The 72089-nt window shown below is 35.2% G+C and overlaps 5 protein-coding genes across 11 annotated transcripts in view; 2 read left to right on the plus strand and 3 right to left on the minus strand.

The window, feature by feature from the left end:
- The first annotated feature begins 4749 nt into the window (after positions 1–4749).
- LOC25486287 (protein ROOT HAIR DEFECTIVE 3 homolog 2) lies at positions 4750–16684 on the plus strand. The gene is made up of 22 exons (XM_013607536.3): positions 4750–5036; positions 5465–5531; positions 5664–5766; positions 6522–6592; positions 7629–7692; positions 7773–7838; positions 7927–7974; positions 8064–8126; positions 8219–8275; positions 8530–8688; positions 8793–8861; positions 8949–9040; positions 9541–9619; positions 10651–10816; positions 11320–11444; positions 12397–12659; positions 13552–13648; positions 13758–13928; positions 14014–14118; positions 15488–15582; positions 15687–15783; positions 16124–16684. The coding sequence occupies exons 1-22, from the start codon at positions 4880–4882 to the stop codon at positions 16409–16411; spliced, it is 2502 nt and encodes an 833-aa protein (XP_013462990.1). The 5' UTR covers positions 4750–4879; the 3' UTR covers positions 16412–16684.
- A 420-nt stretch (positions 16685–17104) lies between these two features.
- Positions 17105–24101, minus strand: LOC25486288 (uncharacterized). The gene is made up of 12 exons (XM_013607537.3): positions 23779–24101; positions 23618–23667; positions 23268–23331; positions 22773–22821; positions 22575–22643; positions 20866–20927; positions 19598–19678; positions 18873–19027; positions 18685–18769; positions 17905–18048; positions 17631–17751; positions 17105–17527 (listed from the first exon to the last, which is right to left on the minus strand). Exons 1-11 carry the CDS (start codon positions 24018–24020, stop codon positions 17634–17636), a joined length of 1119 nt encoding a protein of 372 aa, XP_013462991.1. The 5' UTR covers positions 24021–24101; the 3' UTR covers positions 17105–17527; positions 17631–17633.
- A 3170-nt stretch (positions 24102–27271) lies between these two features.
- LOC25486289 (photosystem I reaction center subunit III, chloroplastic) lies at positions 27272–28797 on the minus strand. Its single transcript, XM_013607538.3, has 2 exons — positions 28018–28797; positions 27272–27512 (listed from the first exon to the last, which is right to left on the minus strand). Exon 1 carries the CDS (start codon positions 28711–28713, stop codon positions 28039–28041), a length of 675 nt encoding a protein of 224 aa, XP_013462992.1. The 5' UTR covers positions 28714–28797; the 3' UTR covers positions 27272–27512; positions 28018–28038.
- Positions 28798–33040: 4243 nt separating this feature from the next.
- Positions 33041–35633, minus strand: LOC112419022 (uncharacterized). Of its 7 annotated transcripts, none has more exons than XR_003009035.2 (3): positions 35168–35631; positions 34553–34620; positions 33041–33607 (listed from the first exon to the last, which is right to left on the minus strand). XR_003009035.2 is itself a non-coding variant. In XM_024775728.2 (2 exons), the coding sequence occupies exons 1-2, from the start codon at positions 35178–35180 to the stop codon at positions 33315–33317; spliced, it is 306 nt and encodes a 101-aa protein (XP_024631496.1). In that variant the 5' UTR covers positions 35181–35586; the 3' UTR covers positions 33041–33314. The 7 variants fall into 7 exon arrangements, 1 of the variants encoding a protein (XP_024631496.1); XR_003009038.2 differs by having other exon boundaries at positions 35347–35630; XR_003009034.2 differs by having other exon boundaries at positions 33041–34620; positions 35347–35633.
- A 36190-nt stretch (positions 35634–71823) lies between these two features.
- Positions 71824–72089, plus strand: part of LOC25486293 (tyrosine decarboxylase 1) — a 1708-nt gene continuing 1442 nt past the window's right edge. The window contains exon 1 of the mRNA XM_013607542.3: positions 71824–72089. This exon is cut by the window's right edge and continues 1442 nt beyond it. Within this exon, the coding sequence (XP_013462996.1) occupies positions 71891–72089 (199 nt within the window). The 5' untranslated portion in view covers positions 71824–71890.

Below are 72089 nucleotides of genomic sequence, written 5' to 3' on the forward strand. Positions count from 1 at the left end.
AGAAAAAAGCCTTAATAATAGCCACATTTAAGAGATGTCAATATAGAAAGGCAGTTACAAAATATAGAATTAAAAACATGTTACAAAACCAAGTCAAAGTTTATAATTAATAATAAGATAATTATTTTCTATTAAAATATTTTTCTATATTTCTCAATAGAAAATATGAGACACAAAATAATTGAACTTTTGAAATACATTCAAAATTTACAACAGTTGTTTCAATGAACAATGATCGTCAAATCATCTATGATCTTGTTAAACTATGTCAGTTGCTCCATTATATATTTTGACTCCACCATCCAGTAAAAGTAGAGTTGTTGTTTCAGACATTGTCTACGTGCCAAAGACTTTGTCATATACAATGAATCTAGTTTATTCCATATAGACACATCAGTAGTCTCCCTTGCTACCTTTCTCAACACCTTATCCCCCAAGACATTGAATGACGGCACTTATCACCTCTTGTCATTCATCTCAATCTTCTCAGCAGGTGTCAGATGCGCTGGCATTTGTGCTTCTCCCTTCAATGTCTTAACACACTTTTGTTGGATTAAAATTACCCTCATCTTTACCTTCCACAACCCGAAGTCGTTACTACAGGTAAACTTCTCAATATCCCAGTTCGAACCCATGGTGCCTGTTTATCGATTTGATCATTGTCCCACGGTGGGCGCCAATTGTTTTGAATTCGTTTAAATCACACCAATAAAATACTTGATGTGTGGAGAAAATTAACCAAGCAACCAATATCAACGTGTGTGATAATTATAAAACACAAGCAAAAGTTAAAACAACGAGAGAGGAGAGAAAAAAACACAAGAGAATTTGTTTACCTAGTTCGGTCCAATACTGACCTACTCTAGGGGAGACACCAGCTCTTCGTTCCACTATAATTGATGAGTAATTTTACAAAGGATTCAAAAGGGTTACAAGAATCAATCCTCAAACATAATTCTACCCAAAGTCCCGAATTTCTTCCCGTGACAAAGAGACTCAATCCTAATAGTGTTTCTTCAAGGTGAAACAATGATAATTCATTCACAACCCTAGTGTTTGTTGCCAAGAGAATTCTCTACAATCCCTAGTATTATTGTTGGCTTCTAATCCTTGTTTTTATATTGATTTTTTGATATAGGATTTGAATTTATAGAGAAATATAACCCTCAAAATTAGGAGCAAAAATACGCTGAATATACGTTTCTATTTTTTCTCCTTCAGTGCAAAATCGTGCCCCGATTTTTTACGAGACATAAGTCTTAACACTTGGTCAAAATCGTGCCACGATTTTGGCACTCCTTCATCCATCAAATTTTGAGTCAATTTCAACATGAACAAAGTTCCCAAGTTGCTTAGCAAGCAACTCAATTATTAGATGATTGAAGAACATCTTAGTTATCAGGTTCCGAAGTAAAGGAAATACAAACCCAACACGACAAGCATCTGTAAGTTATAAAGAGGAGAATGGAAAAGGCCGGCAGCTAGCGGGTGTAAATGTAACATTGGCATCCTTCTCTATGTCGCTTAACAAGGTAGGCTTTGGAATGTGTATTAGGTATGATGTTGGTGAATTTGTGTTGGCCAAAACGGATTAGTTTGCTCCCCTGTGTGATGTTGATGTGGTGGAGGTCGTAGCTTTACACACAGCTCTGCAATGGGTGTTAGACCTTCAATTCAACAATGTGGACTTCGCCCTTTATTCTAAATGAGTTGTTGATCATGTTATATCTAGCAATTTATTTGATGTTGTTGAATGCATTTTTTGATGCTGTTTCTTGCAGTTTTTTTTAATGCCACTAATCTAGTATGTGTTTTCTGCGATTGCGTATTGGTTGCATGGGTGAATGCCAATGGTGTCCACAATTTTTGAACAAGTGATATAACATTCTTTAGTCGGAACTAGTGGTTATTTGTACCTTGCCTGAGTTAGGGTCCTTTTCAAAGTTGCTATAGTTTTGTGACCTTTTTTCGGTACAATTTTTGTGACATATTAAGCATTTATTTGATACAAAACTATAGTAATGGAAATTTCCATTTCATCTTGAGAAATTGAGAGGATCCTTACCAGTTGCTGCCTTGGGAATTGGTCGCATCGTCCTAGTCTAAAATATGCTGTTTAATATTGTCTACTGTTAATTTTTTATGTTGGTTGTAATTTAGTATTTTGCATATGTAAATTTTTTCTCACTGCCAATTGTTATGCACATGCAGTTGAAAATCTTATTAATGTGTGTATCTTCTATATTGTTATGCATCCTTTTCGAAGCACCTGAACAAGGTTGGATTAGGTATGTGTATTAAAGATGAACATGGTATTTTTGTCCTTGCCAAAACTGATTGGTTTAGTCTCATATGTGAAGTTCATATTGGAGAAGCTCTTGGGTTGATTTCAGCACTAGAGTGGGTGTATGAGCTCAACTTGGGACCTATTAACTTTGAGATGGATGCGAAGAGAGTGGTGGATAGTTTTTTATCTTCTCGACATGATGTTACCGAATTTGGTATCATTATCCAAAATTGTAAAACTCTCTTTAGGCATTATTATGAAAACTCGACGGTTGAGTTTGTACAGAGACAAGCAAATGAAGTTGTTCATAAATTAGCTAAGGCGGCCTTATTGTCAATTAGTCTCCAAGTTCTATTTAAAATACCTAATTGTATTGAAAATACTTGATTAATGAAATGATATAAGTTTGTTTTCTCAAAAAAAAACATTTATAATATTCCACTATCTTAGAGTACAACGACTTTTGAATATAACATGTATTATTGGTGCCTTTGAGTTGTCATCTTATTGCAGGTATATTTGACAAGGATTATGTACGAGAAAATAAAATTTTCAGGTCTAATTTGACAATAATATGAACAGCACTTTCTTTCTTAAAAAAAAAAATATATATTTGAACAACACTTGTTATTTCGAATCTTAGTTTAGTTTCTATTATATATCTCTATCTTTTTTTTTTTGAATAAATATCTCTCTTTGGCTAATCAATTATAGGGACAAAATCATGTTACTGCATGTTGTTCTCCAAAACTTCTATTTTTCACTCTTCTAAACTTCTAATGAGTCATGCAGCTTCTTTCACACAAAGTCCTTCTCCACTTTCATAGTCTCTCACAAAAGTAGGTTGCTGCCTGGTTCTTATATTTTAATCTCTAGTTAAAGATGAAAAAATGCATATGATTAAAAAAAAATTAGAGTATTATTTTTTATTTTTTTTATAATTGTCTCATTTAAGTTTATAATAACAGAGATTGAATTTATTTTTCAATATAATTTTTTAGTCCCTTCTATTTATAAGTTTTTTTTGTTGACAAAGTAAATATGTCATGCATGTATAATTTGTTAATTTACACCAACTCAAAAATTATTCGAATGAGTGAAAGTTATTATGTTAAAATTAAAAATTTATGCTATACACCTTAAAGTGCAATTTTCTAAGTTATAATAAAATAAGTGAGATGGTTTAAAATTAATAAATCATTTCTTTAACTATTAAAATAATAGATTAATTTGGAAAACTAATCCTTGCTCGTCCATTGGAAGCAAATTTGTAGATACATATCGTATTTATTGAAGTGTTGGGTAAATTGAGTGGTGTTGTATGGTAAAGTGGAAGTGGTGTTGGAGGATGTGTGGAGTATTGCTAAGGCAATGGCGTCAAATTTAATGGGGATAAGACAAATATGTTTAATGTGTTGCGTAGGGTAGGGAGGAAACCAAGCAGAAGTGAGAGGGAGAAGGAGGGGTAATTCTCTCCTGGGCTCTTCTTCTTTTGATTATTCCTATCGGTCTTCGGTGGGAGCTTCATGTGGTCTGGTCATTCCTACGAAGAATGCCGCCAAAACCAGATATTCCAGGATTTTCAAAATTGTTGCCATCAACATTCAAGACAACGACCATACTCTCCTCTAGATGCCAAGTCACATAACAACCTTCTATATCTGTGGATAATGCCGGAGAGAAAACAGAACTAGGAAGGACTGACAAATTGTAAATTTTTACCTTCAAGGAGAAAATAGAAATCGTCTCATTCTCCATACAAAATGAGTTTCGAGCGCACCAAATCCACCAAAGAGCAGCAGAGAATAAATGACTATTTGCGCTAACCACACCTTGCCTGAGCTAGGTGATCATAAAATTCCTCAAACAAAAGTTAATATTGTGAAATTCAAGAGCAATCTAGAGATGCTTAACAAACAGACAATCCCGAAAACAGAGCATGGTACTTTCAATACTATTGAGACACCTCGAACAATTATTAGTGTCTAGCATACCTCTGTTATGCAACAACGACCTCGTAGGAACAACATCATAGCAAACTGTCCAATATTGAAATTTAATCTTTTCAGGAACCAACTAAACGTCAAATCCACTTCCATGACCCGACCCCATCCTCGCCTGTGTTCCACTTTATAAGCCACTTATATCCAACTTTCACAGAATAAATACTATCCAGATTATCCTTCCACGTAAAACCAATATTTTCTTATATCTATATATGGTATAAATTAAAGCATCATAATCCGATAAAATATCATGATTTCATATTTTTATGAAATTTTATATATCTGACATATTTTATAAGAATTTTAAATCCAATAATTTGTAAACCAGTACTTTGTTTTAATTTATTAAAAAAATAAGTATGCAATGAAAATCTAAAATTGATTTACCGCTTAAGAACATAGCACGTGTCTAAAAGTAAAAGAGTCAAATAGAAGACAACAATATAGACTCGCGTGTTTCTCGAATTTTTCTTTGCGGCACTACCAACAACAACAAGAGTCACACAACAATCAAAGTATCTACAGTAGTAACTTTCAATATCATCAAATTCAATTCTTAGATCCAAACTTCATTCACACAATTCAAATGGGAACTACCGTTGATGATTCCTGCGCTACCCAACTCATCGACGGTGACGGTGTTTTCAACCTCACCGGTCTCGATAATTTCATCAAAACTTCAAATATGGCTAATACTGGTCTTTCTTATGCTGTTGTTGCTATCATGGGTCCTCAATCTAGTGGTAACCGTTTTTTTCTACTTTCAATTTTTACTTTCTGATTCGGATTTAGCTTTCTCCAACTTCAATTTTTTGTTGAGTTTGGATCGATGACTTTAGTTTTTCAATTATTGTGTTTAACTAGGGTTTAAGTTGTTGATTTAAATGAAATGAAAGTTTTTTATTTTTATTTTGATTTTGATTGAAGTGACTTGTGCTCAAAGTGAAGTTTTTTAAGTTTAAAGTTAAATTTTTTTGTTCGGATTTAGTCTCTGCAAATTCAAAACCGTTGCTTTTAGTCCCTGTCATCAACGTCCGAGACTAAAAACAATCTTTTTGGAATTGCTGGGAATAAAATCGTATTTAACTAAGTTTTTTATTATGCAATTTTAATGGTTATGTGTTTGTGTTTTGTGATCTAATATTGTGATTTCATTTTGTTGTTTGTGCAGGGAAGAGTACTTTGATGAATCATCTTTTCCATACTAGTTTCAGGGAGATGGATGCTTTTAGAGGAAGGTTAGTTTTTTGAAATGATTGAGCTATTATTGTGGGTAGAGAAATTAAGATTTAAAGGGATAGATGAAAATTGAATTTTTTATTTATGCTCCTTTTATGATAAATGAGTAATTGAGTATCATGTTGTTGCAGATCACAAACTACCAAGGGTATTTGGATAGCTAAGTGTACTGGAATTGAACCTTGCACAATTGCTATGGATTTAGAGGGTACTGATGGAAGGGAGAGGGGTGAGGTAATAGATTCTATAATCTATATTAGGTGTTTCTTCATACCCTGTTAAATATATTGTTTTATGGAAGACCCGTTGTCCGAATCGTAAGATACATGACTAATACAAATATATTTTTATGTAAAAACAAGTGACATAACAAAATTATAAGCTAGTAATATACCGTTACCACCTAATTGCCTCAAAATAATTCAAGATTCAAGTCATAAATCAAATGAGAAAAAACATGTGCTTGGCTATGCAAAATTGAGAAAGAAAAAAAAAGAGGTTGGGCTACACTATGTTTAGGTAGAGATTGATTAGACTGAATCAGGATTCATCTTAATGTATCAGAATTCAAATGAGGTTCATGTTCAAAATAGATGCATACTAGGGATTCGTATCAATTATATTTAGTTTTGTATTGAATCTAGATACAACTCAAGTATCGTAAAATATTGATAACCATGGTTTTACGTACTAATATCAATTAGTTTGGTTCGGTGGTTTGTTAGTTATTTTAGGTTCCCTTTAGGAGACCTGAAAAGAATGACTTGATAGTACAAGAAAATACCTGAAAAGAATGTGTTTGGTGTTGACACATGTTAGTATAGCCAAATTTTATTGACCTTTTCATGGTTGTTCCAGCTTCACTTTAGTGACAAGCCTGTTTGTAGTTATGTGCATGGGTACATATTTGATATTATTGAGCTGTTATGTCTTTCATTTCATGTACATTGGAACTCACTATTGTTTTCTTTTAATTATTTATCTCTCAGGACGATACCGCTTTTGAGAAGCAGAGTGCTCTTTTTGCTTTGGCAGTATCGGATATTGTTCTGATAAACATGTAAGTTTTTAGGCCTAGATTGGTCATTTATAATTGATGGTATGAATGAAATTCTGGGGTGATCCTTAATTTTAGGCATCATGGTAAAATATTATTTTTTTTAAAAGAAACTTTACTTCCAAGTTCCAACATTTTTCCCTTAAAAAAAAAAGTTCCAAAATTTTCTGGAAACTAGCTTCACATAAGTCCACAAATTTCACTATTTAACTTGGTAATGGTATATTTTATGTTCGTAATATTCTTGCTTGTAACTTATCTACTTGACACTTGGGATCATTGACACTGTACACTAGTGATTGTAGGATGAAATATAATGTACTACATACGTCCCTAAATATAGTACCCCTTGAGTTAAACACGTGAACTAAAAAAATTATTTGCAGTAGTAAATTTATCGACAATTTGTATAGTTTTACAAGTTTACCCTTTAGTAGAGAGAATTAGTTAATAATTGTATAAGAGTATTTATTACATATTGCAGAAAAAGATGTAATTTAATTAGGCGTATGTTGGTAAAGAAATAATTAATGCACTTAGAAATTTGAAAGGGGTCTTGTAAAAAGGGACTAACCTAACACTCAACAGTGTCCTATATTTAGGGATGGAGGTAGTAGTTTATTTCATATCACAAGGTGTGGAAGTATGTATATGATATACATAATGCCATTTTCCTTTCTTATTTTCTGCAGTATTGTCCTTTGCAAGCCTTCGAAATCTTTTTTCCTGCTTCCTTGCTTTGGAGCCAAATTAGTTGTCAAAAACTAGAAACTAAAAGATTTTATATTAGGATAAAACAATTCCATTTCGAACAGCCATTGAGGGTTTTATATTAGGATAAAACTTAGGAATTGTTCTATGGGTGCCATTTATGCTGATTAAAATATACCACGTGGATTAAATTTTGACTTGACTCTGAATTCGAAGTTGTCCTTTTGATACTATTGGATACATAATCCATGTACTGAATTGTAATCAGCGAAAAGTAAAAACAGCACACAAGAAACTATCTTAGTTTTGTCATTTATTTTATGGACAGGTGGTGTCATGATATTGGTCGTGAACAAGCAGCCAATAAACCTCTTTTAAAAACAGTTTTTCAGGTAGTTTGCAACCATGAATTTGCCTCTGTTTGGTATTCTATGTTTGAATTTACACACTCTGACCGTTCTTTTGTTTTTAGGTCATGATGCGTTTATTTAGTCCACGGAAGACAACATTGCTTTTTGTTATACGTGATAAGACAAAGGTCTATACACTTCATCCTTTAATGAGAATGTGTCCTGTTTTATATTACTATATTCATTTGTTTACCATGTTTCTTGCATTCTGTACAGACTCCGTTGGAAAATTTGGAGCCTATTCTAAGAGAAGATATTCAAAAGGTGATTTTTCATCATTTTTTTCTCTCTTTCATTTATTTGGTTTCTTGTTTTATTCACCATCATTTGTAAACATGAAATGAATTCATCAGATTTGGGATGGAGTTCCAAAACCTCAAGCTCATTTACACACTCCTCTTAGTGAATTTTTTAATGTAAGAAGATCCATCCATCTCCCTTTTTCGCATGCTTGTTTGATTGTTTATGTATATGTTGTGGCATATGATTAACGATTCTTCATGTGAAGGTGGAAGTCACTGCTTTGTCAAGCTATGAGGACAAAGAGGAGAAATTCAAAGAGGAGGTACCCTTTCATGAGCTACTACTTTTGCTTTAAGGAGTTTGTTCAACTTTTCTTTTTAATTCTAGAACTAGAATGATTTCTAAATCCTATTGCTTCCTAACATCTTTCTCCTGATGAACAACAATTTGACTATCAATATGCATGCATTTTTTATTTTATTTTTTAAAATTTTTTTATGCATCAAAACTTCCTCATCCTGACTTCTATCTCATATGTGCTAAGGTGTAGATCACATTGTTATGCTTTTCATACAGGTTGCTCAATTACGACAACGTTTCTATCATTCTATAGCACCTGGAGGTCTTGCTGGTGATCGGCGTGGTGTTGTGCCCGCATCTGCTTTTTCTCTTAGTGCACAACACATATGGAAAGTCATAAGAGAGAACAAGGATCTCGATCTCCCAGCTCATAAGGTTTTCAATAATCCCATTTTCAGATGTAACAGTGGTTCAGCTTTCCAATAATCTGATATTTTAGACGTGGTGTTGTTTTCTCATGGATTTGTATTTTATAATAGGTAATGGTTGCAACCGTGCGTTGTGAAGAGATTGCTTACGAAAAGCTTAGTCAGCTGCGTTCTGATAAGGTGTTGATCCATATCCCTCTATTTTACCCATCTAAGCTGCATCATTTATTTTAAAAATCAGTCACTATATTAACGAATTTGGCTTAGGGTTGGCTGGAGTTGGAGGAAGCTGTTCAATCAGGTCCAGTACAAGGCTTTGGGGAAAAGTTGAGCTCTATTATTGATACCTACCTTTCTCTGTAAGTTCTAGATGCTGGTAGACATAATTATTCAATCTCAAAATAAATCTGTGCTCAACAACTACTTGATTTTATGTTTAGCTTCTGATGTTAAATCAAGCCTCCCCTAATAACTCGTGTGTATGTTTGCGAGTCACTGAAGGAGTGTAATAATTATTGGATTTGGAATTAGATTGGGATTTTTTTTTTTGGCAATTTCTTTACCTTATTTGTAGTTTTGGTAAGTTTTGCTTGCAGTTGCGTCAAAAGATATGTGTTTGATTAGTAACACTCCAAATAAAAGGAGAGAAAAATAGATTGGTTGAATGTGTTACTTTAATTTCTATTTGTCCTTGCAAGTTTACAAGGATGTATCTATAGTCATCATTGGAACTTACATAACTATTTGATGTTGAGGCTTTAGCTTGGCATATAATAGTTTTTTATTATTTAATTGTCTCCAAAAGTTCCATTTATTTATTTATTTATTTATTTTCATATGGTGATAATGCTTTCAACAGATATGATGAGGAGACGATCTACTTTGATGATTCTGTGAGAAATGCAAAACGAAAGCAATTGGAATCAAATGCATTGGATGTAAGGCTGCCTGCTACCTCTAAAGGCTTTATTTTAATTTTAGTTATGGATTATGATCCATTTGAGTTGAATTTTGATAAAGCAGTTGTGGACTGTACCGTTGAAATAAAATCAAGCCTCTTTTAAAACACCATGTTAAGTCAAACTATTACTTTTTTATTGAAACAATTATTTTGGGTGTCTTTAAAAAACACGATAGGGAAAACAGAGTGAAAGAGGCTTAAAATTGCAACTATCCTTCCAATTTCGGCAAATCAAAGATGGAACTCCTTGAAAACATTTCTTGCGGAGTACCAAACTAAAGGCTATCAACACAACAGCGTCTCCAAATTTTTGGGGCAAGTGAATCCACTTGATAATTGGGTCTAGTTCATGAGTAAAATTAAAATGACATTGACAACCAACAATTCAAATAAGAAAAAAATTGAAACCACTTTCAGGTTTTGGTAGTTATAATCCCACCCGGCTGGGCACCTCTTGACTTACCTAATGTACACTGCTGCCCACCCCCTCAAAATAATCTCTTGTTGCTTCTGTTGGTATCTTCAGCTCCTCCACCAGACCTGGAGATAAAAAAAAATTGCGAGGTGTTTAAGGGTATACCACCAGAAAGGCTTTCCCATTTATAGCAACATCAAATCCTATCAGCATCCCAATCTCTATTCATGCTACCTTGCACTGATTCTGTAACCCAAGATTCTATAAGCCTAAATTTAGAATAAATGATTATTAATATATATAATTCATAATGCAGATATATTCTGTTCAACATGCATTCTACTGAAATATTATTAGCAAGAAATTTTGAAGGGAGAGAATGTGACATGAAGGACTTATTGGTATTTTATTTGAAGGAAAATCACACTTTTTTAAATTAAAAGATGTCTAAATTTTTTAAAATATAATGTATTTTGAAATATTCTTGGAATCTAAATATAATGGCCTAAGATAGCCCTAGAAAAATTTATCCTAGATTTTCTTTTTTTAAGCATAAACTTTTCATATAATTTTTTTATGCTTCAACTTTTCAGACAGTGTACCCTGCTTATTCAACTATGATAGGACACCTACGCTCTAAAGCTCTAGACGATTTTAAGACCAAGCTGGATCAATCACTAAACAATGGAGAAGGGTTTGCTTCATCTGTTCGCACGTGGACTCAGTCTATTATGCTCGAGTTTGAAAAAGGATCTGCTGGTAATAATTAGATAGGATTTTTCTTCATATTAGCATACAGTTTTTCTTTTTAAATTTACATCAGGTGTCATTTGGTCGTTCTCAACTGGCTTTATTATTTTACTTATACTCATTATTATATATACATTTGCTGTGTAATGTGTTATAAAATTCATTATTTAATCTTGAAGCAGAATCATTTGGAATTTATCATTCTTCAATTTCATAGATATAGAAAGTGTGGCTCCTGATTTGCTTTTGTAGGTGCTCTCATTTTTTTTTGCTGTCATATAAATAAAAGGAAAGAAAGAACATCATTTACACCTTTAAATCAGTCTGTCTTCATCTTTTAGAATGCATCATATAAGTCGCTTATTCTAAATAAACTTGCTTTAGAGGAACATGTTCTCTCTTGAATGAATTTACTTCAAATGGAGTTGCTAATTTGCCTCAGTCATCATGTAAACTGTTTTTTATTTTATTTTTATATTCTTATTTGTTTCATCATTATATGCATTTTTCAGACGCTTCTGTAAGACAGGCTAATTGGGGTTCTTCAAAAGTCCGAGATAAACTTCGTCGTGATATTGATTCACATGCTTTATCTGTGCGCAATGCAAAATTGTCGGAGATAACAACTAATTTCGAGGTAATATTGTTGTCTGTACAATCAAAGTCTGTTTCCATTTTGTGGGTTGGGTACATGGATCAAATGGTGGGCATGATGCCTTGTTATGAATGAATTTCACAGATTGACCATTAGCTTTAAAAATCTCTCTTAGCCTCTAACCTATAGGCTAGTTGATAGCTTATATAGTCAAGAAACTAGTCGATTGAAATTTAAGTGTTTAGTAAAATTTACTGATTAATTTAAAATGACATGAAAGGACTTGTTTATTTAACTCTTCACATAAATTCTTTGTATTATGTTATGTATGCCCATGTGTACCAATATAATAATAATAGTTTTATTTTATTTTATTTGGCTACTGGCTAACACATACTCAAATAAACACATGGGGAGGGGGAAATGTGGTGTCCCGAGATTCCACACACAACCAAACCACTAGACTGTAACAACGTGGTAAAAATGATTATACTATAAATTTATAGCTTACACTAAATTTTTATCATTAATAATTATAGGGTAAAAATGAGAAAATATAAAAGGCTATATGATTCTTCAAGGAGCATCTAAAAATAAGCTATAAGCTGGTTTCCCGAACACTTTTCTTTTGATCAAACAAGCTTATAAGCTAGTCCAATAAGTTATAAGCTAGCTTATCGACCTTACCAACCAAATCCTTAGTACTTTGACCAGTAGTGTTTCTTATCTTCTCTACCTCTAACAATTGGACTGCTCTCTATTTAGTAACCTTACCTACATGACATATGCTTCTACAAGTCTTTCCTACATGTATAAATCACCTAAAACAAGACTCAAGCATCTTTTTTTACAATGAGAGCCATTCCAACTCTCTAATGATATTGTTTCTAATACTGCATTATTGGCACTATGTTAGATTAATGGGTTGAGCAGAGCAATGTATTATTAGTGTCAGCAATATCTTCGTCACCCACTAAATTATTCCCTTTTGCAGAAACAACTGGCCAAGGCATTGGTTGCACCTGTGGAGTCCCTCTTTGAAGAAGGAGGAAAGGACACCTGGCTTTCAATAAGAAAACTTCTGAAAAGTGAAACTGAAGCTGCTGTATCAGAATTTTCAGCTCATGTTGCTGGTTTTGAGCTGGAAGAAGAAACTGTTGAAAAAATGCAACAAAGCTTAAGAGACTACGCTAGAAAATTGGTGGAAAATAAAGCGCGAGAAGAAGCTGGAAAGGTTCTGATTCGCATGAAAGATAGGTAATGTTGTTGAAAAGATATCTATACTATAGTCATTCATTTGGCCAATGTGTTTAAACCCAACCGTTAACAAAGTAAAGTTTGGAACATGCAACATATTATGGTTGCAACTTGCAACAGTGTAAAGGTATCTATTACTCAACAGTTTAATGTGATCCAAAGGTTTTTGGTGTTATAACGGATGCTACCTGATGATCTTTGAGAGACCCTGACTCTCTCCAATTAAGATGCCAAATCTGCCCTACTTGACTTTGCACCCATATAAATGAAAAGCTCAACAAATAGTACAGATGTTATCCTCTGTTACATGTCCATTTTTCCTAATGTAGACCCTTTTTATTGTTGGCCTATTATCACAATCTTCGGCTTGAAACTTGTATTAGAAAATTTGATTAATGTTTGAAGTTTTGCAACTCAAGAGTTGTAATGATAGTCCACTATCTTCGTAGTTGTTGTTGTCTTTTGTTGGGATAGAATGCCAGAAGCACGGACGAAGTTGTTTTTGTTTCTTTATATGCTTAGTGAATGTGTGATTTCCAAGCATTTCTTTGTGAGGCATGCCAAGAGACAATATTTGCACTTAAAAACTTGTTCAAAGCAGTAGAGAAACACAGAAAACATTTGTGGAAACATTATAAAGACCTTGTTTTAAATGAGATAATGGTTTTACTAAGATTTTGGTATTTTGAAGAGAGAGATGTAGCTGATCCACTCAATGAGATAAGGATATGTTTTGTTATTGTAATTATTTATTTCCATTTGTTTGTTTTGGAGGGTGCCCTTTATTGTACTTGTACCTTTTCTGTTATGCCGAAATAACTTACACTATTCCAGATGTTTACTCCTTTTTTATTTAATTTTGTAACTTACTGGTTTCAATAATAATTTTCAGGTTCTCTACAGTGTTTAATCATGACAATGATTCACTCCCTAGGGTTTGGACAGGGAAAGAAGATATCAGAGCTATTACAAGAGATGCCCGCTCGGCGGTACTTGATTGCTAGTTCAATGATAATCTTTCAACTTGCTCGTACTTGATATTATATTGTAAACAACACTTTTTATTCACGATGTAAAATGTGTTTTTCCATGTAACAGTCGATGAAGCTTTTATCGGATATGGCTGCTATACGCTTGGATGAGAAGCCAGATCAAATTGAAAGAGTACTTGATTTGTCGCTCGTAAACAAAACCAGTGCTGCAACATCTTCCCAGTATACAGATAGAGAAGCTTCTGTGGATCCACTGGCTTCAAGCACATGGGAGGAGGTACTTTATTGTGTGTGATATTTGTGCTTCTACTAATGTTGCTGCCACAGTTTTTTTTTCATGCGAGAATCTATATAAAATGTAGGTTTCTCCTGGAGATGTACTTATCTCTCCTGTACAGTGCAAGTCTTTGTGGAGACAATTCCAAGGTGAAACTGAGTATACAATTACACAAGCTATTGCAGCTCAGGTAAAATCATTATGTCACATTTTTGTATTGTCTACGTTTACTGCTTTCCCTTTAATAATTGAATTTGTTTGCAGCTTTGGCCAACTTTTATGCAGTTTGAGATATAAAACCATTTATCTGTTTTAGCCCAACTACAAAAACTTTTGGGATATACATTATATGGTAACCGAACTTCTATGATCAAGTTGTTGGGAGCTTGATCCTTACCACCTTTGTTTTTAAAAAATAAAGTTAAATTCAAAGTAAGTGTGGGAATAAGCCTTTTCCACACTTGAAGTGAAAAAAGCTTGTGTGTGGGGGGAAGTGTGTTAGAAACTTAAACTTTTTTGACAGATGGTTTGTGACAATGTACACAAATGGAATCATTATTACCACAGTTAATATTTTGGCTGAAATTGGAACCTATTTAATAATATGCTTTATGTGTATGCGTTGATAAAGAGGGAAAATCTGAAGGGGAGACAAATTTCAATGACTACGCACTTCATAACCATGTGTATCATGCTATTTTGGACATAAGAATTCTTTTTATGTCCGAAGTAGTTGGTATTGGTTATTGGAGTTACAACTTACAACTTACAACCATAATTGGATGTTATAATATTGATTTTGAATTAGATCTTCATCCATTACTTTCAGAATCCTGAAAACCTTGTAATTTTCTAAAGCCTAGACAAATATGAATTTGCTCTTGCAAGCACAATCCTTATTTTGAACTCTTATATGCAAAAACAGAAATGCAATAAATGCAACATTCGATGCGCTTGCAAGTCCAATAACCCAAGCAAGCTATATTCTGTAGATAAAAAACGTGTTTGAAGGCCTTGTTCTATATGTATGAGATTTTCTGTGGTTGAAAATAATCAATTGTGTTGATTGTCTTGACCAATGCTTTGAAAACTAAACCACAAATTTAAAACGCAATTGATTCGACTGATTTAACTAGTTGAATATTTAAGTTTTAGGTTGAATTGTGATTGAATTGGACTATTGAACCGAATACATGGCCGATTCATGGCCTAAATAATTCAATTGGCCAATCCGGTTTAGTGTTTAAAACATTGGTCTTATGCTTTGGTTCTCCTGTATTCTTTGCTGTTATTTGCTGGTTTTGTCGCGCTTCACTTGTCCATTTTTATGATAAAACTGGTTTGGTTGGAGTATTTCTTTTGCTTGTAATATGAGAATAGTGTAAGTGCTAGATTCTGTTTTTTTTTCCTCTTTCGTTCATTAACCTTTTTTTTACTCTGTTCATTTAGCTACACATTTGATGAAAATGCCTTCTTGTCCTTCCTTTTTTCCTTGGAACTAATCTGATTTGAGGCACACTAACAAATGTGCTATTTACCTTTTGTTGTTCTGGATTCAGGAGGCCTACAAGCGGAATAACAATTGGCTACCTCCTGCATGGACAATTATGGCAATGGCCATATTTGGTTTCAATGAATTTATGATGCTTTTAAAGTAAATATCACTCTAAAATCTTGAACGCTGACTATTTATTTTTATATTTTATCGGACCCTTATTTCCATCAGTTTAATAATTACATCTGCTGATTCTGAAACAGAAATCCTCTCCTCATATTGGGTATATTTGTTGCCTATCTACTTGGGAAGGCCATTTGGGTACAGATGGACGTAGGTGGAGAGTTTCGACATGGCGCTGTAAGTTGTGTGGGCTCTTTCCTTCCGTTTTACTTTTTCCCACAGCTGGATGCTTCTGTCCACACCCACACTCACTGATCCACAAAGTTGTCATGAGATTTTTTTATTTTCTTTTTAAAAATAAAATACTATTTTACAGTGCAAAAAATGATGCTATTCACTAAATTAGAAGTATGGTACTTTGGTTAGTTGGATTTACCAGTGCAAAAATTCTTAGTTGCCTTGTTGACGTTGGTTTGTTGGTAGTGAATTGTAAAAGTAGCAACGATAAGTATAAGGGATATTTGAATGTTTTTTAGCACTGTCTGAATTTTTCTACTTGTGCATATTTTGTTCACAGCTTCCTGGGATACTGTCCATTTCGTCAAAGGTTGTCCCCACAATTATGAACCTTCTTAAACGTCTTGCCGAAGAAGCTCAGGGGAACCCAGCACCTGAAAGAACAGAACAACATCATTCAGATTCTCAGATATTTAGAAATGAGGTGTCAAAACCTGACTCGGTATCAAGCTCAATCTCCAATACGGGTCTATCTAGTGTTGCCTCATCTGACGGTGATGGTGAATTCTCAACCACAAACTTGTCTCAGAGGCAAAGAACAAACGTTTCTGAAGCTGAATCATTATAATTTATGTTGAAGAAGGTTGGCATCATATTATAATATGCACCTCCTAGTTGCTTTGAAAGATCAGTTTTGTATTTTACAGCTACATTTTTACTTATCATATTTTCTGTAACGTGTAAATTAGATGATAATATGAAAAGAACCCCTATTTGGGTTCTGTTCTGATTACCACATCTTCAGTTTGAGCGCATGAAACTGATTAATCATTTCCCCCCTTTATTTTATTTTCGCAGCGAGGGGCTAGTTTTCCATTAATGCAGTTGCTTTTCTCCCACCACCAACATGAAAGCATTTTATTGTCTATTCTTCTTGGCTTTTAGTGCGTATTACATCATTTCTTCCCAATCTCAATTACTTGACCGAAACGAAATTAACATTGAAAAGTAACAAATTAGAAAAACCAGTGTTGCTTACTAACACTAATGTATATTTAAAATATTTAAATTAACTTTTGTAGAAGACACCTTACTTGACATCTTTATGACGTCAATTACTATTGTCTTAGTGGGTTCTTCTTACTTAAAAGTTTTGATTTGAAGTTTATCTCAATTTTAATTTTAAAAATTAGTGTTCAATTATATCTAAACAAATGTTAATTCACATTTAAATTATTGTTAATCAAAATTAATTCATTATTTTTCAAATACTAAAGCTCCATGGGACATTTTTAACTCATGAAGGTTTCACGCTCAAGTGTTAAATTGAGAAATACATGATCATCATGTATATAAGTTGTGTTCAGATAACAGCATCAATTTACACAATCGTATTTGCCCACAGACTGCAGTTAAAGCTTTTCCGCAGACAAAATAACTAATTAGATTAAGAATGGTCTTTGCTTATGCTGTTAAAAAGGATAGATATCACATAGTTACAAATGCAAAAGTCACATGTATTACTGTAGTTTGCCTCATCCTATATCGTGGATTTGTTAATGAAGCACCAAATATCAACACGAAGTGATAGGAATTATCGTACCAGCAAACACTGTGTCTGAAGACACCTATCTTAAACTTCGTTTCTAGAGGCACATTCCTTTTGTTTGCCAGCTTCAAATCCTCAGCAAGTGGATACTTTGTTCTTTTCTCCGAGTTTCTTGGGGGAAATCAATACAAAACTCTGGCACAGGATAATAAACAAGGGAAACAACTCAGCAACATCAGAAGTTTGACCCATGCGACAAACATGTCAAACAATTGGAATTGCAGCTTAAGAAAATTACCATTCAATCCTTGGGTTGTTTCTTCTGGCATAGACTGCGTAATTTTGAAATGGTCAGATCTGCACCTCCAAACCCATCCACAGTGGCAAGAGCTAAGGGGAACTCAGCTCTAGATGTCAAACTGCAGGAAACAATTACAAATAAGAAACAGTTACACCACTTAAAAAAAATAATAATCAGAACTCTGTTGATGATAATTGATAAGGAACTTCCGCTGATATCTGCAACAATTATCCATACATGTTCATCGAACTTTTAAGAATAGAACAACCACCTGCTCCGTAGAACAACACATGGCATGCCCGCCCGTTCAGCTCCAGCTACTCCAGATTGGCTTCCTGCAACAAGGACACAGTTGCAGAGAGGTAGCCCTGCATATTCGGCTCCCGCATGTAGTGCAGCCACAATCTTATCTAGACTGGACAGATGGTCAACATATTTAATGACATTTGACTACAACATTAGTATTTGTTTATGTTACTGAAATCCAGATCAATCACTCATTTTCCAATTGATAAGTTGTTAAATGCCAATATATGTTCATAAGCTCTTGCTTTGGGCGTTCTGGCTAACTTAATAATAGTGTTTTAGAATAGCTATGAGTTGACAAAGAAAGATAATTCAATATAGCTATGCAAATAAATTGCAGTTTTAAGGAAACTCACTTTTTAACTTGTAATCAAAATTCTTTATTAAATTTAAAATCATATAGGAAGGAAATCAAACATGGATAATTTATAAAAGCTGACAGAGCACAATGATTACATAAATATGAAGGAACCATTTCTATGATTGCCTCTAAAAGATTCTTTAAGACTTTCAGTTTCTCGGCCTTAGTTATTTGGCTTGGCTTGTCCAAGATCAACTGTAAGCTGTCACCAATAATCTTGGGCAAAATCACTTCGTCGAAGATAGTGAGCCATAATTCATCTCAATTCTCACTAAAGAAATGAACATTTATCTTAACAGTATTCAAAAATAAAAACTAAAACGATGACCATGAAATCCTTTTTTTATTTTTTGTTCAAAAATATCTCTAGAGAATTGAACTAACCTTTCAGATAAGCTGGTATCAATCTCAACACTTAACTTAAGCACGGATGCCACCTCCTTTGCTATTCTTTGTCTCTCAGCAGAAGCTAGACAAAATAACAGAAATACAAAGCACCTCAGGAAAAAACATAGTGAAGTATATGCATGCATGAGCTACACATACATAATGAAAACTCAAGAAGCACATACCTGCTCTCGTGGCTTCCTTGGCAAGTTCTTCATCCAAACCAGAAGCAATCACCTTTCCTGAGACAAGTTGGCCATATAAACTTTGCCCAGCCTCCTCAATCCCCACAATCATCACCTTTTTGCTTCGATCATCGCCAAGCTTTTCTATTATGGTCCTAAAAATTATGGTAAGCACAAGGCAAAACGAAAAAAATATCAGTGTTCTCACGTTCTCCCCTGGAAAATAAATGTGGACGCTAAACAAGCAAAGAGCAAAGATCAAAATAGTGGACTGTGAACCTTAGATCCCCTCAAATATTGATGTTTTTTACAGAGCTCAAAGAATATGCATTGTATTAAGTATGAACTCATAAACCGTGAACTTCATTTAACCTAGTTCAGTCATCCAATAAAGATTATTTTATATAACTACAAGAAAATACCGAGACAAAAAGAGAGAAAACTGAAGAGGAGTAGAGAGAGGGAGAGAATGAAGACAATGAATGGATAGGTGCACTAATTATATGTATTTATCTGTATCCGGTGCATTAACTTAGACCAGCAGCATACCTTCACTTAGGTATTCCACTAGGCTGAAGACCAATTAGTCCTCTTACATGCTAGAGTGTAATGATCATGTGCTCTAAGTTTATCCAAATAAAGCAAGCCCAAACGCACCCATCCCCTCCACCATAAGATTGTCCTAGTTAGTACTGTTGTAAAGTTTCAAAATTAAATAGAAGTACCTGGCAATATTATCACCACTTTTACTGTAGGCTGTCAATATTACCACCGGAATTCCTTCATTGTATGCGTCATCAATAAACCTGTTAATGGAGATGTTACTCTATGTTGAGAAATAAAAACAGATTAAAGTTCAGCACTCACCAAGTTCCAAAACTTACTCCGTATCTGAGAAACATATGAACCTTTTTAAGAGAATTAATACACATAATTGGAGCATAGTTCAGTATTACGAAGCAATGGAGACAAGGAGAAGCATCGTAAATTGAGATTTCCATAAGAAGAAACAGGTAAGATAAACACGAAATTACACATCCATGGACTTGCATAAGTAGCTTTACTTCATTGTGGCTGCTTATCAAATCTATTGCAAATCAAATTTACTACTAATAAAGAAGCACCAAATAATGTCCTATACCAAAACTATCCTTACGTCTGGGCCGAGAAAAAATCTCAACTAACAAATAATCTCTGTTACCACATAAAATTGTGAAATAAACTCCAGCAAAATGATTATTTGATAACCACTATGTAAAGGATGGCTTGGTAGGAGTTGAAATACTAGAAAAATCTGATATTGTTCACTAACTAATGTGGGGGGAAAAGTACACGCATATGTACACAATTTACAGATGCAAAGAATCCCTGAAATTTGGGTTGAAAAGGATAACTATGATGATATCTATTCTAACTATGGAAACTATCATATCAAAGAATAAAAGGGAAGCAGGAAAGAACCATGGATATAAGAATCATAATCAACACTATCTTAGGTGGAGTATAAGCCATTTGCATCCTCTTGATACATAAGTTTTCTATCCAAGGACTCCACAAGGATTTCATAAAAATGCCTACTAGTTGATCCTTGGGACTCATAGAAGAGGTCTTGATGATGCCTTCAAGACCCCTCGAGATTTCTCTCTTTAACTAATGTACATATTGCTCCCCTAACTTTAACTAAAAAGTATAGCTCCTTAAGGGATAGATCTCCATAAATAAAGGACAACTTGGTTCTATGCAACTCCTACTATGGCTAGGTCCGTGGAAGAGCAAGACCTATTAATGACCTATTATACTTATTTTACCTTGTATTTGCAAGAAGTTGATTCCATAACTCTTTCATGTGACCTCTAGTCACCCAACAACTAGGAGATGACGAGTTCAACGACTGAGGTAATGTTTTTGTGTTGTAGATTCATATTAAATGACACAAAACAAATAAAACACACGCTCAAACACAATGATATTCATTGAATGATAGATAACTCACTGTTCAACACCAGGGCGTAAAGATAGACTTTTAGATGTCACAAACTCTCCCAAAGCCTTTTCCTGCCAATATGTCATGAAGAGTTATATAGGACGCTTCACAAGTTCTTGTCATCTTATTCTCAAGTTATCTTATCCTTGACATGAGTAAACGGAAAAACCATTTCACCATTTGGGGCAAGATTTTAGCCTTTTAGGTTATTGGGATATAAAATCTAATTCCTAGAGCTTCAATATCAAGTAATAATTAATCACTTCAATAGCTCATGATATCATTTTTGTTTATGACAGAGTCGGTATCATATTCATAGAGAAAGTAGAAAAAGCAATCTTATCCAGACTCCAGAGAATCAACAAACTATAGCATGTATGAAAATACGATGTTTTGGGGAAATAATCCTTATTTCAAAAGTTATTTTAGGAAACTTTAGATTAAAATATTTTTCAGCCCAAAATAAACTAATCCACATTTGTAAACAGACAAGAGCTTTAAGAAACTATTCCTCAAATAGGAGATTGAGTACGGAACTAAATGGAAAGTTTACCAATTCTTAGAGGGACGAAGATTTAAGAAACTTAGAGATTTTAATAAATTGCATGGGTTTAATTACACTCAGCAAACTTAGGATCATATATACAAAAAAGTATTAATTATGAGAATTCAATTAAACTATAAGACTAATAAATACGAATAAATGAATAAAACATTTACTAGAATATTAAAGTTCCAATGTTGACATCAGTTAACTTCAATGGAAAATTCCTACACAAGACTTTTAACCTACAAGAATCCAAAACCAAAATTCTTCAGCCTGATTTTCTCCCCTCAAAATCATGATTCATCGTGAAAACCAATGTGAGATGTCTGATCAAAACGACTTATTCCTAATTATAGGTCTATATTTATTCCAAATTCATTTGGCCCGTCCCACATCTAAAAAATATGGAGTTCTGTTTTCACATTAAACAGTTAATCTGAATTATGAAATACAACTAGTTTGGTTTTTGTCATTGAGGTTGATTCTACTTGTAGTAGCCATATTGATGATCTCTAACTCTTAAGGCTGTCTCCCTCATAACACTTCATTTGCTTGTTTAGTACATCGAACTAGTCTGGCATTTAAAAAATGCCATTTTCCATGAAAAACTTGCATAAGAAGATTAAAGGGAAACTCAGGATTAGGTTGCTGTTGGTGTAGCTTTCTTCATTTCTAAGTCTTGCTTCTCTCAATAGAAGCTTCAAACAAATTAATCATCTAAGCACCAAGAAATTTTCTTGTTGCAAGGAGAGAAGGTCAACAATGGACAAACTTTTCAGTCTAACAACAAAGCACCGAATAAATATTTGAAATGGCAAGAGAAAAAGGTTTCTGTACCTAACTATAGTTTTGGAATTTGTAAAGGATATAATGCATATAATTCGAAAATAGGTGATATTCAATTGGGCATTTATACACCAAAACTATAGGAATGGAGATACCCATTTCTTTTAAGAAATTGAGATAATCTCTACTCCTACTAGGGAATATGTTCTTCTTAGAGTATTAAACTAGAGCCACAACAGATCTTTCGTTATAAAGAGAACGTTTACAGTCTTATTATAAGCACATTAATTAAGTACATGTAATATGTATCCCAGTCCTCACTCCTCATACACCAAAGAAAAATCATATTAATCATTAGAAAACAACCAAGTGTAAGAACGTTTACCTTTTCCTGTAAAACACTTTTTGTGAAGAGTCCCTTCTCATTTGTGGGCAGTGATGAAGGCCACCCGATCTGTATGTTAAAGACAATCAATGACAGCAGAACATGGCGTAAGTAATGTTTGCAGTGAAGAAAACAATCAAAAAATATCAATAGACCTAATTTCTCCCCTATACCACAGACAAAAGATGAACAACTTACTCGATTAAAATACAGGAACAACATCTTTTCCTCATCTCCAGCGCTTCTTCTGAAAATTTATTAGAAAATGGTTTATAAACAAGTGAAGCAGCATAGGTATTTGTTCATATAAATTTCCATTTCAGTACTAAAGATGTTTCAAGTATTCAATTACATTAGCGATTCTAGATTCTACACAGTCAGGAAAAGCATGCAGTCAAGAGATCCCAACTGTTAATTGAAGATCAGATGACTTGTATTACGAGATGTATATTTTAAAGTGGATTTGGTAAAATCATAATACAAGTCTAATCTTCATCTTATAGTCGAGATCCATGACCACATCACTGCACAAAATCCAAACCCTTAACAAATAAGGCTTCAATGAAATTCAATGCATTGATTAACATGATCTCATGAAATCTAATTGAGCAATCAATTTCCATTAGAATTTAGAAAACAAGCATAAGCAAAATAACAATGTAATAAACAACCAAAAAAAATAAATTAAAACACCTTAAAAGATCTGTATAGACAGGTTCATTCCAACTCGCACAATCAAGTCCAAGCTTCTCAAATGCTGCAATCACAACATCAAATTCGAAAAAATGACACCGCATTACACTCCATGAACACAGAAAAACACAAACACACAGACTACAGAATTATTGACGAACAACTTCGTAGCATAGCACCGACACTTCTGATTGAAGGCGTATCTGGTGTACGTGTTAGTGTCCACATCAAACGGCACCGACACATTGAATTTATCGTTTCCTCGACTATTATCGGTGTTAAAGTGTCAGTGTCCGGTTTCCATCATATAAATTAAACGGTAAGCAGTAACACAGAATAATTGTTGATACCTTTATTGAACGCTAGTCGATTCCCTACACGATACGCATCAACAAGAACCCTAAAAAATCAACAATCACAACAATTCAAACGAAACAAAACAAAACAAGATTACAGTTAAGCAGAGTGAAAACGCAATTGTTCCAATGCAGAAGAGAAATGAAAAATTAACCCGTCGACTTCGAGAAGAACGGCGAAGTCATTCGACGTGATGTGGCTGTCGTCGTCATCGGCGGAGAAAACGGCGGCGGTGTGGCGCGGAGATTTGCCGGGAAAAACGAAAGGGGGAAATTGAAGAGAAACGGTTACGTTTGGAAAGAAGCGCGTGTTATTGTTAAAGTTGAATGTGCGTTGAATACGAATGCGTTGGATAGTTGAACATGAAGTTGCTAGTGACTGGGTTATTGTTGCCATTGGTAACTAACTCAAACTATGCTATGCAGCTTAGCTATTATTAGCTCAAATTCTCTATAAGTAAGATATTTTTCAATGCTGTATAAAGTCGTAGGTCATAGACACATTTTGACATAATATTCTAATTCTGTTTTGTCTTCTTCTTTCTTTTGATTAAATTTTAATTCTGTTGTTGTAACTTTCAATTCTTTTTTTATTTCTTCCTTCTAACAGTTATCTGAAATGTTTTACTCGATCGAGAAACAACGGACTTTAATATAAAAATAGCGTTGAGCAAGGATAGTGTCATTAAGATTCCCTTATTGGAAAGAATGAAGAAAACCGTTATTGCAATTTTTCTTTTCGGTTTACTTAATATTTGTTTTATGTTTACTTAATATTGGTTTGATGGTTATTTTATAAATAAAGTTTAGCAATGTATCCACAAGTGTTTGATTTATCGAAAAGGATGTCAACATTGTACATATCAAAAAAACATGTCAATGTATAATTGATGTTGTGACTGAAGTTTGAACTCGGACTCTTCACTTATGTGTGGATTTTCAATGAAAATTGTGTTTATGAAACAAAAAAAAGTTTTGCATTTTTTTCTCATAAACTAAGGTTATTTCTTTTGCCCTCATTGCGCGTGTTGTTGTTACGGTCCATAAACTCAACTAAGGTAGCATGTTTCTCTTTCATTAAGGTTAATTAAGTTTTTGGTCCCTATAAATATCTGCAGTTTTGTTTTTAATCCCTATAAAAATAAGTCATACTTTTTAGTCGCTACAAAATTTTTCATTAGTGTTTTTAATCCCTGTTAAATTAAAATTTGTTTAATTATGCTTAAAATTTAAAAAATTTTAATAATTTTTTACATATTTGTTTAAAACATTATAAAAGGTTCCGCCAAAATAAATTAGCTCAAAATTTTATTTTTAGGTTCAAATTTTTGTTAGTTTTATCTTGAATTTTTGGCGTTTTAAAAAAATTATATTTAATTTTAAAAAATTCTAATTTTTTATAAAAGAGATTATTATAATGTTCTTAACATGTCTGTTAAAAATCATTTAAAAATATAAAAGTTTAAGTATAATTAAACAAATTTCAATTTAACAGGGACCAACACATACTTTTATTCCTTGTAAAATTAAAATTTGCTTAATTGTGCTTAAACTTTTAAATTTGTAACATATTTTTCACATACTTACTTAGAATATTATACAAAGTTCCTCCGCAAAAAAGTAACTTAAAATTTTATTATTAGGTCCAAATTTTCATTAATATAATCTTGAAAATTTGGCTTTTAGAAAAATTCATATTTAATTCATTACATGTTAAAAAACTTAAAAAGTTTTACAAAAGAATGTCTTACGATGTTATGAACATGTATGTAAAAAATCTTTCAAAAATTTAGAAGTTTAAACATAATTAAACAAATTTTAATTTAACAGGGACTAAAAACACTAACAGAAAATTTTGTAAGGACTAAAAAGTGTGATTTATTTTTATAGGGACTAAAAACAAAACTGCAGATATTTATAGGGACCAAAAACTTAATTAACCCTTAAAAAAATAGATGTATTTATAATCTCCAATCCTCTAGCATTAGATTGCTATTAATGGTTTAGAAGTATCTAGGTAAGATATGAGTAAAGATCCTCTACATTTGCTTAATACTATTTTTGATCTCAACTCGCAATTTTCTTGGGGCATAATTCAAATTCGAGTTTTCTCAAATTTAAGTCGAACTAATTACTTGAACCAAATCGATTACCAAATTTGTTTTTATTAGCATTAAGCACCAGGTCTATTATTTAGTTTGGTTGATCTTGAAGAACCTCACAAATTTTTAGCAGTAAGTATAGTTCCTCAAGAGCCTCAAGTCTTTCTATAACTAAGTACATCATCAATGCATGTAGAGTCTGAGATTTTTTAGCGTTACATACATTCACGAGCCTCTATTTTTTTTTTTTTTTTGAGGGAAAAGTGTTTAATGCATTTCATTAGTAATCAAAGTTTCAATACAATTGGATATATATGAAAATAAATTGTGGGACAAACGAGAAATGTGGCTTCCCCTACGAGAGTGTGAGCCACCACATTAGCTTGTCGCCGAACAAACTCCACCCGAGAGTTGGTAAACTTGGACGAGAGCAAAGACCGGGAAGCCGTGATGATGTTACCAAATTCTGTTATGTCTTCCTGACCCGAATATAGAGCATCTTTTATGGTTTTAGAGTCGACTTCAAAATCAATATTATCAAGGTGCATATCACTAGCCCATTGAAGCGCATGGTAAAGACCCAAAGCTTCCTCAATGTCAATCGGATAAACACCAATAAAACTTATTGTTCTGGCCAAAACAAAGACCCCACCTTCTTCACGGATGCAAATGTCGATGCTCGTTTTGTTACGGTGACTAGAGAATGTCGATGCTCGTTTTTAGTGCCGGACATATTTTTGGTTCCCACTTTCCACAGCCTCATCTCCATTTCTTTTTGGTGCCATCACCTCAAACCTAAGTTTAAGTTTATATAAATTCTAGAATTATCAACTTCGTTTCTATATCATCACGTTTCCCTTTCACTTTCGTCTTGTATTTCCATTTTCAATTTCTAACTCTCCGTTTTATTGCTTTTGGTTTTATATCTCACTCTCCCCTTTTAGAAATCCTTATATCACCGTGTTTATCACAGTTTCCTTTTTGTTTTTATGTTTATATAATAAAATGCTCTTATATTTGCATTTTTATATTAAATTTTGTTGCATTTATATATTTTATGTTGTTTTTAAATTTAAATTTGAAAAAAAAATATTAGATTGTTATGAAATTTTTTTAGAAAAAAATGTTCAGACAAACGATAATTAGTCTTTAAATTTGCTATAATTTAAGCATACAATCAGATTTAAAAGAATCGAGCTATTAAGGATAATTTTACCCAAAAAAATACGTCCGATCAAAAAATTGTTAACACGCAGTTCACTTTGGAATTGCCTTTATATAATGGTATAGAGATTTTATTAACATTTTAAAAATTGTTTTTAAAATATATCCTTTAAATTACTCCTTTCCTTGCTTCATTTTTGTGCCTTTATATAATGGTACAGAGATTTTATTAACAATTAGATTTTAAAAATTGTTTTAAAAATATATATACCTTAAATTACTCCTTTCCTTGCTTCATTTTTGTATTAGCTAGCTAAATTAACCATTTTCATGAAGAAGAAAAAAAAATGAAAGGGTGTAGAGCTTATTAATTTGTGGAAGGTCAGCATAACTACTCAATCAACTTCATATACTTAGTCATAACCAAGTCCACATTTGAGTAAAAAAGGAACAAAAACTCAGATCAGTTTCATTGCAGTTTACATATGACATTAACTAGTTCAAATTTACAATATGAGCGCATAAATATTATAAGATCCATCCACACAATGAGTCAACAATAAAAGCACCCTCCTCTCATAATCACCCTTCCTCCATCCTTGTTCAATATCATCCTCTCTTGTCTGAAAATCACCATAAACAATACAAAAACAACACAAAGTCACCAATTTAGTCCTCAAATTTGCAATACACTATTAACTTAGTTCCTAAAAATAACAAAATTTCATTGAATTAAAAAAATTCTCACTCACATTTTATGTTTGACAATTATAGTACTAAATTGAATGGTTAAAAAGATACTAAAATAGCATGATCTACAATTCATTTTCAAATAACTTAGATATGGTCTAACTCAACTCTTACAAAACAGATTTGTGAGGTTAGAACTATTGATCACTTATAAACACATTTTCAAGCGTATATTAGTGTGAGACTATTTATTAACCATAATTGTAAAATGTTAATCAAATTCGTCCTCTAATTTCAACAATGTGAGGAATAAACTTGTACAATACTACAATTTAACCAATATATGGATATTTACTCAATCTCAATGACTAAATTAGCAATTGAATAATAAAAATTTCATACAATAAATAAAAACTTAAAAGAGAGTTTGAGTTGAACCTTGTTGTAAACAAAAGAAACTTAGACATCCTTGGCAATGAGTTCACCATTCACCAACTCTCTATAAGCAGCAATAGGCCAACTGAACCCTCTAAAAACCAATCTAGAAGCAAGAGGAACATCAATAATAATCTCTTTCTGAGTAGGTTTCTTCTCATCACGAATAGCAATCAAATAACTCCTACCAACCCATCCAATCCAACCAGCAATATACAAAAACAATATCCCTGGTGTGATAAACTCACCCCAATGTCTTTGATCACCATTCACTATCAAATGTGGTAAACCATCAGCACCACACAACAAACCTTGCTTTCCATAGTTATCAAACCTTCTCTTGGTTTTCTCAACTGTTGCTTTTATGGCCAGCGCTGGAGCGCTGTCCGGAGCGTAAAGCTTGAGTGATGATTCAAGCTTTTTGATTGATTGTTTCTCACGTTTGGCGAATTGTTTTGATTCTCTGCATGGTGTTAGGCCGGAGATGTCGGCGACAGCGGGGAGTGGTGATGAGATGAGGATTGATGAGAGTGCTAGTGCTGCTGAGAATGCTTTTAGATTTGAGTTTACATCGTTGGTTGGTTTTTCTTGGTTTGTGCTGCAGTGGATGATGTTGGTTGAGAGTTTTGGTTTTTGAGGTAATTTTGGTCTTAGGGTTGAGGTGGGTTTGGAGAGGTTAGTTGGAATTGTTAGAGACATTTTTGTGTGGAAGAAGAAGAGAAGAGGGAGTGAAGGGTGTTGGATTTGATTTGTGTGTTGTTATGGGAAAGAGAAGAAGAGAAGGTTTTTAGATTCTGTGTGGAGAAGAATTGGTGGTGGGAAAGTGGATTTTGGATAAGGTGTGAGAAGTAAGGTTGCTGAGTTGGATTGTTTTTATTGGTTGTGGGTTTAGGACATTTTGTGTTTTGTTATCTCACTTGGGTTGGATAAGAATTTGAGAAATTGTGTCCCTCACACGCTCTTGGAGATTTCAAGTAGTATGGTTGGATTGAAATCATACGGTGTTACTTTTAATATTTATTTATTAAACTTAAAATTGAACTTGCTTGAGCATGATCAAATAGTTTAAAATGTACCAATAAAGCATTGGTTTACACCTTAAACATGTGGTTATGTATTTGACTTATGTTCCATGGAAAAATTTGGTTGGGCAGGAAAAACATATATTGTGTACTTCACATGTTTACCGATAAAGATTAATTAATAATAAATGGTGGTGAAAATTTTGTACAAATGTCATAACAATAAAAAAAAAGAAGTAATTGTGTGACATTTATTTTATGCATTATTTTATACATCAAACAGTGCTATATCATTTAAAAATTGAAATCAAAAGTAGTTTATAAATAACACTTACACATTTTTACGAATCGAGGTGTCTTTTACAATTGATAACACTATAAAAACTTATGCAAAAAAATTTCAAAATGGATAACATTTTAGAAATGTGGCTAAGGTCGGAACAATGAATCACTCCTTTTTGTGGTGGTCGGGGTTTAAATCCCCCATACTTTACATATATTATGTATTTTTCATATCAACCGAGTTAAGCTCACGAGGATAATGAATTTCTCATTTGCTTTACTAGAGAAAAAGTTAAGCATAGTTTATATAAACAACACTCATATTTATATCGGTCAATCAAGACACTTTTACATTACATAACCTAAAAAATGTTGCTTGACGTGGGAACAAAATGTATGATCGCAAATAATCTTTTAGTTGCCGACAGCAGAATGAAACCCATGTACATGTGCTTCAACGTGCAACTCATGTATTAGAAGAAGCCCAAGGTATAAGTTCTCGCAACAACAACCAAAATCCCACACCACAGATGCACACCACAAGACTAGAAGAAGATCGTTGGAAGAAGCCGGCATCTGGCAGGTATAAATGCAACATTGATGCATCATTTTCCACTTCTCTTAACAGGGTTGGACTCGGTATGTGTCTTAGGGATGATGATGGTGCGTTTGTTCTTGCAAGAACATGATGGTTTTCCCCTCTTTGTGATGTAGATGTGGGAGAGGCGGTTGGATAGTATACAACCTTGGATTGGATCTCTAATCAACAATTTGATAATGTCGATTTTGTACTTGATTGTAAAATAATTGTTGATTGTGTCAATTCTAGTTTAGATGATAGCAGTGATTTTGGATGTATTATTGCTGCTTGTAAACAACTGCTAGAGAATAGATTCCAGAACTCTCATGTTGAGTTCAACATGAGGCAAGTAAATAGGGTAGCCCATGAGCTAGCTCAGGTAGCCCTGTCTAATCCTAGCCCCCATATTATTGATGATATACCTACATGTATTTGACATATTTTAGCTAATGAAATACAATAACTTCTTCCTTCAAAAAAATAATCTTTTAGTTGCCGATTGAACACTAAAATCAGATGTTTTAGGCACCAATCACCAAATAGATATTCAAGGTCCAACTCATTTTACATTCATATTGCCCTTCTAAAACTCAATCAACAATATTTTTTTTAAAAAGTTTATATTAATGGTATGATATGCATTTGACATGGGAAAATCTTTTGATTTGCTTATCATGGTGGAATTTTTTTTATCCGACCCTATTGTCAAAAAAATGAAACCTTTGATCCCCGGTATTTTGGAATCAGCGCAACATTTGTTTCTCTCTTATTCGTACTTTGCTTTACTTTGGTCGTTGGTTCGTGATTGGATTGGTTTTGTTGGAGTGGACACTAATGTTTTATCTGATCACTTTGTTCAGTTTGTTCACTCAACAGGTGGAAGTAAGGCTTCTCAGTCTTTTCTCCAGCTTATATTTGGCTTCTCTGTGTCTGGGTCTTATGGACTGGACGTAACAAATATGTGTTTCAATGATTCTATTACTCCTTTACCCAGGTTGCTTGATAAAGTAAAATATTTGTCTTTAGGTTGGTTGAAAGCTAGAAAAGCTTCTTTTTTTGTTTGATATTTTTAGTTGGTGGTCAAACCCGTTACAATGTTTGAGTATTGGCTAACTTGTTTTTGCTGTTGTACATAATCCTGAAGTAGTCTTTGTGGCACATCTTGTGCTATTGAGACTCTTGTTGTTAATATAATCCCATTTTTAATTGTTAAATTTTTTTTTTGTCTTTTAGTGGGCCATTACCGCCATTTCAAATGGTTGTAATGGCAGAATTTGACATCTGGCACTGCGAACCCTGCCAGCCGTAGCATTTTCTGCACTGATTTGACTTTTTTTTTTAATGCCGCCAGATTGAATGGCGGTAATGACCTTTTGTAATTTTTTTTTTGGTGCGTGTGTGTTGTGTCTTCAGTTATTACAGTAAATTTTTTGCAAAAGATGGCCTTAGGAAGGAGTCAAAAACGCGACCTTCCAAGCATTTTGTGAAAACAGTTCCACCACACCTCAACTGCACATGTGATATAAAGTGGTTCAGACTTTTATATATATATATATATATATAATGAGAAATTGAAGAAATTTACAAGGTAAGTAATTTTTTATGTAATATGTTTAAATTATACTCTCTCCTTCCTAAAATATAAGCAAAAAAATCTCATTTTTTTTGTCTCAAAATATAGCAAAAAAGACCAACTTTTATGCTATTTTTATGTTTTTTCAAACAAATCATCTTTTCCAAAGTAGAATTGTTCTCCTTTTTATTTTCTCCATAATTTTTAACTAATGAGAATTATTTTTACATCTTTCCATGAAACTTATTCCAAGAAGAACACAAAAAATTATACCTCAAATCACTAAGTGTTAGTTTTCTTAATGAGTGTGAATTAGTGTTTTTTGCTTATAAATTAGGACGGAGGGAGTATAAATCTAATACATTTATTTATCGTATAAAATAGTTTTGTAAAATTATAACGAGTATAATGTGTTCTATTTAATATAACGTCAAAAATCTATATGGTTCAAATATACTACAATGTTACGTATGAGTATGCATTCGTTCTAATTTCGTGCTCTATACCTTAACGTTAGAGTAAGGGTACGTTTATTTCAGCTTTAAAAAAAATAGATTTTAAGAAAAACTAATCCGAATAACTTTTTATTTTAGGGTCAAAATAAATTTGTTTGATAAAATGATTTTTCTAAAAATCTTAAACAATTACGTTCTAAAAATCTTAATAGCTAATCCTAAAACTTTGTGATAAATCAGTAAATAAGACTGTGATAAATAGAACACGTTACGTTCTTAAATAACTAGACTCTTGACCCGTGCTATCGCACGGGTCTGTAATAATGTTTGACAGCGTAAAGTGAAATAAAAACTTCACATATGTTAGAATATCAACAAAGCAAGCAAATTACATTTAAAATAAAACTAATAGTACAAAAAACACAATAATAATGTCATAGGAACCAACTAAAATACATTTTTGAATATTTCTTTGCAGATCATATTTGATGTTACATTTAAATATGTTTTCTACTAAGACATATTTATATATGATAGAAATAAGTTTGTACAGGTGCAAGACTTACCTCATTTTTCATACATCAGACCATTTCAGTTTATTGGTACAATTGTAAATTCCATAGCTCAATTTAAATTGAGTAATCTAACTTGTTTTTATCGTCTATTTTAATACTTGGCTTATATTTCAATGAATAATCCTTGTTTAGGCACATTATATAGTGCAATTTTTCTGCACTATAACAGTCACATTAAACTGAGTAATTCCAAATGAATGGCTAAGGTTCCAAAATTGACATAATATAAGTCGGTTACACGAAGCATATAGGTTGCTAACTATTCTATCTACTGCTTATTATTACGGTGCATTTGGGAAGGTTAATGCTTCTATTCTAAAAGTGGTAAATTTGTAAGTTGTTTGTAATATAAATGCAGTTGTCATCTACCAGAAGGTGCTAAGATTGAAACTAATACTTATTTTTATCTGATATACTATTCTATCTAATGTTTTCAGAAGGTGCTAAGATTGAAACATGCAGACCATTGTTTACGTCTAGGCGTCTAGCAGACCGTATATAATGCTTTTGAAAAAAACAAATATAAATACGCATTAATATTTAAGCGCATGAAACAAAGTGCTTATAGATCATACTACTTTCAGAACACGTTAGATAATTCAAGTCTTCAGTTAAAGTAAAAAAGCCATTGACGCAAACCAAAAAAACATTACAGAATGTCAAACATAAAAACGAAATAAGTATGGCAACAAAATGCAACCGAAGATTTCAACGCGACAATTAAAAACCAAAACAAAACAGAATGAAAGGACAACAGACTTGGACATCAGTAACACTACTGGTAGTTGAAAATTTTGCAAAAGACTTCACTCCTCAGCTTCGATCTTCACACCGAACCAGTTTTGGCTCTTTTGGTGTGGATCCATCAAATTCAGCGACATCAACAACTGAAACCACATTCTCAGCTGCTCTCTTTCCCAAGGAGTTTGGAGTGTTCGAAGTCACAACTGGAGCAACTGCATCTACCTTTGAAGCAGACACCAATTTTGGTTCTTTTGTGCTCGATGCTTCACACCCACCTACATCAATGTCATCCAAAGACTTGCTAATCGGTGTTACATCTGAATCGGCTACACCAACTTTGTCCTTGTTATCGGAATCAACTCCTTCAATAGTTAGAACAAACTTTGAATGATATAAATGGTTAGAACAAACTGATTTGAATAAACTATAGTTAACACAAATAACTATAGTAGTTGCAAAGAATACAATCAAACAAAGAATTCAAATTAGTAGTTGCAATTCTGATGTGCTATGGAACCATCAGTTAAGGTTTACATCAGTTGGTTTATGCTCATTCATGGTGGCTCTATGTATTTTTTGGCTAAGTGCATTGAGCAGTACAAATGTGCTAGTCTGATAATGAAATTAATTACACGTATCATTGTAACAACTGCCAAAAAATAGATCTTATATGCATACAAATGGAACAAAATGGGCATATATTTATGTTAATATAAAAGAGGAATGTTAACAAAACTCACTTTTGAACACTCTCTCTAACACTCACTTTTCTATTGAATGAAAAAAATGTATGTCCCACCACTTTGTGTGGGTTCTATTTCCAATGTGTAGACCCACAATGATTTAAACCAATAAGAGAGTGAGTATTAGAGGGAGTGTTCTAGAGAGTGTTGCTAGCACTCCTCCATATAAAAATGGCAGTTCAGAAAACAACAACCCCATATTTTTTAAGTTGAATACAAACAAAACTTGTTTAATTTTTTAAACAGAAACGTCATTAAGGTACATATAGAGGCATGAGTTGCAATATTTTTTTTCTAAAACTGATTTGAATGTTGATAAAACTAATTCTATACTCGAATATGAATTAAGATACTAACTCAAATAGCAATTGTCAATTTTGTTTTACAACTATTATCCTCTAGCAAAAATCCTATCATTTCAATTGATAATCTTGTTGCTTTTACAAACCTTGCACAACATCACATATAACATGTTCGACATAAAATCTGAATATTATAGAATCAACAGAAAACACATCTTGTGTCAAACAAAACACAAAAAGATGCAGTTCTTATCGCACAAACCTCATCTCGACTGTACTCGACATGATAGGTACGCCACTTAAGCCTTAAGAGCTACATATAAGCAGGATCTGTTATGACATGTTCCCATAGTGCAACATATGTGAATGCGTGACTCAAATGAAATACATTATAAACAAATAGCAAACCCATGTGAGATATATACACGAACCAACAAAAAGAATAAATGAAATCCATTACAATAAAGTTTGTATAAACAGGAATTGAAAATAATAGAAAGAGACCCAAAAATATATCTTTCAAGCAATTCAACACAAATAGGGCTTCAACGTCACATTCCACTATTAGATGATAGTTTATGTGTGAGCCAAAATTTAAAAATTTGCATCAGAATTGCAAACATATGGAAAACCTCACGAACTTATCAAAATCAGTGATTGGATTTAGATCCAATGAAGCTGTGAACAAAGATAAAAACAGAAAAGTTATGAGTGCAATATTTTAAAAGAAGCATGCTGATGGAACGATTAAAAAAAAGGAGGAACAGGCATCGAATGGAACAGGTGCAAATTCAATATGTTGCCATGAGTTGAAACCAACATATGGAGATGCAAATGATTTCCAGATTTTGATTTTGAGAGAGGAAAATAATCTTACGGTTCATCCTCATGTGGTGGCTGGAAGTGGTGGCTATGAGTGTGAGTAAACTATTGTTCTATGAGGGAGATGAAGATGAAAAGAGATAAAAAAAAAAAAAAAACTGGGAGAGGAGATGATGAAGAGAAGAGAAGTTCTATGAGGGAGAAAGAAATTGTTGTGACTATATTAAAACTTACGCCGTTCATTCTGTTTGAGGACTTCTGATGTTCTCAACAGTTTATTCCTTGATCTGCTCCATCACCCGGTTACCAATAAAAGGGGCACGTTTTTAGCAGTAAGTTAATTGGTCATTGTACATTTATTGGGCTGTGAGGGAGAAGTGGGAAAGCAAAGGATTTGATTGGTTGAATGATGTACATGAAAGGTCACAATAAATGCGCCCAAGAGGAAGTGGGTGGTTGGCAGATAAGCCTTGCAATTAATGACGGCTTAGGAGGGAAAATCAGGATTGATTAGGGCAAACTGCCAGCTCATCAAGTCTGGCTTTTATAATAAAGGATTTATCAACAGCTACGCATTAAGTTATATTATCAACTGCTAAAGATTACACGTTCTTTTCATGTGCAACGCTAAAGATTTAATAAATTATATTAAATGACATTAGTTTGATTTGTGGTAAAAATATGTTGTTGAAACGTGTTAAATATATAATTTATTAATGTTACTTAATGCGCAAATTAAAAAATAATATCAGTAAAAGGTTTATAGCACAGTTTCCTATATACATATAATACGTATCAATAAATTTAAGACATCAAGTACAAGCAATTTAGTTGGTTGTGCAACTTGATATTTACTTATCGAGCATTGATATTTTAACAACCATTTGCTAACAAGTATAATGACAACTTTCTTTTTCTCTCATCTCAATGGAAAAAAATAATGGAGAGAGAAAAAGAAAGAGAGAGTAAAAATATAATGTGTGTATGAGAAAAAAAATTGTCTAAAAATTATTAATAAAGGTTTACAAAGATCATTTCTCTTAGTGATTTATCATGGATTCTATTTCTGGGGCAAGCCATTTTAAAAAAAAATTGCAATTTTTCCGTGAGGCACGTTTTCAACCTTTGTTGGTCGACACGTGGCAAAATCTCATTTGTCAAAATATAAAAAATTCACCAAAAAAGTCACACACGCACAAAAAAACCAAAAAAAAAAAAAAAATATTGGTCATTACCGCCATTCAATTTGACGGTATTAAAAAAAAGAAGTCAAATTAGTGCAGAAAATGCTGTGGCTGGCGGTGGCAGCAGTGCCACATGTCAAATTATGCCATTACAGCCATTTGAAACGGCGGTAATGGCCCACTAAAAGACAAAAAATATATATATATATGTTATACCCTGTTTTTGGACCTAAAAAATACTGGGCCCAATTTCATTTCAAACTTTGTCAAATGTCAAATTTCAACTGCACAGTTCAATTTGTCTCTGCTACGCAATGTTTTCATTCACTTTTTTACCTATGTTTTTCTTGCATAAAACCTTTCAAAATGTCTTTACTTGTCTTGTAAGTCATTCAAAAGTGTCTCTGAATCATTACATTGCTTCTTCTACAGTTTATTTCAAAATTTGCAAAAAGTTATACAGAAGGGTATTTTGGTCATTTCCTGCAGTGGGACCCATTTTCATCCTTGTGACTATCTCTGAGCCTTTTCAAATTCATTTTTGACATTTCATCAGTAAACCCTGTTTAAATCCATTTCAAACTTGCATCTGAGTCAGTGTCAGAGTCTGTTTGAGTCAGTTTAGGTCATTTTTAGCCCTAGGGGCATTTTGGTCATTTCACATAAAATTTTGGCATGGGGAGGTTACTTTGAAGTACCTCATTTAAGCCATTGGTTCGTTTTTAGTCCGTTTTGTCAATTTTATTTTTTGTTTCGCTTTACGTTTTGTCAGGTTACCAATTTTATTCCAATTTTATATATTTTTTTATTATTATTATTTTGTTTTTTTGCATTTTGGTCCCCAGAGAAGTCCAAATTTGCTTTTTAATCCAGAACTTTTTTTATTTCGCATTTCAGTCCTTTTGGTCATTTGCAGTTTAGTCCCTTAATTTTTCAATTTTGCAGAAAGGTCCCCAAATCCATTTTAAGTCCAAGCCGTGCCATTTCTTTTACAAATCCAGGTGTCCTGTTTTCATTGGTTCAGATGTACACTTGTCAGCTATAAAAGCAACACAGTGGCATTTTTTTTACACACGTTTTTCCATTCATCAAGTGCCAACTCATAAACACAGAGTCACACTCTCTCTCTTGTCAGTTACAGATCAAAAACAGAAATTCTCCAAGAACAAGCAAGAACAAAATCCAAACCCTAGATTTCCAGAAAACCAAAAAAATCATCAAAATTCATTGGATTTTCCATTGATTCTCAGAGATTCCTAAGGAATCATCATCATCGAATCATCTTCTTTGCAATTCAAGGCACGAGCTCGCTGCAGCAGCAGCAAACTCCAGCACCGATCACAAAGAAGAATCAGTGAGAAAGAAGCAGAGAAAGAAGATGAAGTTTCCAGCCAAAATCACGAAGAATCAGTGAGAAAGAAGAACACCGATTTATTTTCGGTTCAAAGCAGCAAGAATCAATAGAAACGCATCTGAAGTTTTCCGAAGAAATCTTCATCAGCACCTCCAATTGAAATCACAGGTAAAAGCATAACTTCAACATCATTTTCTTTAAAAAAAAGCATGAATCAGTGAAGTAAAAAACAAACCGAATCCAAAGATTTCCAGAATTCAAAGCCAAAGCCGTAACCGTAAACACAAAACCTAGATCCATAAGGATCTAAGTTTTGAAAGCAAGAACGCATACCAGAAAATCAATCAAACAACGAAACGATGTAAGAATCTAAACGTTTTTGTTCAAAAATCAAAAATCATTTCAAAACCGTACAAAGTTCCTTCAAGATCTACGTCGTTTCGAACCGTATTTGAAAAAATAGTTGCTGGATTCGTGTTTAGGGTTAAAGGACGAATCAAAAGGAGTAAGAATCTTTGAAATCTGGAAATTTAGGTCACCGGAAGTTCATAAGTCTCGCCGGAGAAGATGAAGTTTCCGGCGGACCTTCAAGGTCTCCGCCGTAGCTTCATCACCTCCGGTGGTGGTTTTCTGGAGAGAAGAGAGAGGACTGAGAGGAGAGAAGAGAGCTTAGAGAGAGAAAGAGGTGAGCAAAGTGAGCTGGACCGGTGTCCTTACGTTTATATAGACACCTGGACCGGTCCGGTTCACTTTGGTTTCCTCTTTGGACCGTAGGATCTAGGGTTTCTCTTTTGAATGGCTGTGATGCGTTTGCTCCCACGTGTTTGATCTGTGTTACCATGCGCTGCGTGTTTTGAACCGTCAGATCTAGGTTTGGATCAATCCAACGCCTCTAAGGCCTTTGGATGATCCAGGCCCAGTCTGTATTGGGTTTTGGTTTGGGCTTAAGGTTTTACGTTTTTTTTGCTTGCTTTTGTATGCTATTTACACCATTTTCTTTGCTATCTGCACCTGTGGCCTGCTCATTTTTGTTTACAAAATTTCTAAAAAAATCCTAGTGGTTTCTTGATATATTCTTGGTATTTTTAGGGTATCTTTGCATGTAAAAAAGATGTTAAAATGGTGTGAACTAATTCCATGTGTTTTTATATTTTTTGTATGCATTTTGCTATGTTTTGTTCTTGACATTTTGATAGTATGACATGGATAAATGATGCCTAATATGGTGATGAATATGCCTCTGGAATTGTGTTTATTTTTGCTGTGTTTGGATGTGATTTTATGGATTTCTTGTTTTACAAGTAATAAGCGTTTATTTTTAGGAATAAAGTGGTAAATTTCTTTATGTTTGGTGTGATACTTTGCTTGCATGTACTTCCACTAATTTCATGTCATGGCTTGAAACAAAATTTCTTTCAAAATTGCCATGATGTGATGATTATGGGTTACAAGCACCTTTAGGTATCACATCAAAAGTTTTAGGTTTATTGCCACTTTATTACCTTTCCTTTGCCATTCTTATACATTTCCTTTTGATTATTTCCTACTATTTTGTGCTTTATGATTACTAACCATTTCATCTCATGTGCCATACATTTCATAAGCATTCCACCACCCTCTCCACGCTCCACTTTCTTTAGGCCTAGCATTTATTGTTTTTTGCAAATTGTAATTCATTTGGTGATGTAATATTTTACCATTGGTTTGTAGCTTGGCAAAGAGGCCATAGAATGTACTTAGGCAATTGTTGTAATATGGACTATGGACACTATGACGCACCGACACGCACACACTCACCTTAGATGTATGCATAGGATTGTATGGTTAAATAAGCGTTTAGGTTTTAAACACTTAGAGAAAATCCCTCTTTTTTCAAAAAAAAGACAATTGAACTTCACTTCAAAAATTTTCATAATAAGTATGAAGTCAACACTTCATTTTTTTCCTTTCTTTTTTTTTTTTTTTTTTTTTTCTTTCTTAAGAAAAAATTCAATTCATCTTAATCATTTAGACTTTCTTTCTAATCACTAATCAAACCTCACTTTTTTTTGCTAAATCTAATGCTCATGAAGCCTCCCAATCTCCTTCTTCAAAACCATTTTCAAAACTTAAAATCAAACAATTAAAACAAAAACAAGTTTTTTAGCAAGAACTACGAACGGTTTTGATCCCTTAAAAGGGTACGTAGGCAATGAGTCAAAACTCATCCAAGCCGAAATAAAATCAAAATTCTACTTCTTCTCACCCCCATTCTTAACTAAATAAACCTCCCATTTTCAAAAGTAAGTAAAAATAAAGCGTAGAAATCGACTTAGGAAAACGGCTCCTATAGAGGACTATAGTTACTCCGGGTGCCTAACACCTTCCCGTAGTAAAACCGACCCCCGAACTTAGAATCTAAGGGTTTTTTCTCAATTTTTCCCTTCCCAAGAAAAAAGAGAGATATCAACGGTCGAAAGGTACAAGTCCAATTAATGACTTGGCACCCAAAAACCATGATAACAGAAATGGCGACTTCACTGGGGACTCTTTTTAGCGGGTCGCGCCTAGTTTTCCTTAGTTTATATTTACGCTTTATTTTATTGCTTACATATGTGAATATTTGTTTACTTTCATTCAACGTGTGGGGTGAGAATATCAAAAGTCCTAACCCGGGCTGAGTGAACTTATGTTTAGGTAGAGATATAATCGACAATTCGATCCGGGGGTTGCCTCGTGTATTGGATTATGCGATCAATCTCACATAGCTGAGGCATTTTGAAAGTGATATTGTCGGCGTGTGTTGTCATGCTTAGGCACTTCACTTTCAATTGTTCGACGAAGCTATGAACCGTAGTTACCAAACCCATCCTAGCCTTTTTAGGACGTAGTGCGGTGGCTAAATTGAGTGTTGTCTCAAACTTTAGTCGTCACGCGATACTACACTCAAACTAGACCTTCTCACAAATAATCATGGAACGGGTGTCGTCCTGTACTACCATGATATATGTGAGAGAGGTTGCAGTTTGGGAACTGTGTTAGAACCTTGGTTACTACTATCCAAAGCCTTAGTTCACCGGACGCCGTGTCCATCCATGGCCCTGTTACTTTGAATCTCAACCCACCTTGTTCTTTGTAACTAAACAAAACAATCATGCATACATGCATTCATGCATAAACATTTTTCATGCATTCATCGAAGGGTTTAAACAAATGAGAATTTTTGTAAATAATCACAGGTATGAAGAAGACTAAGTGCTACAAGTTCAAGGAGGTGGATTTGGTTAGTTTGAGAGAGTTGGCACTCAAGGTCAAGAGTCAAACAGGGTTCCGACTCCGATATGGGGGATTGCTTACTTTGCTCCGAACCGATGTGGACGAGAAGCTAGTGCACACTCTAGTGCAATTTTATGATCCGAGCTTTCGTTGCTTCACTTTCCCGGACTTCCAGTTAGTTCCTACTCTCGAGGCTTACTCCGATCTAGTGGGTTTACCTATAGCCGAGAAGACACCTTTCACCGGTCCCGGGGCTCCTCTTACTCCTCTGGTTATTGCTAAGGATCTCTACCTCAAGACTTCCGACGTCTCCAACCATCTTATTACCAAATCTCACATCCGGGGGTTCACTTCGAAGTATCTTCTTGATCAGGCTAATCTCGGTACTACTCGTCAGGATACACTCGAGGCTATTCTTGCTTTGCTTATCTACGGGCTCATTCTCTTCCCGAACCTCGACAACTTCGTGGACATGAATGCTATCGAGATCTTTCATTCCAAGAACCCGGTTCCTACTTTGCTAGCGGATACTTACCATGCCATTCATGACAGGACTCTCAAGGGCCGTGGGTATATTCTTTGCTGCACATCTCTTTTGTATAGGTGGTTTATTTCGCACCTTCCGAGTTCCTTCCATGACAACTCAGAGAACTGGTCCTACTCGCAGCGGATTATGGCCCTTACTCCTAATGAGGTCGTCTGGCTCACTCCGGCCGCTCAGGTGAAGGAAATCATTATGGGTTGTGGAGACTTTCTCAATGTACCTCTTCTTGGTACTCGTGGAGGAATCAACTACAATCCCGAGCTTGCTATGAGACAGTTTGGTTTTCCTATGAGGTCGAAGCCCATTAATCTTGCTACATCTCCAGAGTTCTTCTTCTATGCGAATGCTCCTGCCGGACAAAGGAAAGCTTTCATGGATGCTTGGTCCAAGGTTCGAAGGAAGAGTGTGAAGCATCTAGGTGTGAGATCCGGTGTCGCTCATGAGGCTTATACTCAGTGGGTGATAGATCGAGCTGAGGAGATCGGTATGCCTTATCCAGCTATGAGATACGTATCTTCATCCACTCCATCTATGCCTCTACCTTTGCTTCCCGCAACTCAGGATATGTATCAGGAGCATCTAGCTATGGAGAGTCGTGAGAAGCAAGTGTGGAAAGCTCGGTACAATCAAGCCGAGAATCTAATCATGACTTTGGATGGTAGAGATGAGCAGAAGACTCATGAGAATCTGATGTTGAAGAAAGAACTAGCTAAGGCCCGGAGGGAATTGGAAGAGAAAGACGAGCTGCTTATGAGGGATTCCAAGAGAGCTCGAGGACGACGAGATTTCTTTGACAGATACTGTGATTCAGATTCCGAGTCCGATGAACCTCCGACTACTTCCTATGCTTGAGGGCTTCATGTGTTTATCTTGTTGAAATTTCAAAGTCTTCCTGTTAAAGATACTATGTAGTTTTGATTATTTGCAAGATTTCTAATTTGTTTTAAAATCCTTCGATGAAAAAATAAGTCTTTTGCATTCGCATTTGCATATCATGCATCATATGCATCATGCATTGGTCACAAAGGCTTCCAAGTGCTTACTATCTCCTGGTTCCTCTGCCGCAGTGTGAAAAGTGGCTCGTGCTCAGAGAGTTTACGAACCAGATAGAATTGATCGAACCAGAGAATACAGAAGAAAGAAAAGGGCTATGGAAGAAGAGAACGCTCAGCTCCGCACCGAGTTAGCCTCTCTAAAGGAGGAATTGGCTAAAGCTAATGACGTCATGACTGCTCTACTAGCTGCTCAAGAGCAATCCGCTACAGCTATCCCTACAACCACAGCTGCACCAGTAACTACAAGCGTGCTCCCTACCACTTCTGCAGACAACCGCTTTACTATGCCAGTGGGGTTTCCGTATGGGCTTCCACCGTTCTTCACTCCCGTTGCTACAGCAAGCACCTCGGGCACTGCTAACAATGTTCTGATCCCTGCAACAAATGCCGCCTCCATCATTGCTACTTTGCCACAAACAACAGCAGCTGTCACTGAGCCTCTGGTACACACTCTGCCTCAAGGTATTAACGTCAACACACAGCACAGAAGCATCCCCGTAACCAAGACTATGGAAGAGATGATGGAGGAACTTGCTAAAGAACTCCGTCACGAGATCCAGGCCAATCGAGGGAATGCAGACTCTGTCAAAACTCAAGACCTTTGCTTAGTGTCAAAAGTGGATGTCCCTAAAAAGTTCAAGATTCCGGACTTCGACCGGTACAACGGGCTAACTTGCCCTCAAAATCACATCATCAAATACGTCCGGAAGATGGGCAATTACAAAGACAATGATTCCCTTATGATCCACTGTTTTCAGGATAGTCTGATGGAGGATGCCGCAGAGTGGTATACTAGTTTGAGTAAGAATGACATCCATACCTTTGATGAGTTAGCCACCGCTTTCAAGAGCCATTATGGGTTTAACACTCGACTGAGGCCAAATAGGGAGTTTCTCAGGTCCCTATCTCAGAAGAAGGAGGAAAGTTTCCGTGAATATGCGCAAAGGTGGAGAGGGGCGGCTGCCCGTATCACTCCTGCTTTAGATGAGGAAGAAATGACCCAGACGTTCTTAAAGACGTTGAAGAAAGATTATGTTGAGAGGATGATCATCGCTGCCCCGAACAACTTTTCGGAGATGGTCACCATGGGAACCCGCCTTGAGGAAGCCGTCAGGGATGGAATCATTGTGTTTGAGAAAGCTGAATCCTCTGTGAGCGCATCAAAGAGGTATGGTAATGGACACCACAAGAAGAAAGAAACTGAAGTGGGGATGGTATCAGCTGGAGCCGGTCAATCAATGGCTACTGTTGCTCCTATCAATGCAGCTCAAATGCCTCCGTCATACCCATATATGCCATATTCTCAGCATCCGTTCTTCCCACCGTTTTATCATCAGTACCCTTTGCCACCGGGTCAACCTCAAGTGCCCGTCAATGCAATTGCCCAACAGATGAAACAACAGATGCCGGTTCAACAACAACAACAAAATCAGCAAGCTAGGCCTACTTTCCCTCCGATACCGATGTTATATGCTGAGTTGCTTCCAACTTTACTCCAGAGAGGGCATTGTACAACTAGACAGGGCAAGCCTCCACCTGATCCGTTGCCTCCAAGGTTCAGGTCTGATCTCAAATGTGACTTTCATCAAGGTGCCCTAGGTCATGATGTCGAGGGGTGTTATGCTTTGAAGTATATCGTGAAGAAGCTCATCGATCAAGGGAAGCTGACTTTTGAGAATAATGTTCCACATGTCCTCGACAATCCACTACCAAATCATGCCGCTGTGAATATGATCGAAGTGTGTGAGGAAGTTCCTAAACTTGATGTCCGCAACGTCGCAACTCCTCTGGTGCCTCTGCACATCAAGCTGTGCAAAGCTTCTCTGTTCAATCATGATCATGCCAAGTGTCTGGGATGCCTCCGTGATCCTTTGGGTTGTTATACTGTTCAAGAGGACATCCAAAGCTTGATGAATGATAACTTTCTGACTGTCAGTGATGTCTGCGTGATCGTGCCAGTTTTTCACGATCCGCCTGTCAAGAGTACACCTTTGAAGAAGAATGCTGAGCCTTTGGTGATAAGGTTGCCAGGACCAATTCCTTATGTTTCGGACAAGGCAGTGCCATACAAGTACAATGCTACTATGATAGAAAATGGAGTAGAGGTGCCTCTAGCCTCCTTTGCCACAGTAAGCAATATTGCCGAAGGGACTTCTGCAGCGCTAAGAAGCGGGAAAGTCCGTCCGCCGTTATTTCAGAAGAAGGTAGCTACACCGACCATTCCACAAGTTGAAGAAGCAACTCCAACCGTTGTTTCACCCATTGCTACAGATATGAATCAGCCAGGCAAGTCTATAGAGGATTCGAATTTAGATGAGATTCTGAGAATAATAAAGAGGAGCGACTACAAGATCGTTGATCAATTGCTGCAGACTCCTTCAAAGATATCTGTATTGTCATTGCTCTTGAGCTCCGAGGCTCACAGGAATACCTTGTTGAAAGTGCTGGAGCAGGCATATGTTGACCACGAAGTTACGGTAGATCGGTTTGGTGGCATAGTGGGAAACATTACTGCTTGTAACAACCTCTGGTTCAGTGAAGAAGAGTTGCCGGAAGCGGGAAAGAGTCACAATCTGGCTTTGCACATCTCGGTAAATTGTAAATCAGACATGATATCAAATGTGTTGGTGGATACCGGTTCCTCTCTCAATGTAATGCCCAAGACGACTCTAGATCAGTTGAGCTACCGTGGGACCCCGTTGAGGAGAAGTACTTTCTTGGTCAAAGCTTTTGATGGATCTCGAAAGAATGTGCTGGGAGAGATAGACTTGCCGATAACCATTGGCCCTGAGAATTTCTTGGTTACCTTCCAAGTGATGGACATTAATGCATCCTACAGTTGCCTGCTGGGAAGACCGTGGATACACGATGCAGGTGCAGTTACTTCCACCTTACATCAGAAGTTGAAATTTGTGAAGAATGGAAAACTCGTTACAATCCATGGTGAAGAAGCATACTTAGTCAGCCAATTGTCTTCTTTTTCTTGTATTGAAGCAGGGTCTGCTGAAGGGACTGCTTTCCAGGGTTTGACCATTGAAGGTGCAGAGTCTAAGGAAGCTGGGGCTGCTATGGCTTCATTGAAGGATGCTCAGAGAGCCATTCAAGAAGGTCAGACTGCCGGCTGGGGCAAGGTGATACAGCTCTGTGAGAACAAGCGTAAAGAAGGTCTCGGGTTCTCCCCGTCATCAAGGGTTTCCTCAGGGGTCTTCCACAGTGCTGGGTTTGTTAATGCTATCTCTGAAGAAGCCACTGGATCTGGTCTCAGGCCTGTATTTGTTACGCCAGGAGGCATTGCGAGAGATTGGGATGCCATTGACATTCCTTCAATCATGCATGTTTCTGAGTAATGTGTCTTGTTGCTTTAATGCTTTGTTTTCAAAATAACAATCCTCTCGCTCTGCCCAAAGCGAGAGTGATATTTTCTGTAAGGGCATGTTTGTTTCGGCATTGCCGTTGATTAATAAAATTTTGTCGTTTCTTCCACGACTACTTTTTTTTTTAGTGCTTTTTCCCTTGGAAACAATGGTAATGCCAGAAAAAACCAAAACGTCTGTATTTTCTTATTAATTTCAAAAATCTGCATGAAAAAAAAAACTCTTTCTAAAAATCATCCAATCATTATATGCAGGTTGAACCATAATAAACCCGTTGAACACAGTAATCCTGCGGTTCCTCCGAATTTTGAATTCCCTGTGTATGAAGCCGAAGATGAGGAAGGTGATGACGTACCATATGAGATCACTCGGTTACTTGAGCAAGAAAAGAAAGCCATTCAGCCTCACCAGGAAGAGATTGAGCTTATCAACATAGGTACCGAGGAAAACAAGCGAGAAATCAAGATTGGTGCTACTCTAGAGGAAGGGGTTAAACAGAGGATCATCCAACTCCTCCGGGAATATCCAGATATTTTTGCATGGTCCTATGAAGATATGCCAGGTCTAGACCCTATGATCGTGGAGCATCGGATCCCTACCAAGCCTGAATGTCCTCCCGTCAGGCAGAAATTGAGAAGGACTCATCCTGACATGGCCCTCAAGATCAAGAATGAAGTTCAAAAGCAGATTGATGCGGGTTTCCTCATGACAGTTGAGTATCCCGAATGGGTTGCCAATATTGTGCCTGTGCCAAAGAAGGATGGTAAAGTCCGGATGTGTGTTGACTTCAGGGACTTGAACAAAGCCAGTCCAAAAGACAACTTTCCATTACCTCATATTGATGTGCTTGTTGATAATACTGCTCAATCTAAGGTGTTCTCCTTCATGGACGGTTTTTCCGGTTATAATCAGATCAAAATGTCTCCTGAAGATAGAGAAAAGACATCTTTTATCACTCCATGGGGTACTTTCTGCTACAAGGTGATGCCGTTCGGCCTAATCAATGCTGGTGCTACCTATCAAAGGGGAATGACCACTCTGTTTCATGACATGATTCACAAGGAAGTTGAGGTATATGTGGATGACATGATTGTGAAGTCAGCAGATGAGGAGCAGCATGTTGAATATTTAACAAAGATGTTTGAAAGGTTGAGAAAATACAAGCTGCGATTGAATCCCAACAAATGTACATTCGGTGTCAGGTCCGGAAAGTTATTAGGCTTCATTGTCAGCCAAAGGGGCATTGAAGTCGATCCTGATAAAGTCCGGGCCATCCGAGAAATGCCAGCTCCACAGACAGAGAAGCAAGTCAGAGGCTTCCTCGGACGTTTGAATTACATCTCTCGATTCATATCTCACATGACCGCAACTTGCGGGCCAATCTTCAAGCTACTCAGAAAGAATCAGCCTGTTGTATGGAATGATGAATGCCAGGAAGCTTTTGATAGCATCAAGAATTACCTGCTGGAACCACCTATCCTTGTCCCACCCGTGGAAGGAAGGCCGTTGATCATGTATTTGGCAGTATTTGATGAATCCATGGGATGTGTACTTGGTCAACAAGATGAAACCGGAAAGAAAGAGCATGCTATCTACTATCCAAGCAAGAAGTTCACCGATTGTGAAACTCGGTACACAATGCTTGAAAAGACTTGTTGTGCTCTAGCTTGGGCTGCCAAACGCCTGCGTCATTATTTGGTGAATCATACGACTTGGTTGATATCCAGAATGGATCCGATCAAGTATATCTTTGAGAAAGCTGCCGTTACTGGAAAGATTGCACGCTGGCAGATGCTTTTGTCTGAATATGATATTGTGTTCAAAACTCAAAAGGCAATCAAAGGTAGCATTCTTGCCGATCACCTTGCTTACCAACCTCTTGACGATTACCAACCAATGGAATTCGACTTCCCTGATGAAGAGATCATGTATTTGAAATCCAAAGACTGCGAAGAACCGTTGATTAATGAAGGTCCAGATCCCAATAGCAAGTGGGGTTTAGTCTTTGATGGTGCTGTCAATGCTTATGGTAAGGGAATTGGGGCAGTCATTGTATCCCCGCAGGGGCATCACATTCCTTTCACCGCTCGAATTCTGTTCGAATGTACCAACAATATGGCTGAGTATGAAGCATGTATCTTCGGGATCGAGGAAGCAATTGACATGAGAATCAAACACCTCGACATCTATGGAGATTCTGCGCTCGTCATTAATCAGATAAAGGGTGAATGGGAGACACACCATGCTAAGTTGATTCCTTATCGTGATTATGCGAGACGTTTGCTGACGTATTTCACAAAGGTTGAGCTGCACCATATTCCTCGTGATGAGAACCAAATGGCTGATGCTCTTGCTACTCTATCCTCCATGTTTCGAGTAAACCATTGGAATGATGTGCCAGTAATCAAAGTACAACGCCTTGAAAGACCTTCACATGTGTTTGCTATTGGGGATGTAATCGATCAGGCTGGTGAAAATGTGGTTGACTATAAACCCTGGTACTACGACATCAAACAGTTCTTGCTGAGCCGTGAGTATCCGTCGGGTGCTTCCAAACAAGACAAGAAGACCTTGAGAAGATTGGCCAGTAGATTCCTGTTAGATGGAGATATTCTGTACAAGAGGAACTATGACATGGTATTGTTAAGATGTGTTGATGAACATGAAGCAGAGCAGTTAATGCATGATGTACATGACGGTACCTTCGGGACCCATGCTACAGGGCATACTATGTCAAGGAAGTTGTTACGAGCAGGTTACTACTGGATGGCCATGGAGCATGATTGCTACCAGCACGCCAGAAAGTGCCACAAATGTCAAATCTATGCTGATAAGATTCATGTGCCTCCGCACGCCCTCAATGTTATGTCATCCCCGTGGCCGTTCTCAATGTGGGGCATCGACATGATTGGAAGAATTGAACCGAAGGCTTCAAATGGTCATCGTTTCATCTTAGTAGCAATTGACTACTTCACCAAGTGGGTCGAAGCAGCATCTTATACCAATGTGACCAAGCAAGTGGTAGCTAAGTTTATCAAGAACAACCTCATCTGTCGATATGGTGTTCCCAGCAAGATTATTACCGACAATGGTACCAACCTGAACAACAATGTGGTGCAAGCTCTTTGTGAAGAATTCAAAATTGAGCACCATAACTCTTCTCCCTATAGACCTCAGATGAATGGTGCAGTTGAGGCCGCCAACAAGAATATCAAGAGAATTGTCCAGAAGATGGTAACCACTTACAAGGACTGGCATGAGATGTTACCCTATGCTCTGCATGGCTACCGTACTACCGTGCGCAGTTCAACCGGGGCAACCCCTTTCTCTCTTGTATATGGTATGGAAGCAGTTCTTCCTTTGGAAGTGGAGATCCCATCTCTCCGTGTGATAATGGAAGCAAAATTATCTGAGGCTGAATGGTGCCAAAGCCGGTATGACCAGTTGAATTTGATTGAGGAAAAACGTATGGATGCCATGGCTCGTGGACAATCATATCAAGCAAGAATGAAGACTGCCTTTGACAAGAAAGTCCATCCTCGAGAATTCAAGGTAGGGGAACTTGTATTGAAAAGGAGGATAAGCCAGCAACCCGACCCAAGGGGCAAGTGGACGCCTAACTACGAAGGTCCTTATGTTGTCAAGAAGGCCTTCTCCGGTGGTGCTTTAATCCTTACACACATGGATGGTGTGGAACTTCCAAATCCAGTGAATGCCGATATAGTCAAGAAATACTTTGCCTAGAAATATGAAAAGAACAGCGTGGTAGGTCGAAAACCCGAAAGGGCGGCCTAGGCAAAAATGCGCTTCCCGGTGGATCGAAAACCCGAAAGGGCGGTCCAGGCAAAAATAAGGGACAAAAAAAAACAAAAATGAAAAGCTCGCTGAGATTGTATACAACTCAGGCAAGAATGAGCGTCTCGATGAGCCGAAAACCCGAAAGGGCGGTTCATGCAAAAATGAGATTGAAACAAAAGGCAAGTAACTATATCTGGCTAACCACTGTCCCCCTTGGGGCATTTGCAGCTGTTAATGACTATCTTCATCAAAAACTCCTACACTTGCGAATTCAAAGTTTCCAGGAAATGTAATGATTGCTGTGTTCAATGTACCACCAACCAATAAAATTACCATTTTCCAAGCTTTGTGAATCCGTGGAGTCATGCCTTCGGCTGACCACCACTCTTATACATCAATTTGAACCTTCGCTTTTGTTTGAAAACTCTATTTTTCTTCTACTTTCAAAGCTATATACAAAACATTTTCTTTCTATTTTGGTAATGACAATGCTTGAAACAAACATTTTGAAAATTGAAAACTTTTTGTCTATTTTGAAAAGCAAACCTGAGCAACAGGGTACATTCAAATGAAACATGCATGAGCGAGAGTATGTTGATGTCTATTTCAATATGTGTTACAAGCAGGTTCTCCTCCAGGATAGTCTGTGGTCAATGGCAAGAATGAAAAAAACAGAATGAAAATGCATGAAAATGAAAAGGCTCGCTAAGTTGAAAACCCGAAAGGGCGGCTTAGGCAAAAATGAGCACCCCGCTGGATTGACAACCCGAAAGGGCAGTTCAGGCAAAAATGGGGCATTGAAAAGAATTTATTTCCCCGGTGGATCGAAAACCCGAAAGGGCGATCCAGGCAAAAATGGGATGCAAAAAATGAATGAATGAAATTGAGAATATAACATGCAAAAAGCATTGACCACAGATGCAATGTCTACAACATATCCAGCACTGAAATGCCCAGCACAACGGCGTTTTCCCCAGTGGAGTCTCTCAAGGCTCTATCCCCAGCAAGTTACATACCTACCGGCCCTCGGCCATGGTTCCGATACGTCTCCCAACGACGTCATCTCCATAGAGAATCTCCGAGAATGTGTAATATAGCACGAGCCACTACGTGCCCAATACTTTAATGTCTTGTCTTCCCCGTGAAGTCGTGCCTACAAAATGCCAACAGTCATGCATTACAAGCATTCATACATGCATAATCATGCATATTACGTGCCCATGCATTTAATGAAACTGTTATGTCATCCATGCATATCGCATTTCCAATGTCAACATCAGTCTCAATTCAATACTCATGTCAGGTTCTCTGTCAAAACCTTGTGAGCCAATAATATCGGTCAATTTCTGCCTTTCAATTCAAATCGACGTCAAGTCAATCTCAATCTATATTTTGTCAAAAAAAAAACCAATCCCCAGTGAATATGTTTCTGTTTGGACAAGTGGCTAGTTCAAGTCCAAGAACAGCTTGTACCTATCAATTTGCTTATGTTATCGGTCGAGTGCCCAGCTCAATCCAAGAGCAGCTTGTACCTGTCAATATGTTTCCGTTCGCTCAAGCGGCTAGCTCGATCCAAGAGCAGCTTGCGCCTGTCTATTTTGTATTTGTCTCCGGTGGAGTAACCAGTTCGCATCCAAGAACAAGCTCGCACCTGTCTATTTGCCTTGCTTTCAGTCGAGTAACCAGTTCGAATCCATAAGAACAACTCGTACTTGTCAATTTCCCCAGTCGGGTCACCAGTTCGAATCCATAAGAACAACTCGCACTTTCCAATATCCCCAAGTGAGTTACCAGTTCGAATCCATAAGAACAACTCATGTTTGTCCAGTAACCTCTATCCCCTGTGAAGTGACCAGTTCGAATCCATAAGAACAACTCGCAGTTGTCTGTTTGTTTCATTCCCGGTCAAGTGGCTAGTTTGAATCCAAGAACAGCTTGTACCTGTCCAACTTGTTTCTAGTTTCCCGTTACTCTGCTATTCACTATCTTTGTCAATGTCTACCAATCCCGCAATGGATACGACATATTTTGTTAGTTCCAATCCCCATGAGGTCTTGCATTCATAATGATGCATGGCATGCATATTATTTGAAAATGGGTAGGCGTATTTTTACGTCCAAACACAGTGCAAATGCTAATATTTAAGTATCTTCGTCCTGTCAAGCCAAAGACTCCGTCTCTTGACTCTCCAGACAAAGAAACTTAAATAGGGGCAGCTGTTATACCCTGTTTTTGGACCTAAAAAATACTGGGCCCAATTTCATTTCAAACTTTGTCAAATGTCAAATTTCAACTGCACAGTTCAATTTGTCTCTGCTACGCAATGTTTTCATTCACTTTTTTACCTATGTTTTTCTTGCATAAAACCTTTCAAAATGTCTTTACTTGTCTTGTAAGTCATTCAAAAGTGTCTCTGAATCATTACATTGCTTCTTCTACAGTTTATTTCAAAATTTGCAAAAAGTTATACAGAAGGGTATTTTGGTCATTTCCTGCAGTGGGACCCATTTTCATCCTTGTGACTATCTCTGAGCCTTTTCAAATTCATTTTTGACATTTCATCAGTAAACCCTGTTTAAATCCATTTCAAACTTGCATCTGAGTCAGTGTCAGAGTCTGTTTGAGTCAGTTTAGGTCATTTTTAGCCCTAGGGGCATTTTGGTCATTTCACATAAAATTTTGGCATGGGGAGGTTACTTTGAAGTACCTCATTTAAGCCATTGGTTCGTTTTTAGTCCGTTTTGTCAATTTTATTTTTTGTTTCGCTTTACGTTTTGTCAGGTTACCAATTTTATTCCAATTTTATATTTTTTTTTATTATTATTATTTTGTTTTTTTGCATTTTGGTCCCCAGAGAAGTCCAAATTTGCTTTTTAATCCAGAACTTTTTTTATTTCGCATTTCAGTCCTTTTGGTCATTTGCAGTTTAGTCCCTTAATTTTTCAATTTTGCAGAAAGGTCCCCAAATCCATTTTAAGTCCAAGCCGTGCCATTTCTTTTACAAATCCAGGTGTCCTGTTTTCATTGGTTCAGATGTACACTTGTCAGCTATAAAAGCAACACAGTGGCATTTTTTTTACACACGTTTTTCCATTCATCAAGTGCCAACTCATAAACACAGAGTCACACTCTCTCTCTTGTCAGTTACAGATCAAAAACAGAAATTCTCCAAGAACAAGCAAGAACAAAATCCAAACCCTAGATTTCCAGAAAACCAAAAAAATCATCAAAATTCATTGGATTTTCCATTGATTCTCAGAGATTCCTAAGGAATCATCATCATCGAATCATCTTCTTTGCAATTCAAGGCACGAGCTCGCTGCAGCAGCAGCAAACTCCAGCACCGATCACAAAGAAGAATCAGTGAGAAAGAAGCAGAGAAAGAAGATGAAGTTTCCAGCCAAAATCACGAAGAATCAGTGAGAAAGAAGAACACCGATTTATTTTCGGTTCAAAGCAGCAAGAATCAATAGAAACGCATCTGAAGTTTTCCGAAGAAATCTTCATCAGCACCTCCAATTGAAATCACAGGTAAAAGCATAACTTCAACATCATTTTCTTTAAAAAAAAGCATGAATCAGTGAAGTAAAAAACAAACCGAATCCAAAGATTTCCAGAATTCAAAGCCAAAGCCGTAACCGTAAACACAAAACCTAGATCCATAAGGATCTAAGTTTTGAAAGCAAGAACGCATACCAGAAAATCAATCAAACAACGAAACGATGTAAGAATCTAAACGTTTTTGTTCAAAAATCAAAAATCATTTCAAAACCGTACAAAGTTCCTTCAAGATCTACGTCGTTTCGAACCGTATTTGAAAAAATAGTTGCTGGATTCGTGTTTAGGGTTAAAGGACGAATCAAAAGGAGTAAGAATCTTTGAAATCTGGAAATTTAGGTCACCGGAAGTTCATAAGTCTCGCCGGAGAAGATGAAGTTTCCGGCGGACCTTCAAGGTCTCCGCCGTAGCTTCATCACCTCCGGTGGTGGTTTTCTGGAGAGAAGAGAGAGGACTGAGAGGAGAGAAGAGAGCTTAGAGAGAGAAAGAGGTGAGCAAAGTGAGCTGGACCGGTGTCCTTACGTTTATATAGACACCTGGACCGGTCCGGTTCACTTTGGTTTCCTCTTTGGACCGTAGGATCTAGGGTTTCTCTTTTGAATGGCTGTGATGCGTTTGCTCCCACGTGTTTGATCTGTGTTACCATGCGCTGCGTGTTTTGAACCGTCAGATCTAGGTTTGGATCAATCCAACGCCTCTAAGGCCTTTGGATGATCCAGGCCCAGTCTGTATTGGGTTTTGGTTTGGGCTTAAGGTTTTACGTTTTTTTTGCTTGCTTTTGTATGCTATTTACACCATTTTCTTTGCTATCTGCACCTGTGGCCTGCTCATTTTTGTTTACAAAATTTCTAAAAAAATCCTAGTGGTTTCTTGATATATTCTTGGTATTTTTAGGGTATCTTTGCATGTAAAAAAGATGTTAAAATGGTGTGAACTAATTCCATGTGTTTTTATATTTTTTGTATGCATTTTGCTATGTTTTGTTCTTGACATTTTGATAGTATGACATGGATAAATGATGCCTAATATGGTGATGAATATGCCTCTGGAATTGTGTTTATTTTTGCTGTGTTTGGATGTGATTTTATGGATTTCTTGTTTTACAAGTAATAAGCGTTTATTTTTAGGAATAAAGTGGTAAATTTCTTTATGTTTGGTGTGATACTTTGCTTGCATGTACTTCCACTAATTTCATGTCATGGCTTGAAACAAAATTTCTTTCAAAATTGCCATGATGTGATGATTATGGGTTACAAGCACCTTTAGGTATCACATCAAAAGTTTTAGGTTTATTGCCACTTTATTACCTTTCCTTTGCCATTCTTATACATTTCCTTTTGATTATTTCCTACTATTTTGTGCTTTATGATTACTAACCATTTCATCTCATGTGCCATACATTTCATAAGCATTCCACCACCCTCTCCACGCTCCACTTTCTTTAGGCCTAGCATTTATTGTTTTTTGCAAATTGTAATTCATTTGGTGATGTAATATTTTACCATTGGTTTGTAGCTTGGCAAAGAGGCCATAGAATGTACTTAGGCAATTGTTGTAATATGGACTATGGACACTATGACGCACCGACACGCACACACTCACCTTAGATGTATGCATAGGATTGTATGGTTAAATAAGCGTTTAGGTTTTAAACACTTAGAGAAAATCCCTCTTTTTTCAAAAAAAAGACAATTGAACTTCACTTCAAAAATTTTCATAATAAGTATGAAGTCAACACTTCATTTTTTCCTTTCTTTTTTTTTTTTTTTTTTTTTTTCTTTCTTAAGAAAAAATTCAATTCATCTTAATCATTTAGACTTTCTTTCTAATCACTAATCAAACCTCACTTTTTTTTGCTAAATCTAATGCTCATGAAGCCTCCCAATCTCCTTCTTCAAAACCATTTTCAAAACTTAAAATCAAACAATTAAAACAAAAACAAGTTTTTTAGCAAGAACTACGAACGGTTTTGATCCCTTAAAAGGGTACGTAGGCAATGAGTCAAAACTCATCCAAGCCGAAATAAAATCAAAATTCTACTTCTTCTCACCCCCATTCTTAACTAAATAAACCTCCCATTTTCAAAAGTAAGTAAAAATAAAGCGTAGAAATCGACTTAGGAAAACGGCTCCTATAGAGGACTATAGTTACTCCGGGTGCCTAACACCTTCCCGTAGTAAAACCGACCCCCGAACTTAGAATCTAAGGGTTTTTTCTCAATTTTTCCCTTCCCAAGAAAAAAGAGAGATATCAACGGTCGAAAGGTACAAGTCCAATTAATGACTTGGCACCCAAAAACCATGATAACAATATATTTTTTTTAAGTGGGTCATTTTGGTATAAAAATGTGAAAGGTGGTCAAAAGTTTAATTTTTTTGGCAATAGGGTCGGATAAAAAAAAATTCCTATCATGGTCGAGTAGGTACTCAGCAACAATCAATCTCGCGGTAATTGAACATTTCACCAAAAAATATTCATGTTAGTGGATTGTGTCTTAGTTTATTTCTACTATAGTCTAAAGCAGCTTTTTGTAAGTCTTCTTTAAGGTTTTGGTTCTAATGCAGAGAAATTCTAGAATAGTTACAAGTGTAAGAGCTAATTTTAAACACAATCAATGGTACATTACGCTTATAAACAAAATGATAAATGGCTCTCCCAAATAATGAATTCAAATTCAATTCTTGGGGTCCTTTATTTGATAGGTGGTTCAATCTTAGATGCATGTTTGGATTTATTTATTTTTAAGTTTATGTGAAACAACTTACACAACTAAATAAATTTTTATGGATTATTTATGAGTTTGTCAAATTAGTTCATGAAAAATATATTTTTTTAAGAATGAAAAAATATTTTATGAAGATATAATTTTCATTAATGAAAACTTAAAAATTAATACAAAAATTTATTTATTTGCATAACACTCAAAATCATTTTTCTCTCTCTTTCATTTATACGTTTTTTACAATGTGTGAAATAAACAAAAGGTTAGCCTGTAATGGAACAGAACGGAGAGAGTAAATTAAGAAAATGTCAAATACATCAACTTCCTATGCATTGAATACATTTTCATACTACAAACCCATTGTAATTCTCTAAAATCTTTAATGCATCACAATAACCAAGCCTTTTGTTTGGCTAACTAATAATCAAGTCTTTAAACTGTTGACCTCTGTCTGTTATTGTTAATAAATATATTTTCCTTTCCAAAGTCATCTAGTCTAGAAACTAGAACACCATAAATTAGCAAAAATACTCCACTAATAATTAAAGAATCAAGAAATATTTTTTAAAAAAATTTAAAGAAGCAAAAAAACGTCCATATTATAAAGCAAGTGCTTTATCAGCACATTTGACAAAGCAAGTGCATTTGCAATACTATGGCTGACAGTGCAATAAAATCTGTTGAAGAAGTTGACAAAATTACGTTGAGAGTTAAGGTGGATAAAGAAAGTAACAAAGTTCTGTATGCTGAGGCAGTGAAGGATTTCGTTGATGTTCTCTTCAGCTTCTTAACATTGCCTTTAGGGACTATTGCGAGACTTGTGGCTACAGAGTCAAATATTGAAGCAGTTCAATTTGGTAGCATTAGTTCACTATATCAAAGTGTGAAAGATCTTGATCAGCAATATTTATGGAATCAAACCTGCAAAAAAATGCTACTGAAGCCAAGAAACTCTACGGAAACTTATTGCCAGAAGCTCAATCTCAATATAGACGACACAGAACCATTGCAGCACTTCGTCTGTAAGTATAGGAACTGTATTAGAAAGGAAACTGGGAACTGTTTAATCATATTTAGGAAACCACAGCATTGATCATTTCTGATGAGCTTTCTATTATGCCTAATGTTTTCGGAACAATTATACATCTACTTCAAGTTCTTGAAGTCACTAACGTTAGTACTGTTGTGGAACAAATTGTTGCAATTAGCAAGAAAGAGGTATGCTCTCTCTATATATTTCATCTTTTACATCATCTATCCAGTGGATCCTTTTTTTTCCTTTTTAATTAATCATTTCATCTTTTTATTTTGTAGGTAGTAGATATTCTCAAGTTGTCATTGGTTTCAAAGACCCCCTTGACAGACTTTATTTTGAAGAAGAAACATTTCTATGATGAATTTGAAAAGAAAAAAAACCAATTTGAGTTTAATAACGGAGAAGAAACATCCGAAGAGAGTAGGCAGATGATTGTGAAAGTATTGCAAAGAAAATCAACTGGAGAGTTTTTGTTTGTTGAAGGAGGGGTAGATTTTATTGACTTTCTTTTCAGTTTTCTTACATTTCCCTTATAGGAGGAGTGTTGTGTATGCTTCAAGGATTCTCTTCTTTAAGCTGCATTGATAATTTATACAGAAGCCTGGCTGAATTGAGTCCAGACGGATGTTTAAGGTCACAAGAATTCAGAGAAAAACTAACAAAGCCTCCCATTGCTGCACAATTTGAGCTCAGCAGCCAGATATTTCTAATTACAGCATCCTTACCTGTCTATTATTATCGTACTTATGTTCATAATCGTCTGTTTTATCGCACTCTTACTACTACAGACGAGCACGATGATTGTTTTTCTGATGAAATGTGTGTTCCTTTAAATCTGGTTGATCCTAAGAACTCTGCTTCAAAATCTTCCAGTTGTGGAGAATTTGCCAAAGGTCCATTAAGATACATGGTGACAGATGACTTGGTTGTGACTCCAATGTCGTCCTTCGCTGCAATTTCACATCTGAATAGTTCAAATATTCCTGTATCTGATGTTGAGGAAAAGGTGGTTAGAATTGGTCTGAGTGAGGTAAATTCAATAAGTAATACTTTTAGCATTTGTCATTCATATTATTTTTCATTTGCTTACATTACACGAACTTTTTTATTATATATATTGCAGAGTTTCGGCATACTAAATGCTTCACTGATCTCAACAAATTACCAAGGATGAAAAATGATCAATATTAGAGAGTGTTATGTGTTGACATTATTTCATCAAATTTATGTTTTATGCAAGAAAAAAATTTGAATTTGTCAGTGGTATATTTTCATTTCTCCTTGATAAATTGTCTGTATTCAATGGAACAGTGCGACCTTGATATCAAATAAGGTTCTGTAGGGCGTTTGGTACTTAAATTGGGACTATTGGAGAGGGGAAAACTGTTTTGGCACCAAATTCTCCTAAGATAGCAAATAGATATTCAAGGTCCAACTCATGTTACATTCCTGTTGCCCTTAATTTGCTCATCATGGTCAAGCAGGTACTCTACCAGCAATAATCAATCTCGCGGTAATTTAATAATTGAACATTTTACCAAAAAATGTTCATGTTAGTGGATTGTGTTTTAGTTTATTTGTACTATAGTCCAATCAGTTTTTTTTTAAGTCTTCTAGAGGTTTATTTGTCTATCTTGATGAAAATCATACGACATCTCATGAATTTGTACAAGTACCTTCTGTAGATCTGAGGGCGGATAGAGATGAAGACATGTGGAAAACGGTTTATCATCCTTAGATTATTCGTGAGGATAGCGACATATAATTTATGTTTAGGTCGATGGTTGAAAATAATGTGTTATATCTCTGTGTTCGTTCCAACTGCAACTGTCCAGATTGTCAGTATAGATTTGATGTCATTTCATGAGCTTTTAACTTTATTCATGTAATGTGTTATCTAATGCTTCACTTTTATTGAATTTCAATCATTTGTGTGATATTAACGCAATGTCGAGCTGATTTAATGTTAATGAATTATGAAAAATTATGTAATGTTATAGCTTATGACTTGGTATAGTTGGTGTATTGTTTTTACTTCCTCTGGAATTGTCGTTTTGCGTTACAGGTCATAATAGACCAAAAATTTGCTTGGTTTTGCATTACAGGATGCACTGTCTAGATTAAACTTCCACACTCAAACACTCAACAACCTATCTCACAATTTGAAAGGACATTCATATTTTTTTCGAGCCATTATTGATGTGTTTCATGGATTTTTTTTTGTATTACTCACGCATTTCCTATCCCAAAAACAATTTAACATTTATTCTTTGTTGTTCACCATTACCGGACCTCATAATCACCAAAAAGAAATCCTAACTTGGTTGCAATATTTTGAACTCATTTCAGTAGGTTATATGAGTACAAAATACTTGAAATAAACAATAAACTAATTTCTCCCCATGAGCTTAACTCAGTTGGTAAGGACAATACATAATATATGTAAGGTCCGGGTTCGAATCCCGACAAAAAAAAAAAACTAATTTATAACAATATTCTCGTATTAAAGAAATAAGGTTAAATATGTTTTTTGACCAAAAAGAAAAAGGTTAAATATGTTTTTGATTTATATAAATGTATCAATTTTTTGTTTTAATCCTTCTAAATTTTTTATTCGACTATTAGTCTCTCAAAAGTTTTCAATGACACTTTTGATCTTTACTTTTAAGTCAACTCATGTGTAATTTCATATTTTTGAATAATTTTTTTAAGGCTAAATTACCTTTTTGGTCCTCTAACTATTTAATTGGTATCAGATTGATCCTCTAACTAAAAATTGATTTATTTCGGTCCTCTAAATTTTTCACCGTTACTACATTTAGTCATTTCTGTTAGTTTTATTCAAATAAACGTTACAGTTTGTGTTATGTGGGTCCTCTAACTTTATTTATTAGCATCATTTTGGTCCTATGTCTTGCTAAGATATTATGATTAAATAGTGACAAATATTATTGGTAACTCTTATGGTTCATATGTATGTGTGAAACAGGAGGTCAGATACCCACATAACACAAACTCTAACGTTTATTTGAATAAAACTAACAGAAAGGACTAAATGTAGTAACGGTGAGAAACTTAGAGGACCGAAATAAATCAATTTTTAATTAGAGGACCAAATAGGTAATTAAGCCTTTTTTTTTTTTACTTTTAAGTCAACTCATGTCTAATTTTCATATTTTTGAATAATCTTTTTTGGAATATTATAAGCATCTCTCCCAATTTTTTATTTTTTTTTAACAAAACATAATCAATATGAATTTTTATGTTTTTTTCGCGCTTAAATATTCATATTTAATTCATGTTTTATCAATTGTTTTTTCGGAGAGGTTTTTATAATGTTATAAACATTTATGCAAAATTTCACCAAAAAATATGAAGGCTACACATAAATTGAGTGAAAAATAGAAATTAAAATAAACACATTTTATTGAGTGTCCACCAAACATTTTCCTTTATTTTTTTTAGACAAAACATGTCTCCAAAATATATCATCTTGGCAACCCTTTCATTATGGTCGCAAAAAATGACCACACAACAAAAATAGACAATGATCAAAATTGAATAAAATTATATTAGATTATAGTATCGTATTACATTCAATTCTAAAATCAAACCAACTGAATTATATAACAACAAAACCATCGATACTAGATCATATCATTTTTCACCTAAAAAACAAGCAAATCCAATCCACAAGCACCTCGTGTTAATGTCCATTTTTTCTTCTAAAACCGAGCAGTGTTAAATAATAGAAAATCCATTGTGGAAATGTTTACACTTCTTACCTTTCTACTATGGTTAACTTGTGGTCTCTTAAAACCATCCTCCGCTGTTTTGAGCTTACTTCGGGTCTTAAGGTTAATTTCTCTAAGAGTTTGGTGATGGGAGTGAATGTCGGGGAGGAGTTCCTCGACTTGGCTGAGCGGTTCCTCTACTGTAGAGTTGGTAGTGTTCCTTTCACGTATCTTGGGTTACCCGTTGGTGCTAATCCTCGGATTGAAAAGACCTGGCAACCGTTGCTGCAGCTGCTTTCCAATAGGCCGGGGTCCTGGGGGTATAAGTATGTTAATCTTGGTGGTAGGGTTGTTCTCCTGAACTCTGTCCTCAATGCGATCCCTATCTTCGATCTGTTTGTCATGAAGATGCATGTTAAGGTGTGGAAGAAGATTGTGCGCCTTCAAAGGGAATTCCTTTGGGGAGGGGTGAAGCGGAGTAGGAGTATCCCCTGGATTTCTTGGGCGGTTGTTTGTAAACCCAAGCGCGAGGGGGTTTGGGTGTTAGGGATCTCCGTTAGGTTAATCTTACTCTTTTTGGGAAGTGGCGGTTGCGCTATCTCTTAGGGGATGGTGGCCTGTGGCGTGATATCCTCTCCGCTTGCTATGGGACTTGTTATCCTTCCCCCCATCTTGGAGGGAGGCCCTCTGGCCTCCGTGGTGTGTCCTCATGGTGGTCCAATATTTCCCTATTGGGCAGTGATAAGGAGGCGACCAAGGATTGGTTCTCTGATGGGGTGGCGATGGTGGTTGGAAATGGGCTCTCAACTCTGTTTTGGCATGATCCGTGATGTGGGCCGACTACTCTTAGTGTTAGGTTTAGTCGGCTGTATCATCTTTCTCTCCAGATGGATGGTAAAGTTGGGGATTTAGGTCACTGGGAGGGGGAGGTCTGGGTTTGGGATTTGTCCTGGAGGAGACCCCTCTTCATCTGGGAATTGGATCTCCTTGCCGATCTCCTCGTGGTCGCGACTAGGCGTTCGAGGGTTGTGAGGGATGACGAGTGGTCTTGGAATATCAGTCTCGATGGTCGGTATTCTATGAAGTCGGCCTACTCTCATCTTATCAAGGCTCTTCCAGCCGCGGGCAGTCCATAAGGGGGGTTTTGCAGGCGGTCTCTACTGTTTGGAAGTCTTGGGCCCCGTCTAAAGTGATTGTTTTCTCTTGGAAGCTTCTTCTTGATAGGATCCCGTTGCGTTGCAACCTTATTAGGCGCGGTGTGCATCTTCCTATAGAGGGAAGGGGGTGCATCTTCTGTGATGGACCGTCTAAGTCTTCAGTGCATTTGTTCCTTTCTTGCCCTTCTTTTTTCCCGGTGTGGTATCAGGTGTCTCGCTGGCTGGGTTGGGAGTTTGTGATGCCTCTTGGGCTAGCCCAACAGTTTCAGGCCTTTACGTGTTTAGGTGGGGGGAGGAGAGTTAGGTTAGGTTTGCTTTTTGTTTGGCATGCTGTTATCTGGACCATTTGGGAGACCCGTAATGACCTTATCTTTGCTGGTGGTGTTCTCCGTGAGAAGCCAGTGGTGGATAGAGTTAAACTCTTAGCTTGGAAGTGGTTCCTGGCTAAGTGCCCTGCTAGTTCCCGTTCTCTCTATGAGTGGGAGGTGCAGCCCGTCTTGTGTTTGAATCGGTAGGGTTTTGTGGTGGTGGCTGTTCCTAGGGCTGCTTGCGGGGTTGTATCTCCCCTTCATTCCCGGTGTGGCTTCTGGGGTTTTCTTGTTGTTCTTTGTTTCTTGCAAGTGTTGCTTGCCTTGTTGTTGTGCTTAGCTCTCGGCTTTTGGTGCTCTGTTTTTCTGTTTCTTTTGCTGTTGCCTCCTTTTGGGGATTTTCGGTGTGCTTTTGGCCCCGTCTGTGGGGCCGGAGGTGTATATTTTGGTGGTGTTTATTGGGGTGCCGCTTGGTGCCTCCTTTTCTGTATATTGGTGTAAACGTTTTCTTTTATTATATATATATATATATATATATATATATATATATATATATATATATATATATATATATATTTTCCATTCAAAAAAAAAAAAAAGGATTATATACAATCCCTAAAAAGGAAAATGGATTATATACACATTGTGAGGTTTTGCTTGTATAATAAGTCATTAACTTTCCTTCTCTTAAAAAAAAAGTTAATAACTTTCCTCCCCAAAAATATAGCAAAAGTAGAAAACCTAAGACCATGTAATGTAATGTAATAGAGGCAAGAATAGAAGGTAAGGTGAGGTTATTTAATTTTGCTAACACTCCTCCTACTACTTCAATTCAACCATTCAATTGCCATCTGCAGTACTTAGATTGGTTACTATGGTTGGGCCAGCAAGTTATATTTCTCCATTTACGATTTCACCAAACTTTCTATTGCAATATTTAATACCAATCAAACATACTCATCCATCCTAGTAGCATGAAAGTTTATACGAGCTATATTTGCAAGGACGAAAAGCATATTTAAGGCTATCTATTAAGTTTTTACGACATGGCTATTGAAAAATGGAGGAGAAAAAAGATGAAATAGAAATTTCATTAAGTGGAACAATATTATATTTTAACCAACGAAAAAGAGAAATCGATAGAGAGAGAGGGAGGAAGAAGAGAAATCTAGATTTTATTTCCAAATTTTCTTATTTTCATTTTACTTTTTTTTTTTTTTATAAAATGTGAGATGTATTTAAAAAAAAATGAAAAATAAATAAATTTGTCCGGTCAACATGCCACGTTTGTTTAATTGCTTAGTCAAGTGTGACCAAAGTTGTTTTTGATGGAATCTTTAAATGATAAGGAGGAATCCAAAAAAAAAAATTACAGATTTTTTTTTCCTTCAAAACTCGCCCAAATGGCAGGGGAAACATTATTTAACCCTAAAATATATTATCAAATCCATCACTTATATATAAAAAGTAATAACAGACTATAAATCTCTAGTAAAAGAAATATAGAAAAATATATAAGTAATTATAAAGCATAACCGTGTTAAAGTTTATCTTATACTCTTATTAAGCTTTTTTATAAAAAAAATAAGTGATTCCTGGTAAGTCTTATTTGTATCTCATCCAATATAAACTTGTAACACTGGAATAGATAACACATAAAATGCTATCTAATGTCCAAAAACATAGAGCTTTGTTAAAACTACTTTAATGGCTTAATCCAACCTTTATATTTTTGTCTTCATTTTTTGCTCAATTGATAAATTAATTAGGACTCAGTACTGCATAAGGAATACATGAGACCCAAAAAACATTTTCTCCTATGCTTGAAAAAACAACATGAAGTTTGTCATTAAAAAAAAAGCGACATACCACTTGTCTATGATCGTAAAAATGTGATATTAAAATAATACACAATCCGATCATTATTATAAGCAAAAATTTATATTTTAAATTCATTGAATTAATGATGTATATGGTCTTTATTATAGACCACATACATCATTCAATTCATTTTCAATTAGGCCTTGCTCTAGCCTCATTAGGGGTCATTACTTCTTTGGTAGCTCAACACATGTACTCTTTACCTACTTATGCGTTTATAGCGCAAGACTTTACAGCTCAAGCTGCGGTATATACTCATCATCAATTCATTGCAGGATTTATTATGACATGAGCTTTTGCTCATGGAACGATATTTTTATTTGAGATTACAATCCCGAACATAATGAGAATAATGTATTGGCAGATGTTAGAGCACAAAGAAGCTATCATATCCCATTTAAGTTGAGCCATCCTATTTCTAGGGTTCCATACTTTGGGACTTTATGTCCATAATGATGTTATGCTTTGTAAGTAATAAGACTAGCAAGCAAAGTAGGAGCAAAAAGAAACCTACATCATTACATTTTGGTGACTTACGTGAGAGAGAATAATAGACATGCATGGAAAATCAGTTTCAACTTTATCTTTGGTTACTTGGTCAATCCCACTTTCCACTCTATTTATCGGTTCCATCGTTTTTAGGAAATAAGGTGAAAGATTTATTTCACACACACTCATTCCACACTTAGATAAAAACATACGCAGATAACGTATAGGAAGTATGAAGCAATAAAGGAAAGAGAGATATCATTCACTCAAGGGAGACAAGTAAGAAACATTCGACTCTTTTCTTCATCTTTACAATTTCATAGTTATTGTTAGTAGACTAAAATTTTTCTTTTTTCTTAGAAGACAAAATGAGCCATGCCATAAGAGAATTAGAACATGTCTACGCTTAGTTTTTGTTGGAAAATTCTTGGTTGCTGAAAATTTGATTTACTAATCGGTTTTAAAGATGAATATGACGTTCAAATTCAAACTGATCCAAAATAAAACTGTAAACCGATCAAAAAATACCGAAAACTACAAAAAAACCGAATATTTTTGGATGTGTTTGGATGTTGTTTTGTAAAAACCGTTAGAATCGAATTTTAGATCACTTTCTCAAAACCGAACCGAACCGTAAAAGTAAATATTAATACATATTTATTCTTTTATTAGCATTATATATTCTTTTCTCAAAACCGAACCGTACCGAACCGAATCTTATATATTAGTATTATACATGTTTAAAAAATAATCGATAGTTTTCATACTATAATTTTATATTTTTTATTATATTTTGCATCAAACCTATTATTTATCGTGTTTATGTAATATTAATATTAATACAAATATTTTATTCTTAAAAAAATAAAATAAAATAAAATATAATTTTCATTTTGGATATCCAACAACTGATCCAAATTTAACTGCATATATTTGGATCGGATCGGTTCGGACTTTTTTAGAATAGTCATCCAAACCGAACTGAACTACATGTGATTTTTATTTTAGATTGGATGACATTTTGCCTCAAAACCGATTCAAAATGCACTGCGAACACCCTTAAATTTGACGATACTAGAAGCAAATTGTAAATCATGAAATTTTATACTCTAGCTTTTATTTTTTATTTTTTATAATCTCTTAAATTAGTAGTAAAGAATACTATATATCACACGTACTTGTCTTTTAAAAGAAGAATAATTAGGACTTTGAGTAAATTTGACTCAATTCCTTTATGATGTATTCAAAATTGGACCATTTCCAGATTTAGTTAACAAAAAAATACCTTTATTTTTCTGGTGGTTATATTGAAAACATATTTTTCAGTCACAATTTGTTATATCTGAAAATTTGTGAACAGTGAACACTAATTCATAGCTTATAAGCCGTGTAGGATAGGAAACTTTAAAAAGAGTGTTTTACTAGAGGATTGGTAGTCCTTTAATTTAAAGATATTATCTTTGAACGTTGAACAAAAGAATAATAACATGTTAAATGTTTATGGATGAAGTCCTGTAGTTTCAAGTAACAGGTTTAATTGGACTCAAATGAACATTATGCTATATCTAATATATATCTATATATTTTAAACATTACAATGCATTGATATTTTGAGGTTTAAATCAGGATCGGAGTTGACAATAATTAAAAAAAAAGCAGTATTGGATTTATGTCTAGCATGCTTATTTATATACACATGTCAAGTTAAAATAAAGTAGTCTATAATATAGTAATTACATTTCCATAGAGTATTTATGTTTACTTACCAATTAAAAAGTCATATTTTGAACAGAAAATCATTAAGTAGGAGCTAGTTGTGAGTCAAATCCAAGTTTTATTGAGAATTAGGAGTAAGTAGAATTTGAAACTAAGCTAGTAGATTTTTAACTGTGAAGGTATAGAGGTTGTGGGACAAAGAAGGTTGGTTGAAATCTTAAGAGCTTCTATTGTTAACATGATAATACTTTGAACATGGCTATGTGTTGTATTATACGTATGTATTATATGACCTTTGATTTTGTGTTGCTTAGCCGTGGAGTATACTTATACATGCTTGAATTGCTGCCTTCCATATTTTCTTTTGTCTAGAGTTAATATTGGTCCAATCCGTGTCTCTCTAGATGGTGGTTAGAGCAAAGATTAGTTTAGTCGGACAGTCACTGCGATTGATTTATTTTGTGGATTTAATTAACCGGTTATCACATACATACATTTATAGTCGCGTGATATTCATAATTGGTTGAGACCCGAAGTCTTTGACTTTTGAGTGTCCATAATTGGTTGTGACTTATCATTTCCTTTTGAGAGCTCATAATTAGTTTAGAATCGTTTTCTTTTGGTGCCCATAATTGGTTGGGACCCGGGAGTATATGATGTTCATAACTGGTTGGAGCTACGATGGAGTGTTCATAATTGGTTGAAGCCCTACGAAGAACGTATGTTGCCTTGAAATGGAGGTGAAAATCCGGATCATGTGCATTGGCATATAGGTCAATCTTTAGGAGGTCTTGTGTTGTTGAGTTGACTTTGTGTTTCGTGTGTTGGAATTTTATTTAGTTCATTATAGTATTTGTGATATTTGTATGCCGCGCCGATATAATTTTGTAGACTTGAAATACATGAATGTTGACTACATTTGAAGCTCCGAGATATGTGGACCTTTGGCACTAGGATGTAATACCACTCTTGGGCACATTGGGGAGCCTACGATGGTGTAGGTCGACACATTGAAGAAAAAGTAACCACACAGATCAGAATGATACTACAACACCTTTATTCAAAATTTTAAGGTTTAAGTATATGAGTTTTTTTTTTTTTTACTTATTTGTTGTTCAACCTCCACTCTTTTATAGTAAGATTTAACTGACACTTGATACATCACAATATTCTCCCAACCAACGAAATTATATCCATACTAATATTTATTAATTAGCAATCTTTATGAAATATTTGGAATTCTCCGGTGGTTGAGTTTTTGAATGGCACTTACAGATATGGGGTTAGTTTTTTGAATAACACTTATGTAAAGGCGTCACTAGGAGTTGAACCCAAGACAACACCACTAAATGCAATGCAATCTTACTTGCCAGTTTTTTTTTTAAGGAATCTTACTTGCCAGTTGCCACTAGTGTGTTACAGCTTACAACCGATTTGTATAATTGTGAAGTTTCATATATATTATTTGGATTTGGCCTGATATTAAAAAAATATATTAGAGGTTATATTGTTCGTGGTGTATATGACATGTTGACATCATAGGAACAATCTCATGTTCATCAAAATATGGAGTTAATCTGCCATAAACAGGTTTCTTTAAAAGTTTCTATCCTTGCTTGGTGGCTGTTAGGGATCGTTTGCCTACTAAATCAAATTTGGCAGAACGTGGGATTCTATCTGTGGAAGCTCGGTTTTGTGTAACGGAATGTGGGCATGTTGAAGATGTGAATCATTTGTTCTTATCTTGTCCAATTTTTGGTGCATTGTGGCCTATGGTGCGGGCATGGCTTGGTGTCGAAGGGGTAGATTCTCATGCTATCTCAGATCATTTTGTGCAATTTATTGAATATGCAGGTGGCTTGAAATCTCGTCGATCCTTATTTCATTTGATTTGGCTTTAGTGTGTTTCGGTTTTATGGAATGAACGGAATGATATGTTATTTCAGAACCGTCAATGTTCTATACCACTATTGCTAGATAAATTAAAATTTCATACCTTGTGGTGGTTGAAAGCTAGTAACATAGTCTTTATTTTTGGTATTCACAGTTGGTGGTCGAGCCCGCTTTTATGTATGAGCATCGATTATCTTTGATGTAATTTTGACAGGATTGTGATCTTTTTGTGATTGTTATGACACGTCTTGTGCTTCAACAATTACGGTGTTCATAGTAATATATTCCATTTTTGTTTCTTAAAAAAAAAAAATATTCAGATACCATTTAAATTTATAAAATCAGATACACAATAAAAAACGAATGACTCCTCTTGCTCATGTCTTATAAATATATATTTGGCTCATACATCTCATTCAATATAAACTTATAACACATACGATAATACTGGAATAGATAACACATAAAGTGCTGTATAATGTCGAATAACATAAAGCTTTATATCCTTAAAAAAAAAAACATAAAGCTTTATTAAAACTACTTTAATGGCTTAATCCAACCTTTCTATTTTTGTCTCAGATGATTAATTAGGACTCAGTTCTTGATAAAGAAATCTTACATCAGACTCAAAAATCATTTTCTCCTCTACTTGAAAATCAACGTGACATTTGCTGTTAAGAAAAGAAGTGAAATATAACTTGTATATGATGTGTTAGTTTAACAACATAAAATGAATTCAAATCTCCAAAAAATGATTGTAATATATTTATTAGTATCACTTTAATCATAATTATGTCATCTTAAACAAAAAAGAGTAGCATATATGATCACCTACTTTCTAGGGATATATCAACTAATTTTCTAGTTCACTGCAATGCAAGTATACATGCCTGCTGTGATCACCTACTGGCAGGGATGTGACAGTGTACATGATCATGCATGCACGTGTAATGTGCGACACTTTCACAACCTAATTAGAAATAAATGAAATACTCGCTGAAGTTCTATGGGGGTAGTTGAGATCGGACTATTGGATGATAACTAAGTATCAGTTGGAAATGCATACAACAACCATCATTAAACGTGTTTGGCATTTTTTTTTAAGGGATACGTTAACCATTGCACTTTTTAAGGACTATATGGAGTAAGTATTTATGAAAAAACGTGTAATTAATATATTGAAAATCGAAACATTTGACTTTTTAAAAAATAATTGCTTATTTTAAAATGTTTGAAGTGTGTTCGGAAGACACTCGTTAACAAGACCTTTTTTTTTTTAATAATAATAATGTGTCGGCGCAGTTTTTTTAAAATCAATAATTAAATGATATTTTTTTAACATAATAAACTAATAATTTGTAATAAATATGTGCGGCTCTTTTTTATTTCTTTTCTCAAGTAGTCTAGTGCTTAGAATTCTTTTTATTTTAAAGGTAAATAAGTTGGGTGTCCGAAGTTCGAATCCCGACCTCTGCATATAATAATGCATGTCTCTGTCAACTGACCTATGCTCACAAGAGGACAATATGTGCGACTCTTTTACTAAAGGTAAAATTTAATTGAGATATAGAATCAAACATTGATTCATAATATTGAAGAGTGTTTTGTGTGGGTGGGTGTGGAACATAAGAAACCGCGGATCACCTCCTCTTTAGTTGCGTCCCTTTTAGCAACGTGTGGTCGACAGTTTTGAAGTGGCTTCACTTATCCTTTGTCGCCCCTTCCGGGAGTATGAATCATTTTCGTCAATTTGGTCAGATGGCTGGGTTACCTCGATCTTCACACATGTTCTTTCAGATAATCTGGATCGCTTATGTCTGGGTTATCTGGAAGGAAAGGAACAATAGGGTTTTTCATCAGAAGGTTGCAGATTCTAATTATTTAACAGAGAGGGTCAAATTGTTATCGTTTCAGTGGATTAAGGCAAATATGATTTCTTTTGTCTTTAGCTATCATGAATTGTGGCAGCACCCTCTGTCTTGTTTGGGCATTTGTCTGTAATCTCCTAGTTTTTTGTTTCTTTTCTTCGGTGCCCGTGTTTTTGTACCGGTGACTATATTTTGTACTTTGTTTTGGTGATTCTCTTTTGCACGCCTTGTGCGAGATGAATCACTAGTGGTAATATACATTTCATTTTGGCTTGTTAAAAATAAAATATATAATATTGAAGAGTGTAACTCCTTCCGCTACATTTAACATCCATCGAGTGTACATTTTTGTATTTTAAGAAGTATTATTTCATGGTCATTTTTCCTGTTTTAGATTTTTTTTTAGAGGATTTCATGGTTCTTGTTAATTATTTTTGTTTTATTTTTATAAAAACATTTAACATTTCCTAAAACTTTTTTTAATAGAAAATGTTAGTGTGTTACTCATGTAAGATTTTCAAGCAGAGGAGAAAATGATTTTTGAGAAACTTTACTTACTGAGTTTATTTTCACCAACTAACATAACATGTAGTAGTTTAGTTGAATGCAACTTTACTTACTGAGAAATTATTCTGATAGAGGATTTTAAAAACCTTATGAATACGTTCTAAAAAATTATTAGTTGCGTCATATTTGTATAAATATTAGTCGTCATATTTCCTTTTTTGAATTTATTTTCAAGATCACTCTATTGAAGTTACATATAGTGACACATATATCATTAGGAATATTAGCTTTATCATTTCATAATATTTGATTTTATTTGGGAATAGAAAGTGATTTACAACCAAATTTTCTTCCTTGTTTGTTTCCAAAATTGTGATCCCTAAATTACTTGTGAGATGTGTGTTACATTACCACTAGTGCTGCGCTTTTGGTTGAAGCTTTAAATTAAGTCGGTTGTAATTGTGAGTGGACGCTACAATGAAAGCAAAACAACATGCCTAGTCGCAGTAATTTTATACGTTAAGTATTGGATAAGATAGAACAACTCAATACAATATAGAACAAACTTTTATGGTATTGAGTTGTCTTATCCGGTCTTTTATTTTTTATCAGATCAAATGCATCCTAAGTATTAACGACGGGTCATTTACCAACTACAAAAATTTAGTTGCTATTCGGCCACTAAAGTGTTTAAGGACCGGCGTTTTTGTACATGTCCATAATAGTTGAATATGAACTCATAAACAATTTTTTTGGAACCCACTTGAGTTGGTCTGGTGGTATTAAATTGAGACCTTGTAGTGTGATCTTCTCGGAGTCTCATGTTCGATTCTTTCCAATGCAAATTTCAATATATTAATTTGGCTTCTTGAAAAGAAAAAAAAATTGGTCTTAATCTTCTAATTTTCAGAAGAAGAGCCTCTCAATAATCCAGGTTCAGTCAGAAGGTAGGTAATGCCTAACCATTAATTATTTTGGTGGGGTTTCTAGGGTTCATGATATTTAGATTTCATTAACTACCCTAGACTAGACTAGACTTCCTTAACTAGAACTATCTAATATTTGCATAATATAACCATTATTTCGAGAAATGACAATCTTACAATTTGAACAGGAACGCTACTATCCAAAGCTAAATCGTTGCTGCTAAGTATCACTTTACTATAATAGACAAATAACATTAATATGCAAAATAGTTTGTATTTTAGAAACTTACAATTGAAGTTAATACAAATTCTCATCTTATATAACTCAACTCATAGGCACACATTCTTGCAAACATTCATAAATTCTTTAATACAATATCTCATATCACATTCCTCAAATCTCTTCAACATTCATCATCATGAACCCACTAGATACTACAGAATTCAAGAAACAAGGTCACATGATCATTGATTTCCTAGCTGATTATTATGAAAACATCTCAAACTATCCTGTCTTAAGTCAAGTAGAACCAAACTACCTCAAAAAACTGTTACCTTCTTTTGCACCTTCAAATCCTGAACCTATCGAAACCATCCTTGAAGATTATCAAAAGCACA

This window comes from Medicago truncatula, chromosome 2 (assembly GCF_003473485.1).
Source record: "Medicago truncatula cultivar Jemalong A17 chromosome 2, MtrunA17r5.0-ANR, whole genome shotgun sequence".
Lineage (NCBI taxonomy): Eukaryota > Viridiplantae > Streptophyta > Magnoliopsida > Fabales > Fabaceae > Medicago > Medicago truncatula.

What these genes read in the sequence shown, in the direction of transcription:
- LOC25486287 (XM_013607536.3), top strand. Translation starts at nt 4,880, where the DNA reads ATGGGAACTACCGTTGATGATTCCTGCGCTACCCAACTCATCGACGGT. An exon ending in AGGAGAAATTCAAAGAGGAG is followed by an intron (nt 8,276 to 8,529) that starts GTACCCTTTCAT and finishes CTTTTCATACAG; the next exon opens with GTTGCTCAATTACGACAACG. An exon ending in CACAAGCTATTGCAGCTCAG is followed by an intron (nt 14,119 to 15,487) that starts GTAAAATCATTA and finishes TTCTGGATTCAG; the next exon opens with GAGGCCTACAAGCGGAATAA.
- LOC25486288 (XM_013607537.3), bottom strand. Translation starts at nt 24,020, where the DNA reads ATGGCAACAATAACCCAGTCACTAGCAACTTCATGTTCAACTATCCAA. An exon ending in GTTCTTCTCGAAGTCGACGG is followed by an intron (nt 23,668 to 23,778) that starts GTTAATTTTTCA and finishes TTGATTTTTTAG; the next exon opens with GGTTCTTGTTGATGCGTATC. An exon ending in TTACGCCCTGGTGTTGAACA is followed by an intron (nt 19,679 to 20,865) that starts GTGAGTTATCTA and finishes CTCCATTAACAG; the next exon opens with GTTTATTGATGACGCATACA.
- LOC25486289 (XM_013607538.3), bottom strand. Translation starts at nt 28,713, where the DNA reads ATGTCTCTAACAATTCCAACTAACCTCTCCAAACCCACCTCAACCCTA.